Source organism: Colias philodice, chromosome 6 (genome assembly GCF_061535455.1).
Source record: "Colias philodice isolate Cphi_HAF_F1 chromosome 6, ilColPhil1 Martin Lab GWU primary, whole genome shotgun sequence".
NCBI classification, from domain to species: Eukaryota; Metazoa; Arthropoda; class Insecta; order Lepidoptera; family Pieridae; genus Colias; species Colias philodice.
In genome coordinates, this window is record NC_143091.1 from 3366849 (window position 1) to 3438937 (window position 72089).

The following is a 72089-nucleotide window of genomic DNA, read 5'->3' on the forward strand; positions in this document are numbered from 1 at the left end:
ATAGACCTAATTATGAGCAATCTATCGGTACCGGTCACAAGTTGCACTTTTGAGTTTTTTGAAAGAAAAAAAATAAAAAGTTCAAGTATCGTAACTACCCTAATAAAATTCAATTCCCCGTAAACGCCTCCGTGGTGGAATCTAGTATTTTTATCAATGATAGACCTAATTATGAGCAATCTATCTGTACCGGTCACAAGTTGCACTTTTGAGTTTTTTGGAAGAAAAAAATGAAAAGATCAAGTTCAGTAACTCAAACTGCCCTCATATAATATTTTGGCAATCGATTCCTCCTAAAGGCTTCCATGGAGGAATGTGTTTATTTTACCAATTATAGACCTAATTAAGAGCAATCTATCAGTACCGGTCACAAGTTGCACATTTGAGTTTTTTGGAAGAAATAAATATTTTTTGATCGATTGATGTGTAGTATGGGGAAATTGTTTGAGCCAAAATCATTTTTTACTGCCTATAACTCAGAAACGGTAGGATATAGGAAAAAATAATTTAGGTACAACTTGTAGATAACTTTATGGCCTTTCAACTTTTCCTTGAAAGTTTTTCTCTAACATGTACCGTTTTTGAGATTTAAGCGAAAAATGAAAAAATGGACTCATTTTCCCCCTCCCCCCACTCCGGGGCTCCTCCTAGTGTCCCGGGGTTTTAGTATGTTTATTACCTAGGGACTCTTGACATGTTTCCGAAGAAACATCTTACGTTACTAACTCACGCACTCTAGACCCCCCTTGGAGGGACTCATTCAATGGACTACATGTAGGACCACCATTATAAAATCCATTATTTAAATCGAATTTATTGTTTACATACCTACATCTCCAATTGTTACATTTTTTTATTCACAACCTTTTCACAATAACGTAATTCAATAAAGTAAAAAAGAAGCCCAAATAATATTTATTGCCATGTCACGTAAAGTATAATTTCGTTGAGTATACCATCAGCCCGGCTAGCTCAGTCGGTAGAGCATGAGACTCTTAATCTCAGGGTCGTGGGTTCGAGCCCCACGTTGGGCGGCAGTACTTTTTACACTTTTATTTTCCAAACGATATCTATGTATACTATAGTTTATCGTTTTTACATATTTTTTTCTCATAACTTATTAGTTGTAATGCGCGCATTGTTCATTTTGAAGCATATACCTAGTAGAATATAAAAATAAAAAGTTTAATGAGTTTTGCAAATTTTGTTAAAATTTGAATATAATAATTAATTAAGAATTTTTATAGATTCTGAATCATACAAAAGCTTCACATTTTTATAGAAAGAAAACAATAATTTAAATATGTATTTTATAATAATGTTAATAGATATTGATAACAGCGCTATCTGTTGATGTCTATTAGTATTAATTTCAAGAAGCTTTTAACTGTATGACGTACCAACTTAGCATTTTGTTCAACTAGTTTGATAAAGTTACTTTTAAAGTTCATAGATGGCAGCACTAATCAATTTGCGTTTCAAAACACAAATACTATAGTACTTTTCTAACCGACTACGATGGATTAAAATAATATTTAACCCGTATCTAGACATAGACAAGTGCAGCAATAGTTTCGTATATAAAGCTAAGATATAAGAAGTGGAATTGTAAAATATATATTTTTCGTATATAAAATCTTACTATAATATGTGCAGTGTGCACTAGCTGTAAGCTAACCTACGGAACTCTATCTGCTCTCAAAAGGAACCCAACACAAGAATTTTTAAATAATATGTGCCTACGAGCTTTCCGCCCGCGGCTTCGTCCGCGTTTTTAAAGAAAAATCCGCATAGTTCCCGTTCCCGTGGGATTTCCGGGATACAACCTATCCTATGTGTTAATCCAAGTTACCCTCTATATGTGTGCTAAATTTCATTGTAATCGGTTCAGTAGTTTTTACGTGAAAGAGTAACAAACATCCATACATCCATACTTACAAACTTTCGCCTTTAAAATAGTAGTAGGATTCACGTAATGTAGGTACCTAGATCTCAAACTTTGTTCTGAAATTAAATGTAAATAGTTATCGATAAGTAATAATTATTATTGATCAGAAACAATAATGCCTCCCAAGTTTACGACACTAACAACTCACTAGGAATATAATTATTCTTCGAAATATAATTCACCCTGTAACAAAATTTAAAACTAAATAACATAATTAGTCATTTTCTTGCAGATATACTGGTAATTGCTGGACTTCCTCTGCGACATCATTTAGAGTAATTTGTATTGTTTATATATAATGGAGGAAACACGCGCGCCGAGCTTTATGCTCATCCAATCTTTATTGAAGATGACGCAAATTTTGTCAGTTTACTTCGCTGCGTCAGGTAAGAACCAAATAATATTAACAAATAACAAGCATTGGCTGTACTTATACCTTGTACATAGATAAAAGCTAGCGACCCAGTGCAGTTTTTCATGGTTGGATTTTGTCTAGGCGTGGATCTAATTTTAAAATGTCAATTTGGGTCTGAAAATTATTCTTATTTTTTAATTTATTTGATCAGTCGATCGTACAAAATGTTCAGATCAGTCATTAGACATCTATATGCAGATTAAAATACATAATAGCATAGCGTTTAGACCATACCGTAGTAACTCGTGGTAGTAACTATTTAGTAATCTGTGACCTTATCTCTACCCCTGTACAGTTTTAGTTGCATTGTGCCATTGTGTGTCAACAAAACTTGATGTTTTCGAAGATGAAAAATCTCCTTCTTCAAGTAAAGAAGACGAAGATGTTGAAGTGAAACATACCATAGTTGTATCAACTAAACTGAAAAACAACAGAGGAGGCTTACACGCAACAGGTATTTAATTAATTTAATTATAAATGATCGTAATTATTTATATCTAGACTCTATTCTTAGATAATAGGTATCACGCTAATGTTAGAACTTAGTGAAGTGCGAAAGACAAGACTTTAAGATATTGAATAACCATTTCATCTAGAATTAAAATAAATTTTTGTTTCAAATTAACACTTATATTTTAGGTGATCAAGAAGCATTGTTTCTATCAAGAGGCAATTCACATAAAGACACCGACAGTGGCGAGGTTCCAATCGTTAAAGCTTACAAATCGGTAGACACTACTGCAATACGCACACCTGATACCCGCCTTAAGAATCAAACACCCAGGCCATTTGTCAAAACTTCCAGAGATGAAGCCGATATCTATCCAAACACAGCTTTCAGTCCCGTCTGGAGACCATCGACGTTCTACAATAATGTACACTATTGGAGCCAAGACGATTTCTATAATATAGCTAGAGCAAATAGACCAGACTACCGTAGTATAAACAGAAGACCCAATGATGACGGTGTCCGGGAATTTTATTGTCGTAAGTGCAGAGAACTCAGTAATGGCAGAGGATGTGTGCAAAAAACGAATTCGTGGCTTCGTGAGAGCACGACTCAAAAGACAAAGGTAGATGGTAAATTAGCGAAATTAAACTAATAGTCCTCCCATGACTTGTAACAAAAACGAGATGATGCTATCTGTAACCTTGAAGCGAAACACGGGCATGCGTTCATCGTTGCTGCATGATGGTAATCATTATTAAATATTTTAATACGTGTGTTGCTTGATATAATTTGTTTAAACATAAAAGTATGGTGCAAATATGTCTACATAATACATCACCAGTTGTGCAGTGTAAATACTAAATTATGATTTATTATTCAAATCCGGTAGGTACTGTGCGTTAATTTTGTGAATAAACTGTATAAATATTATTAACAAGTTTGCACACTTACCGATGCGTCATGCGAGTAAAAAAATACGTTGCATTTGATTCCTTCCTCTCAGAGCAGAATAAGGAAACAACGATTTTTAATATGTAGGTACTAAATAGCTAAATAAATGAAACAATGAAATTATGAAAAATATTTAATCATCCGTCAAATATCGCGTCACGTTAAGATTTAACTAATTAACTTTGGACCCTGTATTTGGTAATTTTGCCGTTGTTGTTGACCACGGTTTCAGCACCACGGTTGCTTTGTGCCTGACCTCCAAGGTTTGATGATGAAGAATAAGATGAGCTGGACACGCTGTAGAACTTATTAGGGTTGGAGTCATCGTTGAAACGGTTTGTAATGGCCACGTTCTTCATAAGCTGAAAAAAATCGTATATTAGCTATTGTATTATATTGTATGTTTGTCTTTATTCCAATTGTGTCTTGGCATTTTTAGAGACCATTATTGAGTCATCTTAAATAAGGATATTATTCAAAACATTTTAGCTAAATTATCAAAAAAATCGAATAGACCAAAGATATCTAAGTATTGTTAACAATCAGTTCTTTGGGATGAAGAGATTCAAGCTTACATCATGTTTCCAATATAGTTATAATGAAAAAAAAATTCCCCACTTCATGTCATAGATATTATGATTAAGAGGTTATATTATACTTATGTAATATGTACTACAAATTATTACGATTCTCATAAGCCTTGTTTACGTTTGAATTAATTTTCAAGACAACCATATCGGTCATACTTATTGAATTACTATAATCAGATACTGAAATTACGTAATTCACCTCGTAGTTCAATTGTATAGAAACCATGGCTCTACAAATATTTCTAGATTTATTAATAAAGGGTTGAATTTTTTTTGTTTGTTTAATTATTTTAGTGTCAGTGTTAGGTAAAAAGTAAAAACGCTTAATTTTGCCGGTTAAACCACCTAATTCCTACGAGAATTTTCTTTTACTACGCGTGCGTCCCGTGGGCGAAAAGTTTATACACAAAGGTACCTTTTTAAAACCTAATCAAGTATGTATCATAATATTAAACTACAATTTCTTTTCTGACTCTGATACCCAAGATCAAAATGTAAACTATATTAGCTCAACTGATTTCATCTGATTTGAATACTTTTGATTCCGGTATCAACAAACAAAATAGCCTATTTGTAGTTGTCAGTACACGATTCAGATAAGTAATAGAGATGACGTCAAGTGCACTGATGTTTTTGATCATGACCTAACCGCACGGTGAATATAAATGTTATACGCTGTTATTATCAGTGTTTGTTTTCCAATCAATTTTGATGTTGAAGTTTTTATTGATGAACTACCGTGAGTATAACATGATGTATCATTGTCTGTATTTAAACACTCTTGCGCAGGGCACCTTCATAAAAATTATCAACTATGTTATTTTTAATGGTAATAATTGATGTATACTGATTGAAGATCTTGTAAGAAAGCGTACATACTATCTCTATGTAAGAAGGCAGTTTTTTTATTACATTTTGCTAGATATAGGGTATATCACACTTACGTCACTTTCCGGGCTAATAGCAGCGATCTGCTGGGTGAATCCAGGACCAGCAACGCCACTAGCGAAAGCGCTGTTCTGAGACATGTCAAAGGGCATACCGCTTGGGCCAAAGAAATTCTGTGATCCGAACTGGGGGAACCTGGAGACATTCGGAAATTCACCAATGTGGTTCGCGGTCATATCGAACGCATTAAACGGAGCGTACGATGCCAACCTGTGAGCCTCTAAATTAGCGATCACCCTGCAAACACACACTATTCATCAAACACACCCAAAGGGAAATAACAGTTGCAGAGTTGTAAGCGACAGACAACAGAACTGGTTAGTAAGAAACAAGTAATATTAATTGAAGTATCCACAACACAACACACATCACGCCCTTATACCTTCTGGTTCCAAATCTTCGAAAAGGTCGGAATGGCCTGAACGGAAATCCGGGACGGATAAATCTTCTAACTCTACTATAAATTACAGACAATATGAATGTTAATACGAAATTATAATGCACAAGTTAATGACTAGATACATAATAATTCTGTTTACTACATTAGTCAGAAGTTAGATTTTTCTATTTTATAGTCTAATGTGATTTCAACATTTTAGATTCAGTAGCTAGCATTACGAATAAATGAACAATTATCTATTGCAAAACTAAACTAATCTTATTTAAAATAAAAATAATGTAAAAATAACCCCTTACAGCCTCCACCGCTCATGCTTTACCTCCACCGGAAGCTTAGCCAGTTATAAAAATTCTTACTCTTGTATGATGTTATCGAAGTTCGGTATAATATAATTTGGAAAATAGTTGTCGGCGAAGTTCGTAAGCAGTGGGCCGTTGTAAGGGTCGGTTGTGACGCCTTTGTCATCGAGGCCGTAGGTCCCACCGTACCTATTCCCTGCTGAGTCTTGATAGGCGTATGCACCTACCCCTCGAGGATCTGGATACCCTATAAACAAATAATATAGGTACGTATATACATTTTGTCGTGTTCTGGTATAATTCTTGATATGGTAGGTGTGTTCAATCAACCGTGTTCTAAAAGCTTAAGAAAATATGAAAGAAACAAATGGATCTACTTGAAGAATCAAATGTATATTAAGACTTAAATGCAAGTACCTACTATGAGTTTCAACGTTCACGCTAATATAAAAAATCGTGAACAATATGCTCAAGTTAATTAAGACCGTAACCGGACAGACAGTTTCAAAAATAAAGCTGCGAAATCAACAAACGAATTAATCCTAAATGTAAAAAATAAAACTGATTCAACTTGTAAGGAAACATTTTATGAAAAGTACAACAACAATACAAGAATAAAATTGTACACAAAAAATGACGTAAACAGTGTTGACCTTCCTTGGTTGGTTATAGAAATGTTATTTGAGTAAATTATGTACTAGTGCATTGTGCAGTAAAAACTGCATCAAAGTTAACGTAATGAACGGGAATTCCTATCAAGATCATCTTGAATGTAATTAATAAAAGAATGATGATATATTTGCATTATTTATCATGTAATTTTTTATACATAATTTGTGCATTAATTTACGATGGAGCGGAAACATAAGACATAAATTAAAAATGCAATATATCTACCATTAACACAAGGAAATCTATATATTATGTAACTTAGAGAATAAGTTTTATTTTGCAAAAATTAGATTAATCAAAGAAAATTCTAACCTGACGTTGTACACGTTGAAAATCACTTAATACACTGCATAACAATTGACCATAGCTTTCTTGATCAAACGTTTGTTTGTACCATGTTTGTACTGTGACTAAGCTGTTGCTACTAAAATTATGGCGCAATAAATTTTGTAGGTAATCAATAAAACCTCTATGCCTTACTTTACCTATATCGTACTTCTACCTGTAATTTTTTTATCTATGAAGGAAAATCCCTAAATTTCCTACAAGTATAGGACTACCTAATTCTGGAAGGTTTCATTTCTTTTGCAAGTGGGGTACAACTTTTGTAAACTTCCGATTTTAGAGTTTGTTGAAATTTGGATCAATAAATTTATTTCATTGGCCTTCCTAATATAACTACAAACTTTATTGATATATGTACTAAATAGTTACACCAAATAATAATTAGGTATTACAGAATAGTATCCAAATTCTTTTATAATATTTATTTTAGGAACAACACCAAATTTATAGGAATGTAACGCTTTGAATTAAGTCGTCAGCTTTCGTATGTCAGATATAATCAAAGAATTTAAATTAATAACATTTGTCTAAGCTAGTTCTGTATAGGTCTTTGACCTGAGATCATTGATAAAATAAAACAATGGATTAGCAGAATTACAAAACGATACCACTAACAGTTAACATTGGCACCAGACAGCTATAAACTGTGTTGATTATTTGATAAGTAAGATTTATTAATAATTTAACATATTGTATATTAGTATGTTTATGGCAAACCAGCTGTGCTCCGCGGGTTTAGCCGCATATCTCCGCTCCAGTTAGAATTGGCGTGATGATGCCTAATAGGCCTTCAGCCTTCCTCGATAAATGGACTTTCTAACACTGAAAGAATTTTTTAAATCGGACGCGTGGTCCTGAGATTAACGCGTTCAACCAAACAAATAAAAAACTCTTCAGCTTTAAAGTATTAGAATAGGTCTTGAATAGGTACATAAGGTTCCGTATTGCTCAAGCGCTGAACAGATTTTAAGTGAAACATTTCATGGAGTTGGGTTCAGCCAACACACAGCCGGGATCTTCAGATCCATTGTCAGGTAAGTGCTATGAAGTCTTTATAAAATAAGCTAAATGAATATTTACTTTATATTATTTATTCTTTTAATATTAAATTCTAAATATATAATAGTACTGTTATTGACAGCCGATTGATTGATGATTATTACAACACTACAATAGCTATATGGGTTACGGATCTCCAAAACAGTGCTGTTAGATTAAATTTTATTGAGAATCATTAAATAAATATTAAGTATTTAAATAGATTCTTAATACCGTTGTAGCATTTTATCTATTTCTCTATTGTTATAATTGACAACGGTATCTATTTCCAATTTTATGTTTCAAAATTAAAGATTTTGCATAATATTATCGTAAGTTTTAAATATCTTGAAATTTAAAACTGGAAAATATATTTCTAAAATTATGCTTTCACAGTTTAGATTTATGGCAGTTTTGGGTTTTATTGTTATTTCTTATAGTTTTATTGTTATCTATTTACTGCTCAATCTTTGAAATATAATTTAAAAATCCATCTAATATAGTAAAATAAATAGGACATATATAATATTGAAAATGCTTTTTACTCTGTAAAAGTTTAAACCTACTAAACTGATATGACTGGAAATTGGTATTTAGAAAGATTATGGCTCAAAACTTAAACATTTATTTATTCAATTAGACTTCTTTTAGATGCTATTTTTAATCGCCATTACATACGTATTATTATCACTTGGAAGAATTCTAACAAATACCCGCGGACCCATCATTAAAGCGGCTCGACGGAACACAGTGGGGTTTTAGTCGGTAAGAATCCGACATAACCCACGGCTCCTTCCCCGGGGGCCGTGGGTATCTTTGGAAGATTTCCCCATTATAAAAAAAAGGTATCTGGAATATTATATCTAAATTTTATGCGGTCACAGATAGCTGAGACGAGGATTGTTTTTTGTATATAGGTATTTGCTGTACCTACATACGAAGTAACATCACATATTTAAACTAGAAAGACAGTAAAACTCGAATCTTAGGTAAAAAAAGCTCTTTATAACTTCGCCGCAGGCGAATTGATAAGTGCTTTCCAATTCTATTTTGATAAAAAGTTAATGATTTAATTTTATTTATGGCTAAATTTTATGAAGACATTTATCTGGTTTCTTAATTTGCGAATATTTATATGTGTGGGCGTGCCTAATGCCCTCCATTCTATGTTTAATGAATGTACTGTTAGAGTCGTTAAATTAAGGCAATTTACTATTTTTAATGGTACGACCAAAATCAACGAAAAACGTATATGTGATTAGCGTTCAACATAATAAAAAATAAGTAAACTTAAAACGAGAAATTTGATTAAAATCTCTTGTTACTCAAGCGAGAATTGTGAATGTAGGATATGCACCTTCAAAAGAACCCGTATAAGTATTATTAGTGACACGATAACAGTATAAAATTGAATCGTATCCAGGGAAAAGTAAAAGAAGTATAAGTGTACGAGTATCTATAATGGACAATAATTACTGTACTTATGTAAGTGTCCATTCAATCATCGAAGTTATTAGGTAATAAGCGGTGCAAGTTTCATCAAAACCACCAATATTTTTCAAACATGAAACCATAAATTAATATTGTCATACAGTTAGTTTATAAATAACTAGCGGTCCGCCCCGGCTTCGCCCGTGGTACATATTTCGCAATAAAAGGTAGCCTATGTTCTTTCTTAGGGTCTAAAGATTATCTGTGCCAAATTTCATCAAAATCGGTTCAGTAGTTTATGCGTGAAAACCATACATACATACAAACCTTTCCTCTTTATAATATTAGTATAGATATACATATTAAGAGTATAATACTGTAATTGTAATATATTTACGTCAGGAAGCATACAACAGGCAGCATATAAATGTAGCGCTAAAGAAATTTGCACCTACCAGTAAACATTACTATATCCAGTGATTATCTTCGACCCAATTAAAATTTGGATGGATGATATTATATCAATATGCACTAATCAATAATCATGGCAATAGTGTCGTAATTTTAAAATAAATTGAATTATGGCATTGATTTTGTGCTTAGTATTCCATTTTACATAGGAGACCTTATATTTTATAGTCTTGCCCTACTGCACCTCTAGAAAGTCTATATAATATATATATAAATAAGTGATGATTAACAATGCTTGATAAAATGCCAGATTTAGAATGCTTTTTATTAAAGTGATATGGCTCATATAATTATTTTATTTTAATATTCAAGCAGAGCTGTGACCGATTGATTGTCACACACAATCGTCATGGTAAACATAGTGAATATTATTCTAAATAGCAAGAAAACACTGAAAATCAAGGTTATTATTGTTTAGAATTATTTAGAGTTTTCACTCGATTTCCACTTATTTCAAAGGGGTTAAGGGTCGCTTACATTCGAATCGATTGAAACAGAGAAACATTTACTTCTTTGTGGTAATTTTTACTCGAAGAAATGAAATAAGTATTTTCCTTTTTTTCCTACTTACGAACTAGATATTAAACGATTCATTTAAGTGATAATACAATAGTTATCTATAAAAAATAATATTTAAAAGAAATACTTTTGTTACATTTTCATACATCTGACAATCGTCTAATTGCTGTCCTGATTCACCTTCACGGTCAATTAATAATAATTAATAAGTTGTTGGGGACAAAACCATTAACATCATTGCAATGACCTTGAATAGGTATCATGTACTAATGAATAATGATATAATTTCGTTTCGTTGATTGACGCATCTACGCTAAGTGTTACTGGGAATTACCCATTAGGAAGATTTTTATCAAATTGTTAGCCAGGCAGTACCTAGGTGCTTTTTTAACATGTTTTTAGATAGAGCCTTAAGTTTTTACTTTTTACTCATGATGTCATGATGATTAGGGCTTAGGGATTAGGGCAATTTCTTTACAAGATTTCTCTCTACAATATTATTGGCCAGATAAATATGTCGAGTACCTATTGCTTTTTTTGTTATTTCGTTCAATTATACTCTGGCCTCGTTATATAAAATATTTACCTATCTGTAATCTGTATTTATTTACTTACTTATAAATCTATACAAGAAAGATCTTTTGGCATGACAGATAAAGATAAGTTACCTATATTTTCAGGGAAAATTTATCATAATACAAACAATATGTACTGATTATAGTAAACAATAAACATTTATTAAAATATACCATTGAAAGAATTAAGAAAGTAATCATAAAGTTAAAAATCAAATAAAAATATAATACCTACTTATTCATAAGGTCAGTGACACAAATACACAATGCTATAAGAATGCTTATTCGTTATTGTCTAGGACCTAGTTACTTGTACTTACTAACAATAACATAGATTGGCTCTACCTATTTAGATTTCAATATTTGTGCTTATTATAGCGATACAAACATATGAAAAAGACAACGAAAATCACTTTGCACTAAAAAAACGCGTTGAAATTTCACTTATTTCTATTTTGTGCGCTATTAAGTTTTACACCTGATATATTTTTTATTTTATATGTGACTATAAAGGAAAAAACCAAACACATAATGGTAACATCATTTAAGCGATAGTTTTATAACGATTATTAATAAAATGATTTGTTAACGAGGTTTATATCTAACTTTTTATGTTGACGTAAATGAGAACTATTAAGATTTCGTTATTTTGAGAAATACTTTAAAATTATTAACGCATTATTGATAGGTATATTATGGAAGACATATCTCATGACAAGCCTACTTAATTCATCAAAAAGTAAAATGTTAATTTACCTAAGTACATATGATTGAAGATTTCAAAAGATATTTTAAGTAATTAACAGATTTTCTTAATATGTAAATTAAAATCAAGAGCCTTATGTAATAAAATATGTAACATTCTGAGTAATGTTTGAGTTTAAACCAGTTAGTGTTATTTGAACAAACTTCTTATTTGTTCAAGTATTTTGATCATTGTTACCATGTTCGAGAATTAACTTATTCAATATCTTAAACATTTGAAGAAGGTTGGTAACTTTTTGTTTTTTATATAACATATTTTTGTCAAATGCAAATTACAATTTACTACTTCTTTACTCATTTCAAATGCGATTTAATTGTCTATCAATCTAGTTCAATAGATATAATATGTTTAGATATAAAACAATTTCAGATCTTCTTAAATAAAATTATTTTATAGGCATAATATTTTACTCATGATATCAATAACTTTGATTGTTTAGAAAAGCAACTTTATATTTACAATATTGCTAGCGGAAATAATCGATATGAAAAAATCGGTTTAACTTTCTTGTGACATATTGTTTGCAGTCTCTTATTATGGTTGCATTAACTTTTTTTATAATAATATAACATTAAGATCGAAATATATCAATTTTAAAATATATAATGATTTATCTCAATAAGTCTGGCTTCTCGTTTGCCATCTCAATTGAAATTTATAATCAAATATATTATTATCATGTAATTTATTTTATTACGTTTGTTCCTTTTGTTGTGCTTGCCAGGAAAAGATTGTACTACAACTCTATATTATTATAAAATTGTACGAGCATAGGTAAGTACAATAGTTACAAATAAAACACGAAGCAACAGAAATTCATAAACAATTATAGTAAAAACGAGTTCTAAAATTTTCTTAGTATTTTTATGTGTACATACATTCAATTAGCATTCCGGGTTTTCCGAAACACTTCGAATCATTCGCAAATACAATTTGTTTTGTCGTAACATTTTCTTATATGGAAGGCTTTATTATGTACACAATACACATAGACAGTCCTTTGCAGTTAACGACCTCATGCCGGCGACTTCTGGTTTTAATTAATTAGAATGATTAATAACATCTATTGTTTTTATAACATTTTGATGTTTAAATTGTTTTTTTTTATTTAAGCAAATTTACTAAACTATAATCTTAATCATTTATTAGGATAATGTATTTAGCGTGTTTTTATACGCATACTATATTTTAATTAATTAAATAAAATAATAAAAATAAGACATACCATAACACCAGCTGAATTGCAGTAATATAGCACTTATGGTTATTAAGCCCTTCATTTTCACAAAATCACTATTTATTTCAAAATATACTTGGCTAGTTTAAAGGACACGAGTTTCCTTGTCGGCTGGTCGACACCTAATGTTGGTCAGTGGTATCCACACCTTATTTAATGTTCTTCTTAATGCTTATCAAACTCAGTTTTTCACGATAATATGAGGTTAATTCCTATAGTGATAAGAACTATATTGCTACCTGAAGGCTATTGCGGCTAATTAGGTTTATGTTTGGTTTCGATTTAGTTTTAACCATCTCGGTCACAATATCCGGGGAGAATTTTGACTAAAATAACGGGTAGTAATTCGTCATTCATAAAAATTTTATGTAATTAGGTTTGATGAGATTTCTGTTACATTAAGCTTTGATAGTAAATATGCCTACCGTTGATGGTCAATCTTAATATGTACATATATAAATCTCGTGTCACAATGTTTGTCCTCAATGGACTCCTAAACCACTTAACCGATTATAATAAAATTCGCACACCATGTGCAGTTCGATCCAACTTGAGAGATAGGATAGTTTAAACATGTAGATACCACGGGCGAAACCGGGGCGGACCGTTAGTGTTTATATAATAATGTAGAGTAGCATCTGCATACAGCATAAGCAACGGTGCGGACGAAGTAGGTAGAGCTGTGGTAGAGCTGTGGTAGAGCTAAAAGGTATTAGGAAACTTTTTATTTTAATGCAATTGTTTACACTTGATTAAATAAAAAATCGTTGAAAAACAATACATACATATCAAATAAATAATCAAATTATAAATAATAAAATTGTTTATATTCCCTTACACGTGAAGCTCTCTAATAACAAAATCTATGTTATTATGAAAACACAACATACCTCTTACGTAATAGTTACATTGATTTGTAGATCCGTAAGTAATTTCCTGTTCATACACATGTTATAAATATCGCATTATTACTATCGTAGTGATAATATCAATGCGCATTGTTTATCTTTAGCAAACATTAAATCTTCCGAGATCAAGGTTATTGTCATGAACATCGATAAATGCATTTACTACTTATTATGACCTACTGTTGAATGATATAAAATCGTTTAAATCAATGTCGATTTGTCATTAAATAATTTTAAGTATTATATTACACTAGCTTTCCGCCCGCGGCTTCGCCCGCGTTCTCATAGAAAAACCCGCATAGTTCCCGTTCCCGTGGGATTTCCGGAATAAAACCTATGCTATGTGTTTATCCAAGTTACCCTGTATATGTGTGCTAAATTTCATGCAAATACATCCAAGGAATAAAAAGTTTCATACAAACTTCTAACCCCTATTTTACCCCTTTAGGGGATGAATTTTCTAAAATTCTTTCTTAGGGGACGCCTACGTTATGACATCTACCTGCATGCCAAATTTCAGCCCGATACGTCCAGCGGTTTGGGCTGTGCGTTGATAGATCACTATATCAGTCACCTTTGAGTTTTATTACGTATAGATTCCAGGGTAGTTTTCATAATTTGAAAACAACTTAGGTACTTCCGCCCACGGTTGTTGACCTAGAATGTTTTTAAGGATTTTGCTTCATAATTATTTATGAAATTTATCAAAACAACATAAGATTTTATCCAAAATAAAAACTTAATAATTATAATATACTTAATGGTTTTAACTTAACTACTGCATTCAAATATGTCCTTTTGTTATTAGTTATTACATTAGAATAACTTTTCGCTCTTTCTATAATTAGAGCATTGCATTGCAAGCACAATTCTCTCGGAGCCTAGGGTATGTTATATGTAGGACTACCACTGCAACATTGAAAACCTCTTCAGGGAGTTCAGGGTACTTAGAAAATAAACAAGAAAAATTGTTAATAATATCTTGTCACTGTGTTCCTTCGAGTCGCTTTCAGTGATTTTTCATTTGTGATTTTCAGTCGCAAGTTTTGTTAAGAATGCATCTGCGAACCTGTTGGCTTGGTAAGTATTGAGACAGAGGGTGGAAAATATTGTGTAATAAAATCAGTTTTCGCTGTTTTTGATTTATGTAATGTACTTTCATGAAGTTTTTAAATTCTTGGCATTTTTCATTAATTGCTCAATAGCTTTGCTATGTTTACAAGTAGATAGCGTTGTGAGAAATATTCATACCTACTTAAATTAATTTATTGCGCACATCTTCATAAACGATTATTATAATCACATAACATACATAATTGCAGCAAAAATAGACAATTAGTAATGCTTATTGGATCAGGATATTAAAATTAACTTTGCAGATAATTAAATGTGAAGATTTTATAATTGAGTATTAACTTAGTATGTAATAGCTTCTGTTCCCGCTCAGCTGTCAAGTTGGAACAACAGAAATGTACCTCACATTTTATATTATGGTACGAGCTTCCTGCTCGCGGCTCCGCTGATCGCTCGCGTATTTACAGAAAAACCCGCATAGTTCCCGATTCCATGAGATTTTCGGGATAAAACCATAGCTCATATTTAATAGTAGTTTACATGTTTCAGATATCTTTCAGAGTCTCTTTCTCAGATCTCAAGCCAGTACTGTATAAAACTTCATCACAATCCGTTCAGTTGTTGAGGTGTGAAGAAATTACAGGCAGACACAATTACTTTCGCATTTATAATATTAGATAGGATTAATTTGAATTTCTATAAAAAAACAGTCAACACAAAAAAATTTGCTACACAAACTATACATATTTGATATTTTTATAATAAAAGGCTGGGCGGTTTGACCGCTGAGTCAGCGTCATATAATTGCGTGTAATTATCTTCATCGTGACCCACGAAGTAAGACGCATCACGATATCAGATCCACTTAAATAACGATGTGGTTAATCGATTTCCCCAATACACAACCGCAAACATCGATATTATATCATAAGTGATTAAAATATAGGTACTATAGTACCTATACCTGACATCTTTGTCCTGCCGCTAATTCAATTTTAACCCAATTTTTTTGTATTTTCAGTATCGGTAATGGTCATTTGTATGATTTGTTAATTGATAGCCTGTATTTTGTAACAAAAATATGTACTTTTACATATATTCATTTTTATCAATCAACAACAAAAAATATGTACTTGGATCGTATAAAATAACTGTATGAAATAATCCTACACATATGCACTAAGAAGTAAGCGATAGAAGGTAAGGTAAGGCTATGTTGTTTTATAAAACTATATTACCATCTTGATTTTATAATTGAGAGGCAAAAAATAATAATAGAGCCGTAGAGTTAATGCAATCTCGTGAAAAAAAATCATATAATTTTCGCTGTTAGAAATCTAAGAGGAAATCATTGAAATTGATTACTAATTAGGGTGTTATACCCAAAATGAGACGTATGTTTTGTTTTTATTCAAAGTTCATTATTATGATGTTTACACCTTTAGATGATTTGTTTACAGTTATGACTTATGAGCCGGATGCAAACAGTTTTATTTAAATAGAAGTATGTTAATTCTTTTTGTATAAAATGAGAAAACAAGACAATAAGTTATTTATAACTAGCGGTCCGCCCCGGCTTCGCCCGTGGTACATATTTACGTTTTCTTTACATAAGAACCATCCTCGTACTTCAAGGAATATAATAAAAAGAGAATTATCGAAATCGGTTCAGCCGTTCTCAAGTTATGCGCTTACCAACACATTTTGGGATTCATTTTTATATTATAGATGTACCTAGTTGGATTATCGTTGCATTAAAGCTTAACGACTCCTTTAGACTCGATTTGACCCACTTTTAAGGCGCGGGTCAAACACAAGCGGCGCGGGCGCGGGCGTGCCATAAGCGCACCTCTTGAATCTGTTTTGCACCACGTCCTTCTTATACATTTTGTATGAAAGAATTTTGGACAGGCGTCGAGACGGCACGCCACGGTTGTGCCAAGGTTGCGCCAAGGTTGCGCCTTTCCAAAATTATTTCATACAAAATGCCAATAGCGCACCCGATGCACGCCGGCAGCGCGCCCGCGGCGCGCCGGCGGCGCGCTCCCGGCGCGCCGCGCCGCTTGTATATGTCCCGCGCCTAATGTAAAGATTTAATTTAAACTTCGTACACTTACGTAGTATCGGTGACAGTATAATAAAGTTAAAATCAAATTTGAGTTATCTTTTTACGGTTCTGAACCACAAAAGGAAAAAACTTAGCAAATTTCCGCAAATTTCGCAAAGGAAACAAAACCTGCACTCTGCAGGGAACATAGGATCTTGAAATTTGGTACGTTGCTTTTTATAGCACAGATAAAGGGAAAATTGTGTATACATTTTTAGTTACAACATACAATAAAATACAGTTTTGGAATCCCTCGGCGCACGGGTCCGACGATATTATATCTACATCTGCGTGGAAACGATAAACTTTCATCCCCTATTTTACCCCTTTAGGGGATGAGTTTTCTAAAATCCTTTCTTACGGGACGCCTACGTTATGACATCTACCTGCATGCCATGCATGCCATGCATAGATTTTTTCTAATATTAGTGATTAGACCATTTTGAGACGAGTATCAAAATAATTTCAATGTTCAGTTAATTTTTAAATGGGGATACAATGTAGTATAATAATAAAATAGATACTTAGATATTAATTTCAAGACAAATTTTATTTTAATCATGAATAATAATTTACTATAATAATTACTAACAAATTTTAAAACTACGAACTAGATTATAAATGTACTAAATTAATATTATTGTCGAGCCAATTTAATAGGCAACATTTGACGTCTATCAATTTTATCTTCGTAGGGTGGTAACCTGCTTAAAAACATCGATTAAAGTGAATTAGTCGATACGGATTTGAAACATTTGTCAATCGAATTTATTAATTTATGATGATTTTTATTCACACGTAATCAATGCATTCGATTCTAGATGTCAGATTTCGATTTTTAGAGTAACGTCTCTGGTATTTAAAAAGAAAAAAGGTTTATTGACACAACATTGTAGCGACGTCAGTTCTTTAAATCAGAAATTGTTTTTTATGTTTAGAATAGTTTATCAGTAAAATGAAATCTTAAAATTACTTGTATCGGTCATTATTATTATAAATATGTAGTCGTAATTGAGAAAAGTCAAGCAAATGTGCAGTTCTAACAAAACGAAATATCATGTTATTCTATGTCGTCGTTACTAGGTTACGTTCTTGAATTTTGTTGAACTGTCAAATGTTGCCTATTAAAATGGCTCTACTATAATAGATAATCAGTAAAATACAATAATACATTTATGAAGAAATAACATGCTGGATTTAAGACTTTTTCCTACTATACAGAATGATGTCTTTGGTGCCCTTTTTTGCCTGAAATAATCTTTTTTTTTTATTTTTATTATTATTTAATGATGGTTTAAAAACGTTCTCCTTTAAATCGGAGCTCCGGGCTTGCGTAGCGTTGTACATAATTATAAATATATAAATATCTATTTTTGAACGCCTGTAGATTAACAAAGAATAAGAGAAAACCTTAGCAAAGATACGTGTTCATGTTATTGCTGGTCGTATTTATTAATACCCTCGGTGGATGCGAATATATCTTCAGGGTTGAATTTGTAGGTGGAAACTACACCATCATTATTTAATACACCAAAACCTCCGCTTTGTTTGGAAACGCGTCCGTTGTTATTCGAATATGAGAGGAAACTTGATTCTGCTTTTCCGTACACATGCGTATCGGGTCCAGGCTTCAGACTCGCTACGCTACCACTTAGATCAGGTCCGAAATCCTGCAAAGTAATAAGTAAAATTTGTAGTATAATTGCACAACATTTATTTCTTTATATCTGCATGAAGCTCCTTAAAGATATGACAGAATCAAAACTACTACCCCGTATTTTGTAAGTAACTTGTTTTTTTTTAGCATATGTTAAAATTAGCCTCATTGGTATTCTTACATCGTAAATCGCAATAATATAATATGTAGTAGGTATGTAAATATCACTTACCGGCCAGTTATCCAGGCCAACAGCGGGATTGATTCTGAAATTATAATTCATTAGGTTTTATAAATCGTATAAAATAGGTTCAAATGACGCGATACTTTCAGTCTAGAGTGGGGAAATTTTAATCATTATAGCATCATTAATTATAGTGATACATATTTTTAATAATTTTATGGAAAATAGAAGGCTGAAGAACTATATTATGAGCTAGAGTATACGCTACTCTACTTATTGATAACCTTTTTAACTCGAATCCTAATATTCAAAATCATACTTGTCAAATGGATACTATGGAACTTAAGAAAAAATTAATAAACAATGTTCTAAACGACATTTTAATAAAAAAAGTTTAATATCGGCTTTTGTTTCAAAATCATATTATTATGTTCGTTAATTATTTTCGCTAAAGATAAGACCGAATAATACTATTTTTTTTTTCATTTATTGGTAGAAAAAGTCCTAGTATGTCTCTATGTCTCTCAGGAAATAAATGGCTCTTGTTAACTGACTTCTTTTATGTAGCGTTATGCAAATCATAAATAATAATAATAATTGATGCAATGTGGCCGCTACTCGTTGGTTTAGCAAGTACATAAATAAAGTGCCGCAAGTCATAAATCAAATAAATTGCATCATATTTTGGACTTTTGAGTAGAAAAAATATAGCCAATGTATTAAATACCATTGCCATTGTTTGCGAGAAAAGTACGCTGTAGATTTAAGAATTATCTTACGTGACTCATTTTTAGGCATAATAGAATAGCAGATAATGTGAATGACATAAAGTAAATATGAATAAAACATACAATTTTCGTAGTCTTTCAAAGTCCCCGTTGGCGGCTGCACGCAGGAACTCTTGAGTTGAGAAGGTGTTCCCTGTAATAAGAAGAAATGGAAAATATAAAAATCACTTCAGATGAAAGTAATATATGAATATGCTTATTCAATTGTAAAGGGAATATGCATAATTGTTTTAAGTCGTATTAAAAAGAAAATGCTTATCTTGTATGATCTTGTCAAGTTTTGTTCGAGAGAGTGTAAGAGTATTTACCTTACGCTTTTGGATTTGTGTTATAAAGAATACCATAAATGTATAAAACTGCATATGTTTAGTGTTCCTTATCTGACTTATGCATAGATAATATTGCTGGAATCAAATATAAGAACTTTTAAATATTTTTAGAAAAGGACTCTCCGTGTTTTTTGGAAATTGCTAACACATCATTATAGCTAGAGATTATTATATCACTGAATTTGTTAAAAAATATCAAAGGTAAATTAATTAATTTTCACTCCACACTGAAGAAGAAAAAATAAGATATTAGTTTCTAATGAATTCAGGCCTGCGTGCTCTTATACAGATATGACTATGAGTATGAGGATGAGCAATGATTCTATCAAATAAAATGTACATTATGTTTAACATAATATTATAGCTACTGTATATTTTTAGGCATTTAGCGTTTCCAGCCACTAATTTAGAGTTAAATGACCCCCAAATCGCGGTAGAATCTGCTTGAAAATTATTATTAAAATATTGCTTATTCTCTTTGTATTAACGTATGCAAATAGTGAGTCAGATTTCCGAACAATACTTCGAATGAATCTTTCGCCGAAAATATGTTATGATTGGTTCCACCATTATTCATATGAAAATAATTTTCACGCTTTAATTCTTTTTATGCGGTGTGAAGTTACAGAGAATATAATGATTTGTAAAATATTATCACGCCAATTGATGATATTTCTAAGTATTCTGGAAACTTCCTACCATGTTATTGGTATCCTGGTTTGCGTATATTGAGCATGAGTTGAACCCTTGGGGAAATATTAAATAGGTGAAAGAGGAATCAAAGCTCAGTCGAATTGCCCCTATAAAAATGCTGGATGTGCATTGTGCTCGGACTACAGTTAATTAAAATAGCATTTGTAGAACCCAACATCAGGTAAGAGAACGAGACTGCAATGAAAACGAATTTAAGCATAATAAGATCTATAACAAATCAAAATATAGGAAGTAAACAATTACAACTTGGTGTAAAACTTCAGTAAAATCTTGAAATAACTTATTTTTCTTTACTAGTTCTAATTATCTGCATTCTCTCCTCTAAGAAACAATAAATTTTCATTAATTTTACTAAAACAAGGAATTATTTTCTAAAATATTTATTCTTTGCAACCATAACTACGAATAATCAATATAATTATATCCGAAGAATTAAAGGAGCTTTAATTATAAAAATTTGTCAAATGGATGAGGTCAAACGCCGGTTGACCGTGACATATGGTCGGTTATATCAGAACTATCGGCAAACAAAGCGGGTGACAAATATTATGAGTTACCTGCTTTTTATAACGGCCTAATGCTTCCTAGTTTTAAAACAATTCAAATAAAGTAATAGCCAATAAAAATATTTCTATAATTTCTCGTAAGAGCCTTGAGAGAGATCTTGAATAAGGTATGGACGATCTTTTTTAACTTGTAAGTCTTACAAGTGATATTATTTTCGGCATATTGATGAGACATCTACAAAGACTAAATATAGACGTAAGTTGGCAAAGATGTAAGCACTGACTCTGAAAAAGAGTAAGGAGGAGAGACTGCTCAATGGATCTAACCGAAGATGCTCAAAATACTAAAGAAAATGCCATTAGTCAAATCTATTGTTTAATAGATTGCACTTTGCATAATATGAGTAGAATAATAGGATGCATTTGCAAATTTTGCTTAAATATTTAATAAATATCTTTTAGAAGTCACCAAAGGACACAAAAAGATAATCTCGCTTTATCCTGGTGAAATAAATAAAAAACTAAAATCTGGCCAAACCGCTGCTTCGAAAGATAAGACCAGAATAACTTACATTTCAAATAAAATATCTATTGCTTGAAGACAAGACTTTCGAAATAATCGAAAAGGACCTCGGTCCTTTCGAAGACGATAGAGATGATCGCTCTACTAAGAGTAGAATTACAATATTTTTTATTTATATTGGAAACTTATCCAGGATAAATGGGAGAGAATTATCATATATTTTGTATATAATATGATCTTAATTGATGAAACCAAGAAACCTACGTCTAAAGAATAAAATAGCCTTTAGTTACACTAAAGTAGAAATATAATAAGTAAGTTATCGAGTAGGTTATCTCTACGCGTATTGACTGTAAAAAGTAACTAAGTTTCAGAAAGCTAAGTCTCCTCATGTATTTACATATTTTTCATAATGTTTAAAAAATATATAAATGCCAGGGCTTATGTTCCCATGTGTTTACTAAATGAGATGATTTAGATTAAAATTGTATATTATTTCAAATTTTAACGTATCCAACTCAAATGGACCCTTACGTAATTTACATGAAAAATTGATGGTTTACCTTCAACTAGAGCAGCGCATGTAGCCACTACACACAATAAGAATAATTTAGACATTTTAATACGCCACAATGTTCAATCCACTCCAGCACTCGATTGACCGGTCTATGCGAGATTTCAAATTGCTATGTTATCAAGTTCCGTCCACCGGCTAATATATATGAATATGTTTATCAAACAAAAGAAAAATATTCGCACGCATGACGATGTGTTTACGACAAAATCCTTTTGTAACGAAAATGATTTAGTTTCTTGGAAAATCTCAAATTAATAACGCGTTGTTGGATCTCATTTTTCTTGTGACGGCTGAAAGTTTCACATTTGTCACAGCGTGTCACAGAAGGTTGTTTAATGTCGAGCGAATTTGAACTAATTTAAATAAGAATGTGTTCTTAGATCTTGAAAGGGGTATTGTTATTGTACCAATGTGTTTATTATGGGTAGGAATACGTCAGCCGGCTAAATAATTTTTTGGTCATTTACAAAGAAAAAGGTGAATTGTTTATTTAAGGGTGAAAAAAAAGAATTTTTAGTTTCCGTTTTCTCAGCGACATTTCAATAGTTTGACATATTTCCGACTCAATTCAGTTCTAATTTATGCCACTTGTGAATTGTTGCATAATCAACGACATTACAATAAAAACATGTTCATGGGAAATAGTTTGCATCTAATATTAATTTAACTTTGTTTCCTTCTTATAGGGTGTGTATGCTCTACACTCTACAGCATTTCTTTGTAATGTTGCTTTTCCTCCAATAATGTACGAGGATTTGTAGCGAGGAATGTGTTTGTATATAACGAATATAGAGTAAGATCCCAGAGCCATAAGACACAACTTATTTTCTAAAGCATATAAGTTTCGGTTTACAGTAGTCTCTAATGTACTTTTTAATACCTGAATGTTTGTGGAGCTCTACCGGTGACACCTGCGCAGGTACCAGGTGAGAAAAGTAATTAAAAATCAGAGTTACTTAACTTATTTTTTATGTCTGATTTTTATTTATGTTATGCAGATCATTACTCTGAAGTCATATAAAAAAATCAGACACTTTCCATGGGCCAAAACTTTTATCAGACGCTTTAAAGTTCTAATAAATGAACTTAATTTATTTTTAAATGTCCGATTTTTATATGTTACTAGCGGTCCGCCCCGGCTTCGCCCGTGGTACATATTTACGTTTACTCTACATAAGAACCATCCTCGTACTTCAAGGAATATAATAAAAAATAAATTATCGAAATCGGTTCAGCCGTTCTCAAGTTATGCGCTTACCAACACATTTTGGGATTCATTTTTATATTATAGATTTAGATAACTATTTTATTTATTTATTTATTTATGTAGCCTTTATTATTCCATGACATTTCCACACAAATTACAGCAAAGTACACTTAAGAAGATAATATTAATATTTATAATGTAATTCGGATTAATGTCCTGGCCCCTTTCGGGTATAGGCCTCCTCAAATTGTCCCCATTTCTTCCTATACAGATAAATATTACAATGTTATGTTTAATCAGTCAGACAAATTGCAATGACCAAATATCCCCTAAACACATAAATTACTGAACCATGAGTATGAACGCGAGAGCACATGCGCTTCAGAGTAAATATTTGAAAAATACTTACTGCCCTCGCTTATATGCTCTAATACTGTTTCTATTTACTTTCGAATTAGGAGATTTTAACTAATGTGTTACAAATAAATAGCACTTTTAATGTCATGCATTAAAATAATTTTTGGTCAAGGATTGAAAATAAGATCATAATAGGTAATGTCAATACAAAAAATATGTGACTAATATTTTTTTTTTCACTAGCTGTCCGCCCCGGCTTCGCCCGTGGTACATATTTCGCAATAAAAATTAGCCTATGTTCTTTCTCAGGGTCTAAAGATTGTCTGTCCAAATTTCCTCAAAATCGGTTGAGAGGTTTAAGCGGGAAAGCAGAACAGATGATAACTATATTCAAATTCAAATTCAAATTTATGAATTAGAAGATATCCTATTTATATTATAACTAGCGACCCGCCCCGGCTTCGCACGGGTGCAATGCTGATACTAAATACACTACAGAAAAACTTTTAACGTTGTATATAAAAACATAGCGGCCCGGCCGGCCGGTACCGCCGCAAACGGTACGTCCCGCAATTTTTAAATCTGTAATATCTTCGAAAATATTCACTTAAATCATACGGTGTAAAGGGCCATATAGATCTATATTAAATGAACAATGTATTCAAGGTATTTTATTCGTTAAGGATTAATACTGTATTGGTTAAAATCGCTTCGAAAATTAGCCATTATTTGTCGTAAAAAGTAAATGACAAAAAAGTTATTGTGGGTTATCCATAAGAGATAGACATATGCCATCGCGGACTTTTCTGTAGACCTTTTCAATGTGTACAATACTTAGTACATTATTTTGATAAAACTCGTAGGGTTCAGCCTGCGTTTGCAATGTAAGCGGAAGAAATGTAATTATTTACGACATCACATTAGAAACCTCAAAAATAACGGTACTTCTCCACTATTTAATGGATGTTATTATACATATAAACCTTCCTCTTGAATCACTCTATCTATTAAAAAAGACCGCATCAAAATCCGTTGCGTAGAGTCAAAGATCTAAGCGTACAAAGGGACATAGGGACATAGGGACATAGGGAAATAGGGACAGAGAATGCGACTTTGTTTTATACTATGTAGTGATTGTGTAAATTATGCAAAAATATGACTTCATGTTAATTGAGGAAAAGAAAATATAAATATAAACATAATATTGTACTGTAATTATTAAACAAACATCTTATAATATGCATTTATGCAGAACAGAAATAAAACACTTATGTAGTTATTGATTATTTTCTTATTTCTTTGACGTTGTGGTCCTTACTACCCTTACTAATATTAAAGCATGTGTATTTGTTTGTATACACGAATTAATTATATTTAGAGGATGGTATGATGAATTTTGTGTAGGTGGTCCCTGGTTGAAGTTTTTTTTTCTTTGTGTGGTGTCTCTAGAAGCTCTTTCTTATCGCGAACGCGTGGGTGAACGGAAGGTTCACCCTGGTAGCCCCCCTTGACAGAGAAGGTGGTTGAAGATAGGAGTTTTCGGCATAGCGAAGCTCATATTATATTGTTAAAAGCTTTTCCATACCTGACCACAAGTCAAGCCAAGAGACCACGATATTTTTTAAAGCATAGGTACGGTCTATTATATCAATTTCAGAACGAGTAGTAATTATCAAATTTATTTTTTTATCTCTATAGTATAAATATTATATGAATTCCAAGTATCACATCTTATATTTTATCTTTTAACTATTAGACAAATAGGTATAAAATGCATAAATAATGATTTTGCCTTTAAAATTGCCTATACTGAATTAATAGAGATCACTTGTAAAAAAAAGTATCTTATTTTATCTTAAGAACCTAAATTACTTTCTGGTACTGGACTTTAATAGAGAATAAAAAAAAACTTTTATGGATAGGTAAACTTTATTATTCACATAGTACCTACTACAGATAATTAATGATCATTTAGTAGCTTTTTATTCAAATAAATATAATAACATGAAACATTATCTATAAATCATTCATTTTCTTATTTATACTCATAAATATCATATGTTGCTACTGGAACCACATCAGTTTCATATATTTCCACAGGAACAGGAACGATGTAAACTGATGAACTGTCACTTGAATCCTGGAAGTTGATTAATAAAAAATTAATTAACAGATTCTTGAAACATCTATTCAAAAATCTTCCATTTAGAATGTTTAAAAAGTGGGTGGGAGTTTCGAACTAAGAAGGCACCTAGAACCTATCAACATAGAATCTAATATACAAATCTGTCCGGTGTCCTGCACTGATACCAATAGGCAATATAAGAAGTCGGTTAAAACTAACTTTGACACAATTAACTAATATATATATATTGAATCGGTCGTATGGTTGGTTGTATGCTTGTCGTACGCATTTGTTTGTTTTCAATGTTTTTTTAAATTATTGTCATTCAATGTATAAAGGTTTATACTGTGATATTTACTGTGTACAAATATTGAAAACAATGAAAAGACCTTATAAGAAACAAATGAATAAGAGCCAAGAAAAATTATATGTTTACTCACTTTGTCTTTTTTCTCACCCTCGCCCTCAGCCTTATCCTCTCCGTCTTTCTTTTTCCTACCTTCTCCTGATTGTTCTTCACCATTATAATTCTCTTCACTCCCTTCTTTATGACCTTCTTCACCATTTACTTCTTCATCTTTATCTTTGTTTTCATCATCTTCATTTTCTTCATTATAACGGTCTTCTTCACTACTTTCATCTTCATTGCTTTCCGATTCCTTACTCTCTGGTTCAGCGCCCTCATCTCTGTAATACAAGTTTATTGTTTATTCACCCATTAATGTACTCATATAAGAATACTTTTATTATAGCAGAAATAATAGAATTAAATTTATGAAGTTTTACTAGCGTTAGTTTTCTTGAATTGTAATAATTTTACATTGTACTTATTTACGAACCTGCGATCTTCCCGACCTTCCTCGCGAGCTTCTCTTTTAATAACTGAAAAATAGAAAAGTCAATATTTGTATTGTGACAACCACGTGACAACAGTGTATTTCAATTAAATGAAAAACAGAAACTCACCTGTGGCATAAGTTAATGTAAGGCATAAGAGAAATATCGTTATGGTTTTCATTTTGATACTAATTCTTTGCTGAACCAAAAATGAGGAAGGTATATCCGAAGCGATGAATTTCAGAACTATGATGATCTTTGCAAAAATTGCCGTAATTTATATATCCTTATGAACAAGTAACCTTGGACTGAAATATTCTGTGACTATTTCTGATATATTGGTGTTCATAATTTTTAAAGATTTGCCATTGTTTTCGCTATCCTTGTAGTTATTGCGAACATTAAGTCTATTTTTCATTAAATTTTAAAGGAATACACTACTCATTAGCGAATTAGTTTTAAAAACTGAAAGTTTATTTTTTATAATAATTCCTTAGAATACAGAATACTGTTAGTATGTCGATGATTACAAAACTGTTTAATATCAGAGAATGTAACTTGTATATCATCATAAAAAAAATAGCTAAATTACCTAAATCATTATTTAAGTTAATATTATGCTGTGTCATTAAGGAAGGTGGACCCCAAAATACAGGCTGTCCTAGTTTGGGGTCCAAACGTGATATGTTTGTACCGAACCCACAAATTGTTCAATAAATGATTTTTATTTATTTTTTATTATCATGATGATATACTCCTGGAAACTATGATTGTTTGACACCTCAGTGTCCTTACGATGTTTTCCTTCACCGCTTCGAGCAGTGGTGATGTTATCGACATGCGCAGATAAATTGAAAAATCAATTTGTATATAGTCGTATTTACCAACAATGATTTTGCTATGATTAAACTTGTAGGTGCTACATAAGATCTTATACTTTTTAGTTCAACGAGCAAATCTCACGGAGTAGGGATCTGATTTGAAAAATTATTTCAGTGTTAGCTGGCCCATTTATCGAGGAAGGAACGAATCAATTCTAGTAAAACCGCGGAGCAATTAGCTAGTTATCTATACATATAGCAGTTTTGTATCTATTTTAATTTCATTCTTAATTACATTTAAATATAGATAAATATAGCTCTAATGTTGCTTTTAATAGTAGTATGAATATCGGTCATGGATCGGCCTTATAAATCGCACTATAAAAATAGTGATTTTTATCATTAGAATAAATAGCTATAGCTACAGTTATAATTTTAGTAGTTTTGATAATAATAGGCATGCTATACTACACTCTTCACATACAGTACATACTTTCATGTTAGATTTTTTCTCTTTCTGAGATAAAAGATACGATCACAAATTCGTATGCTCTATCATAAATATTTCTTGGTTTAAAATTAATCAATGAAACCTGCTTGAGGTTATTTGAATGTTATATATTTATATTTTGTACTGGGATTTACTGTAATCAAATAAAATAAATGCACACGTAACAAACTACAACGCCTTTATTACAAAAATAAAAAAAATACAATTTAGGGCTGATTTTTCAATCCTTGGTTAAAACTTATTCGTCGAATAATGTATAAAACTACCATTTTAAAAACTTATTCTAATTGCCCGTATTTGACAGTTTACGTGACATTTTAATATTATCGTGTAATACTTTATTGGACGGATAAGTTTTATCCAAGCATTGAAAAATCGGCCCTTAGGAAACAAAATTTGACACACAGAGAGCTAACATAATCACTCAATATTATAAATTACATAATATATTACTTATATTATATTAAATTTATTGGTCATAATCATCATTCAAGTCTCCGAATTTGTATGTTTCCTTCTGGACTTTTCCGTTGTCATTAGCAACGATGGTGGCGATACCGCCGCCGGTTTTAGCACCGTTGATGTTGCTAGCATGGTATGACGTTATGATGGAGCTTCCCTTGAACTGTTCGTTCTGGCCAGGACTGTACCCTGAGATCACTACTGGGTCTACTGGCTTGATAGGATGTATCGGTATGAACGGCTGGAATAGAGGAATGGTAAAATTACGCACACAGTTCTGTAGAGGAAATGTAATACAAAGCTAGAATTGAGCTTAATTTACCAAGTTCATGTTTTATGGTAAGTGTTAAAAAGTTCAAAAAGAAAAATAAAACATGGAATTTAGATTAATTAGTAAGTACCTAATAACCTTCTTCAAAATATTTCCTACTAATAGCACATGTATCTTATATCTATTACTTTATGACATTATATATTAACATAAAAATAATAATACAGATATTTTAGGTACTTCCATTTTTTATTTTCCCTCTTAATGGTGATTGCAGATATAAGTTAAAAATATAATTGGCATCATAGTAGGTACCTAATTTTTAATATTGGGTAATTTCGAAAACTTCAGTTAATTCATAGCATCCCATACATATATACAGGGTGTCCCGCTATTGGTATACTAAGCGCGAAGGAACTTGTAGTTTTGCATACACTGATCACGTAAAAAATACTTTTAAAAAAAATTACGTCCAAAATTTTTTGCTAAATTTTTCCTGAAAATCCATGTTTTCTTCTCTAGCTTCGCGCAGCCGGCATATACCGCTTCTCTAATATGAGCATTTTATCTATGAAAACATAATCTTAAACGATAGCTCACGTGCTGGTGGCAAAATTGGGCGGCTCGCTTCTTATGGGTGTACACATAGAGTTTTAAGAATTCATCTATTTGAAAAAAAAATGCGTCTGGAATTTTTAAATTATTTTTTACGTACTCAGCGTATGCAAAACTATAAAATTCTTTGAGCTTAGTATACCAACAGTGGGACACCCTGTATAATGAGTACATTACATGAGGATTATAATAAAATTAATATTTATTGCGGCAATCTAGTGATTATCTATAAGTATGATAATTTTTACATTTCTGCCATCCGCAATTATAAGAGATGATGAAAACTTGATTTAAAAATAATTCTTGTGTGTTAATTATTAAATATTAAAATTCAGTACAAGCATTACATTTACCCAGAAAATTTTCAGATCACAATAACATCCGAGTATTTTAAAGTAAATTATCTAATAAATTATATTTTAAAATAATACTTTATAAATATTAATTATCAGTTTCTCTGTGTCTTAAAGCGCAAGCATTCCCGGATATATTATTTAATGAGTTTTTATAGTCATACATCACATGCTGACTACATATTATATTCCAGTATTTGCATAGAAAGGAGAAGAGAAATCGGAACTTTAAAATTCTAATTAACTATTAATACCAGTATCAAACCATTCAACTATATTAGCATATAATTTTATCCCATATTATTCTATCATGCAAAATAATCAATCATAGCACTTCTTACCTTTTGAATTCGAGGTTGAGAAAACTGAAAAGAAATATAATTTAAAAATCTTTATTCATACACTTTTTAATATAGGTATTATAAGTTAAAACCATTGAATACTGTTAATAGCCTCTATTGTTTACGAATAAAATATTAACTGTTAAATTTTACAATATTTTCTTTAAGAAATCAGTTGAAATTATTTTCTTCGACAAAATTATTTTTTGCTTACCGATGAGTACCTGGAACAAAGAAAAAAATATTAATATATTTTATGCTAGAAATAATAAAATGGTTCATTTTTGTCTTTTTCCATTCGGGGACCTTCATTATTCTATTGTTGTTCTTACTGTATAGAATTTAGGTAACGTAGTAACTATTAAGTGATCTGTAGCTATAAGCAATAATACCTTTAATCTTAGTATACAAAAAATACGCTTATTTCATAGTATAAAGATGCAAAAAGGTTCTATTGAATATTTTACATGAAAAAACGTGGATGATAAATGTATACTTACATAAAATTTGTACTGGGAGCATCGCCATCTGAAACGGAAATATGTATAATTAAATATTATTAAGTAAATTTCATCTATACTTCTAAGTTCTATCAATCAATCAATCATCATCAGCCCATATACGTTCCCACTGCTGGGACACGGGCCTCCTATGAGGGTACAGGCCATAATCCACCACGCTGGCCAAGTGCGGGTTGGCGGATGCTGGCTAAGTTCTATATCTATACTTAATACTATAAAGAGGAAAGGTTTGTATGTATGTATGTATGGTTTTCACGCATAAACTACTGAAACGATTACAATGAAATTTAGCACACTTAAAGAGGGTAACTTGGATTTACACATAGGATAGGTTTTATCCCGGAAATCCCACGGGAATGGGAACTATGCGGGTTTTCCTTTGAAAACGCGGGCAAAGCCGCAGGCGGAAATCTAGTCTTTAATAATTTAAGTCTAATTATTGTTTTCTCTTATAGAAACTCGTAATTACAATTTCATTTATTTTTGCAACAAAAATATCATAAACGAACTGTTGAAATATCTGTAAATAGTCTTGTAGAGATTTCTGATTGTATATTGTAATATGTACCAAGTAGAATATTGAGAATCTACTTATTAATATACATTTATTAATACGTAGATTCAATATACGTAGATTTTAAAAGCATTTGAATGCCATGAAACCAAAAATATCAAATCCATCTAAGTATTAAGATTCCAATCGTGTCATTTTCAAAATGTTTTTCACTGATGAAGCAGATGATGGAGTAAAAAAAATAACTACGTTAAAAACAACCTTCAAAAACGGAAAAGTAAGAAATAAAAAAGATTTGATATTATTAATATTATATTATTTAGATGTGCTATTTATTAAATAGGTTTGAAGTCGGCTTAGTAGTAAGCCCGTTCCGTTTTTGAAGTCGGTTGTTTTTAACGTAGTTATTTTTATTTAATACTTTTTAGTGTATTTTTTTCAACAAGAATCAAACGAGCCCAAACTCGATAAAGTTGAGTCAATATATTACTGAGTTCCTATGGCCACCTTCCGATTCCATCATCAAATCAGCTCTATGTCATGATAATGTTTCATCGCTATCCAATTTATATATACGTATACACAATTTCAGCTCAATCGGTTACCGGGAAGTGAATCAAAGTTACTTGCTACATTTCAATTAAGTCATCGAGATCAGACAAAAATGCTCATAAAATAAAAACTACTGGGCCTATCCGAATAATTTTTAAGGGACCAATTCGACACCATTCCGCTTCAAACAATAAAGAATCACGTAAATCGGTTCAGAAACCTCGGAGTAATCGGTGCAATACATACATAAAAAATATATATATATATACCGGCCGAATTGATAACCTCCTCCTTTTTTTTTGAAGTCGGTTAATAATTGTCAAAGTAGTGTAAAGTAGTTTCAATTCAAACAGTTTGAATTCAACAACTAATATATAGTGTTAGTTCATTGGTGGACTGTAACATTCATTTGGTTAACTTAAATTTACAAAAAAAATACAAAAGGTTTTTTTAAATACAAATATTTACATTAAATGTTTGTTCAGTTTAAAATTTAACGATGATTATAAAAGATGTCGCTTAATAACGTCATCACAGTATGTTTTAGGTATCTTTATTCGTAGTATAATAACAAAAACTTACAATTATATTCCTCAACGATTCCGTTATCATTGGTAACAACTTTGGTTCCACCACCTTGTACAATATTACCATATTGATCTCGTTTTAAAGAACTAGAGGAAGATATAGCTGCTCCATTAAAATTCGATCCTTGTCCAACCTGATTAATCAGGTCTTGTGGGGAAAATGGAGGTGCTGGGAAGTTAGGGAAAATTAGAGGGGGGATATTCGGCATCACTATTTGAGGCATTTGCGGACGCTGAAAAACAAAGAAATATGTATTAGAAGCATTGATTTATATTTATAGTGAAATGTAATACTGAAGTGAAAAGGTTCGGAATATGCCTTACCTGGAATGCCTGATTTCTGATTCTGAAACATAAAGATTATATTATTAATTTATGTAAGGGATTTATGAAAGCTCTGTGAAACTAAACTGAGATAAAAAATAAGGTGTAGGTATGTTAAATATGCAGTATCAAATAAAATAACCTGTTTTAAGTAATATTCCATTTTCGTAATTTAGGCATAACGAATTACGGTCAAAAATAAAAAAAACTGACTTCTATATGGTTTTACCCAATAACAGCTTATTATAAGATTTAAGAGCATTATGAGGATGATTGTGTACAAGGAAAACTAATAAATAAGAATCCATAATATTTTTTTTTTAACCGACATTCCAAAAAACGACTAACAGGTCCCCAATACGTTGCGTATTTTTATAATATTTTATAATTCCTTCCTTCCTTCTTTAATAAAATTTCATAAAAAAATGAGGACCATATTACATGAGTACATACAATAAATAACGTATATCCTATTAACAATATAATGTATCGTTATTACAATATGTATTCTAAACGAGAGATTAACCATTTAATAATAACAGAGTTTTTTATTTCTGGATAAAAAACCATTTGATAAAATGGGAATCATCGCACTCGTAATTTATAGATATAAGATTGTAAGATCATAATATTTGCTACATTTTCCTTATTATGTTTGTAGTAAATTATTAAGGCAATAAAATCTCACCTTGCATAGTTGGCAAGGTTATCTTGGTATTGGTTATTTGAATATGCACTCGAAAAAGCTGAAAATAAGAACAAAATCGATTAGCCCTATTCGTGACTGGTGTTAAAATTGATTCAATTATTTTTTTGTTTCATAGATCTATCTAGATCAGCAATCATACTAGAAATTAAAAAAAGAAGCATATAAGGAGTATCATTAAACATTGCTATACGAAGAAAGAATTAAATAGTGGAAAAATAGAAGCACAGTCACGCTTCATGAAGACGCAAGTCTCAGAGCATTAAACCAACACGCAAGTAGATAAATGCAACGTGTTAAAAGCCACATACCTACTTAAATATTTTCACCAACATAAACTTTCTAACTCACTATTAAAATAAACTTTATTATAGACAATACAAAACATTCAATAAATGATAAAACTTACCATGCACTGATGCAATCGTTAAAAAACATAAGATATATTGGAACCCCATATTGACTCTTCGATTTGGACAGCTTATCGTATACTGAAAATATATAAAATAATATCTGTTTAAGTATCGACTGTTATTTAAAGTAAAACCTGAACAAACAGTGTAACTAATTGTTCGAGGAAACAGTGAAAACACGTTTGAAAAATGTATAGCAACAATGGAAATTTTTTGATGAAATAAAGGGTAATGGAATTGTTGTTGTATTTTTCGGAATTGGCATGAATTTGGCTCTAGAAAATACTTGTAAACAACGCTCAAGCTTGTACATTGTGCATTGTCCGCAATGTGTACTTGGATCAATAATAATTTAAAAGAGATGTTATATGAAAATGAAAACAGTAACATAATTGCATAGAAGGGAAATAAAATTTAAGATAAGAAAATTATTTTATAATAACTACAAATGGATCTGAACATTAAAAGTGTGAATGCACGAGGAGCTTTTGATGAGCGTGATGTGACAACGGTCTAAAATATCATAATTTTAAGTCTTTTCTTTATAGAACAAATCATGTGAGATTTTAAAATAAGAGTATTTTAAGTATGAATAAATTAACAACGTCGTTAAAGTGGTATACACTATGCAAGTATGCAGTGCAATTAGTAATTGTGACACTTATGTCATTCACCTACAAGATGCCTGCGTCCTCCTGCATCTTATCCCATAACTTTCAGATTCATTTTATAATGTCTCGACTATGTAATAACATAGTTCTCGTTTTATATTCAAAATCAATTACGATCGATAACGAAAATTAAATATCTACCTATTATGTAATTGAAGCACTTACAAAAAAAACTACTACCTATAGGCGAATAGTGTTATTATTAAGGAAAATATGATATTTTATATTATAAAAATAACTACGTCAAGAAATGCGCATCCGAGGCAATCTACATAACAAGAAGATTAATAAAGTATACGCAAGGAGGACATGGCGTGGGTTTTTTATGGGAACCTGTTATTGTAATAGGTCAGAGGATTTTTATTTTTCAAACAATGAAAATATTTTGTAGGCATTGCATTTATTTGCGGGTTGGGTTCGATTTATAGTTTTGTTTTTATGTACTGCATTTACCTCTTCAATTTTAGTTTTTGTCTTAACCCTTTGTGAAATGTTCTTATCGACTTGTAGAAGATGCGATTTTAAGATTAAGTCTCGCTACCATATTAGACCAGGGAATTACAGAAAATTAAACTCAAATAGAAAAGCTGATTTTAAACAGTCATCGATTTCGAATTAAATTGGGAAAATCATTTCTCCTTTCTTTTTTCAGAGAATAGTCGGAAAAAAATTATTTGATTACCTCAGCTACATCGTGCCTTTTTATTTCAACATATAAACGATGATGTTTACAAAAATAAAATACATGTTTTCAAAGTAAGTGTATGAGATACATAGGAAATCATGAGGATCTTAAAGCAATTATTATTTAATTTTATGGTGATTAACCTAAGAGGAATCAATTACAACTGGTCAATCAAATTTAATTGTCTAATTAATTTAATAAATGTTTTACAGATATCTACATTTAGGAATGCGCTCATACGAAGAATGACTTCACATTTACACCGTTCATAAATAAATATAGTTTAAAAAACTTATTCTAAATAACGTTTATTTTAAAAAAATGTTATTATTGATAGATAAGATAAACTCATGGAATTGTAGTATTGTCACCCATCCTTGATAGTGTACAAAGTTTGAATTAAGTCTGTCGGTTTAAAGTGGGTCAGAATCGAGTTTAAATACACACAAACACACAAGTGAAATTAATTAATACATAAATATGTGTTAAGAACAAAAAATATTGTTAGCTTTTTTAATCTTTGAGCTTTTTTAATGTTTCGGTTTTGTACAAACGTTTGAAACTAAAAGAGAGCTTATACCAAATATGTAGTAGGTAGGAAAGCTTTTTATGACGCATGAAGTGAACACACAAATGAAGTTAAGAAAGACGTATTAAGAACAAAAAATATTGTTAGCTTTTTTAATCTTTGAGCTTTTTTAATGTTTCGGTTTTGTATAAACATTTGACACTAAAAGAGAGCTTATACCAAATAGTAGGAAAGCTTTTTATGACGCATGAAGTGAACAAATAAAATTAACATATTATTTTGATAGCGACTATGAATATAAATTATAAACATTTCATCCACGCCTTTTTTAAATACCTACGTCATAATAATTGTTGTTGTGAATGAATGAACTTTATTTCCAACTTCCAAATTGTTGTTTCAATAATTGTTGAAGAATCTTTATCGATCTTAAAAACTAAGAACCTAATATTTATCTGATTGAAGAGCTATAAGAAGAGAAATATGAAGAAAGCAGAACGTTTAAATAACTTTTAACAAAAATAATATTTGGCATAATATATCGCATTGTGATTTTAATCAAATACCTACTGGATGAATTACTTTATTTAATCTCAATTAGTGATAAAATAAAATAAGGACCTTATCGTCAGAGTACTACATGCAAAATATATTTAGTTAACTAAATACATGTGAGTAATTCAGGTTCAAGACGAAGTAATTAAATAATACGTTGCCCCCTATAGGACCTATAGAGTCTATGTATGCTTTGTACTTGACTTGCAAATTGTTTGTTTATAAATTTTATCAGTACATAAACTGAGTAATCTTTACATTAAGTAATGTAACAAATCCAGTAAAGTTCTTGTAAACAAAATGGTATTACAAGACACACGCGGGTTATTAACAATTGCATCCACATATTAATTATCTAGGTACCTACCTATTACATAGAGGAAAATAGTAATAACTTACCAGTTTTTAAACAAAATATAAAACGGACGAGGAAAACGTCCAACTGTATAAAGATCACAAAACAAAGTGAGTAAACCGTGACTCGGGAATCGTAAAAAGGTTTTATGAAATAGATTTCAGATATTATAATATAATACTAGCATACCGCCCGCGACTTCGCCCGCTTTGTCTAAAACCTAATAAATTATATACTAAAACCTTCCTCTTGAATCACTTTATCTATTAAAAAAACCGCTTCAAAATCCGTTGCGTAGTTTTAAAGATTAAAGCATAAAAAGGGACATAGGGACAGATAAAGCGACTTTGTTTTAACGACTTTTTTATACCTACTATGTAGTGATGATAATATAAGCAATGCAAAATAATGAAAATATATAGAGCTCATCAAATATTCATAAACCTATTGTATATTATCTTTTTTAAGATGTACGGTAAGTAGTTATACTTATTTTACAAGACACAGATTTTATATAAGGACGAAGGTCATTCGATACATAAATATGTGTTTGCTAAAAATAAAAATGCCTACACAAATCAATTAATCAAAGTTGAGAGAAAAATAATAAAGGTCTATCCATTTTTTCCTTAGATCATTAAATTTTTTCTAATCACTAACCATAGTCACTAACGTATATCCATAGGATAACAACCTTTTTGTCAAGATATATTTTAATTATCACGATTCAATACCTGAAAAATAAGTTCGTAATTTTTATTTAAATATACGTAGAGCAGTGGAGTCGCTTATAAAATTTTCCAAGATTCGCATATTCTTTCTTTGTATAAAACTCATAATAAAATGGTTTAAACCAAACGATCAATATTGTATCATTATTTGTTCAGCTGAAAAGTAAATGTTAAATTTGTTTTTATTAGAATGCTTTTATATCTTGGTCGTAATTCATACATATACCTACATTAATACGGTTTTACTTTCAACTATAACAATCTATATCTTAATACTAGCGGTCCGCCCCGGCTTCGCCCGTGGTACCTACATGTTTAAACTATCCTATCTCTCAAGTTGGATCGAACTGCACATGGTGTGCGAATTTTATTATACAGTGTGGTTTAGGAGTCCATTGAGGACAAACATTGTGACACGAGATTTATATATATTAAGATTTGGTATATGTATTAGTAATAATTAATATATATGTATGTGATATAAATTATATTATACAGTTGGTTGCATTTTAACCGACCTCAAAAAGAGTGGTTTTTTTACCATTGCATATAGAATTTTTTTTACTGATTAGCTGTGGTATTAGATATTCAATTCGTAAATCCTAATTTGACTCTATCATTTTTACTTCACTCGAAAAATGCCTACACTACCATCTAAAATTTATTGAAAAAAATGGGGTACAACATTAAAAAGTCTCACATTTAACTATGAAAATTAGTTACGCCTTGATTAAATATAAAGCAACGAAACGCGTATAAGTAATCAGCTCTTATTTTGAAAAGGAGTCATAAAATTATCATCGCGAGTTCGTCCGGTATAGTAAGTACCACTACCTCACAAGTCACAGGATACAAACGGGAACCGTTAAAAAATGTATAATGCTACCTATCAAGGACTAAAAACTAAATTCGCTTGTATTCGTTTATCTTTTCTTATATTAATATATTATCTATAATCATAAGGAAATAGCAAGCTTTCTCATTTTATTTAAATATTAATATCATAAGTTGGTGTTTTTTCATAAGTCAAGTCTGAGTTCAAACTGCGACCTCTCATGGTGAAAAATTAGTACACATATCAATAATTGCAAAGCTCTCTTTTAAAAACATACGTAAATAATTTATTTAAAAAAAATCGAAATATCCCAATATAATAGATACTTTTGTAGAGGTCATTACCTATTTATAAATGATAGTCATCAATGATCTGCCCATTTATCAATAATATCTAATAATTACCTCCATGTATACTCAGAGGACTTTTATATTATAATCAGATCATTACGCTGAAGAATTATTGGGAATGTGAGAGTACAAATACTTATAAGGTATTTCAACTTCTACAACAACTTACCAAGTTTGGACTCAATGCTATCACTTCAGGAATTCAAAGAATTTACTACTTTATTCCTCAGCCGGTAATTACAATGTAACAGTTACAAAGAGAAACTAGTAAAGTACCTCGGTACCTACTTATTGCAGTTATTCAGAAGTTCAATTTAATCAGTGATGCTCAATATATTTTTTAAATTAATGATGGTATAAATAATATTGTTAAAAATGTATAACTGTGGTCTTTATTCTGTAAACATGGACAGGTTTGAAAACTTATATCTACCTGTTTAAAAATTAAAATTAATTTAAATTAGAAAAACTTTTATTACAAGTTTTGGAGATCATTATAATTTAATGTTCACGTATTACCCAACAGTAGGTTATGTTTAAGTTTATTCTTTAAATCTATTGTTTGTGTTGTAAAAAATTAAAAAGGTGTTTGTGCTTTCAATGTGATCATGGCTACGTAAATAACCTATATAATTAACATTGATTAATTAATTATTCATAACACAATTAAAACGTTGCATATGCGACACAAATTAAACTTAATAATCAATATATATTCAAAATATGAACTCTTCTAAAACCCATTTTATTATAAATACAGTAAACTAGTTTAAACTATAAAAATTCAATAAATTAAAAATTTTATTAATAACGGATTACCAAAACATCTTTCTACATAACCAGTAGCGACACATTTTCAACAACGTGACCAATTTATCTTTAAATAATATACACTGATGCTTCTGTTAGGAAAGCACAAACTGTCCAGGAACAAAACGGTCAATGAAAGCGAAAGTTATTCAAATATGTGAATAAGTAATTGATACAGTGTATACGAGTACATTGTCACATATACGTGTAACTGCGACCGTGACACAAGACGTGCGACCCCGGATCAAAGCGAGACTGTTACTTAATAATGAGGGTTGTCACTGTGGACTTTTATTTGTAGTATTTGTCCACTGTTTACACAAAGAAAGCTAACGAATATTTCACTTTTTACTGATACTGATTATGTTTCTAACTTGCTAGTGAGCATACATAAACAAAACAAACTTCGAAAAAAAAAATTATACACTCAAAAAATACAGTGAAATAAATACTTACAATTTTATACATATACAAAACTATATGGTTATATGAAATTATTAACATAATTTATTGCATCCTTGTTCTAGTACCAATGCACCGACCAATATACCTACCATACTGTTTATACTTTACTTATTGATGGCAACCCTACGTTCTTTAAGTAATCCATACGTTTGACATTGCCGATTTCCAATCCAAAACGTAACACTAAAATATCGTGAACCTTTTTAATTCTTTACTTTTTGTTTATGTTGGTGCCTTTTTACAGGTGAAACCTACGTAACACCTACCTACCTTTCGAACAATAAAAACAAACGATACAAAAAACTTTATGAACGATGGCACCTATAAAAGCTTAAAAAAGCTGTGGCACAGGTGCCAACGCCCACCTCCATACATTAGAAGTTCCAGTGACTAACATTTAGACATTAACAATTCCAAAAGAAAAACACAAGAAAACAATAAGTAAGACGATTACACAAATTTAAAAAGACATAAATTATTTTAGTCGAATGATGATTGTTTAACAACAGCCCGAGATAAAATCACAGCTAAGGATGCATATTCTGTCCCCAATGACCTTTATTAGGGTTTTTGTCCGAAGCGACTCAAAGAATAAGCTATAAAAAGAATGCATTAATCATATGTGATGTTATATTTAGAAGCCAAATAAATTATGGTCCGGGATACATCGCCCATTTTTGCAAGTGATTACTATCAAGCTAATTTTTCGTGAGTAGCTTTATTTTGATGAGATGCCCAATAATTTCATATACAAAACTCTCGATTGTGGTAGCTACCAGAGGAAACAAGGATAAAATATTTTGATTTGATGGTTCTCAAATATTTATTACGCAATTTGTAGGAACCACAATCGAGAGTTTTGTACATGAAATTATTGGGCATCTCATCAAAATAAAGCTACTCACGAAAAATTAGCTTGATAGTAATCACTTGCAAAAATGGGCGATGTATCCCGGACTATTAGGTTCCTTTAAAATATTTTGAGTTTATGCTTCAAACAAGTACTGTAATATGCTGTAATGTTATGCCACAAACTGTTGCAATTTGAAACAACTCACTAGGATTTAACTGAAAGTTCTTTGGTGACTCAATTTATAAATATGCAAGCCATACACGGATGTGACGTTGGGCATCGAATCTCTGAGACTTTCCTTCGCACTTTGAGTCAAAATGGATGACGTACATTTCTGAGTATATAGATGCATGATTTAAATTGTTAGTTACCTTTCTAACTTTGCGAAACAATGTTAGATATAAAATAAAATAACAGAATATTGAGGGCAAATTAACGCGAAATATGACGCACTATCTCTACATATTTTGAACATTTGAACACGAAATGTTTATTAAAAGTAAACAAGTTGTTTATTGTATAAATTTATTCATAGAGCGCAAAAAAGTTATGATATCTTCACGATAAGTACATAATTCTATATTGTGTATTTTTCTTATGTAGACATAGGTTCATAAGGAAAGTATCAGAAAATTAGAATTTTACTAAACAGGCCGTGATAGAAGAACCTTAATTGTGACCTAGCTTTGAATGTCTAACATGAATAATTTCAAGATCTTTTTTACAATACTGGACACTAGAATTGAGGTCAATTTATGATCTAATTACGATCGATTATTGACGATTATTGAATTCTCATTACCTAATCCTTTATTGGGTCTGAAAACGCGATGATTCTTCTGAATATTTATTTGTCTTTATAGTGTTTAAACAAAGAACTTATCATTTCTATTCTATTTTTATTTAATATTGATTAAAAACCGTACATACTTCATAACCTAAAATTTTATAATATGAAATTGGACCTAAAACGCATATTGAATCGAATCGAGCGTCGAACAAAACAAACGGTCATGTTATTCATACAAGAGCCTAATGAAGATTATTATCTATAAGGCTTATAGTTAATAATCTTATATTATTTTTCTAAATAATACATATTTTATGTACTTATGAATTATGATGATGCAAAAGAGTTTCTAGAAAATCTCTGCAGTTGCATAAATGAATGTTTTAGTTTGAAACTTATTTTTGTACAATTTACATAATATTTAAATGGAAATGTTATTTCTTGCCTTTGTATACTTTGTAACAAGAGTCTATCTTTGTTATCGAGTTTCCTGCCAATTCTTCTCGTAGGTATGGTATAATCAGATTATCACTTCAAATCAGTGTTATGCAAAAATAAGGCTTTATATATGAAAAACCTTGTGTATATTAAAATAACACTTTTTACTTGAACACTAGATAGCCCGATGAACTTCGTATCGCCTACGTACATCTGTGAAAAACATTTTCCTTTACTTAAGTATCTATTATTTATTTATATTTCTCAAATTTTCCTTTATTATCATCACTTCACTTCATAGTATAAAACAAAGTCGCTTTCTGTGTCCTTATATCTTTAAAACTACGCACGGATTTTGATGCCGTTTTTTTAAATAGTTAGAGTGATTCTCGAGGAAGGTTTTAGAATATAATTTATTAGGTTTTTACCAAGCGGGCGAAGCCGCGGGCGGAAAGCTAGACTCTAGTAAGTATGTAATAATCTAACAGCAATTGATTTTATATACGTAGTTGATTAATTATGAACCATTTAACAATTATTATAAATTAAAATTATTGGACGGCGTCTCAGGGCGTCTCCTAGGAAAATCTTACAAATAACATGTTTGACATCACATGACCCTTTTAACCGAATCATGTGATTCTAAAATGTTTCAAATGCTAATCAAATCTTTTGAATTTAATTTCTACAAATAAATTTTCTGGACTGGTTTTTGAGACGAGTTATTTCTCGGCTTTAGGCAATCAGAGGTGTTAATTTATAGATTAACAGCATTTGCATTCCTGTGTGCTCAGTTTGAAAATACACACGTCAAAATAACTGTGATTTGGAAACAAAAATTGTGAAATTTTTAACTAGTTTTAATAAGTTTATTTTTAAGTTATTTGATCTAAGCAAAGAATTTTAGCTCATTGGTAAAAATTTGCGTCGTGTCTTCAAAATAACTCAAATGCAATCAGGTAGACATAAACACAAAATCAACTCATTGTGGACATTATCCAAACAGCACTTATATAAGCTAAAACGAAAACTACGTAAACTCATATTGCGCAACACAATGTAGCACGCGGGTTTCCCAATCCCGATCATCATTTTCCGGATCTTCGGAACAACAACATAGCTGTAAAAGGATAGCTAATGAGTCCAAGACGTGGGTGTTACATACGAAGTGGGGATAAGTAGTGGCCAGGACATCGGCACAATCCGCCGCAGTGGGTTTTCTGAAGGCTGCGGCACGAGCCGCATGCCAACACCGGCGGTGACCTCGTGCGACCCTATTAATACTACAAACGACTTGGACGGAACATAGTAGCCACGGATCAATCATGAAGCTGATTTGCGCGTGCCTCTGCCTCTCGGTCGCGGCGGGATTGGCCCGGGCCGCCCCGGCCAACGGTTTCGTGTTCCCAGACGAGCGGCGGGAAAGAAAATTGGAGCCTATCATCACTCCACCGGTTTTACCGGTTCTGGAGCATTTGGAACGAGATCCCACTACATTGGGAATAAGTGATAGAGCGAATCAAGTGAAACCGAAGTTCGGGGGAGGTTTTAACGTGAGGCCGACAGGGAATGGAGGGCTATCAGCTAGTATTAGCAGCAGTGCTAGTGGTGCTGGGTTGAGTCATTCAGCCTCACAGTCATTTTCATTTGGATTTAATGAAGGTTTCAGTACTTCGCATTCAGCCAGCCAATCGTCATCTTTTAATGGATTTGGAAGGTATAATATTTTGATAAACTATATTTTGATAAATATAAAGATATTAATATCAACTAAACTTAGAGAAATTGCTCTAGGTATAATTAATATTCTCCATAACGTTTCTTATGCATACATACCTACTATAGAAAGCAATTATAGGTCAGATGTTATAAAATAATATATCAGTATACCGAACTAGATAATTAAAAAAAATATAAGGTCTCTTACATTTTTATAATCAATATAAAAACATAAATATCATATTATGCATTCAAGAGCACGTCTAATACAAAATTTTAAACTTTCAGCGGATTCAGCGGCAGCCAGGCGAGCAGCCAAGCTGCATCCTTCAGCGGCGCAGGCGCTTCAGTATCCGGCGCATCATCCTCAGCGGCTTCCCTGGGAGGCTTCGCGGGTGGTAGTCAAAGTGCTTCATCTGCTTTTGGTTTTAACTCATTAAATGGCTTCCAGTCAGAGGTGAGTTTCATGTACTAATGTTACAGTTCCCATAAATCTTAAATCACGCTGTAACATTTTCAGAGAAAAATGTTGCTTTTTTGTTGATTTACATATTATATAAAAAATGAGATAAAAGAAAGCTGCATGATACAATTACGGCAATGAAGAAAAATAATAAGTTACTCTTATTTTTAACAAAAAGCGTTTTGTTCCTGAGATACCTAGTAGAAAAATGATCCATATAAAATATGAAAATAACTCTCTTCCTAACTTCCATTGTCATGCTACTAAAAAAAATATACAGGCAATTAATAATGCGATCTTTATTCAAAATCTATTTTTACATTTAAGTGTAGGTGTGTTACATATAAAAATATCGAGGAAGTATAAAAATATTCGAATACAATTCTACATCAATCCATTCATAATGAGATACATTCAGCAATGTTTTATCTTATTTGCCTACATCAAGGACTTTATATGTTAATCAGGATCTGACGACAAATACACGGAAGTAACCTTTCTTTCTGTCGATCACAACCGGCTTTAATCTGTCAACTTTTATAAACCTGCTGCGACAGTGTCGTGTGCTAAATGTAACAAAATAACTGAAGACTGCATTAAATTCCGTGCGGTAGTTTTTGCGTACCTAATGACAGATGTGTGTATAAACATATCGGCGGATTAAATGATTAGTTTTCTAAAAATATATTTTTTAACTTGTTTTACTATAATTAAAACCAAACTCAGGTTCTTTTTCCAATATCTATGTATCGGTATCCGGTATGTATTCTGTCCCAATTCTTCGTTCTTATGGACAGAAAACGTAAACATGTACCTACCACGAGCAAAGTCGGGGCGGACCGCTAGTAAATAATATACTGCGGCTGTATACATCGAAAACAATCAGTTATAAAGATTGCCTTAAATAGATGGTTAATAGGATCTGCTTCCTAGTAATATTCTAAATCGGTTAGTTTTTGTACGTGTAAGGAGGTATTGTTTGTTGCTCTTTAAAAAACTATGGACGTGATCAATAATAATTGTGATTTGCATAATGAATTTTATATGACAATCATATAAAATTCATTTCGTATGGTAAATACGCGCGTGCATTGTCAAAGCCTACATCGTTTGTACCAGTCGAAGTAATTGTAGAGTTTTGAATAGCTAAATCTCACTTCTTATGGTTAGGGAGCCAGGAGCAGATTTTATGACCAAGTTCCTCTCAAGCGGTAATTAGTAAAATGCATCAGAGTATAGTATTATAAAGCCTCGTGAACGTCAGCTGGAGCTCGGTTGGGGGGATGAGCGGCTGTAGCCTCCCACGCACGTAGGAAAAAAAAATACATTCATTCATTTCCTCTCAGCTAAAAATTTGTCAAATTGTAGCTAACCCAATATCTCAACGAAAAAAAATAATCAGCTGGTTACAGCATGGTGTATTATACGTCAGCTGGTGGCTCGAACATGAAAAAAAAAATATTATTTTCCGTGATTTCCTCTCAAACAAAAATTTACCTGATGATAGCTTATATGTAACTGTGGATAAATATATAAGTCAGCTGGCTGTATCTTGGTGGAAAAACCGTCAGCTGATACTTTGAAACTTATTACATAGGAGTTAGACAGAAGCATCTATTGCCAATTTATATGCATCAGCTGACTAGATTTTCCTCAACTTATTGCTAGCTGATTCTTTTATTTATCGCATCAATATATTTTTAACACTCTCACTCACAAATTTTCATCTGAGAGGAAATGACGATATCTTTATGGAGTTTCTTGCCGGTTCTTCTCCATAGATACTGCTTTCCGAATCGGTGGTAAATTTAAAGAATGTAATGACGATTCAAAAGTGCTTCTGGAAGAAGTCTAATTGAATAAATAAATGTTTGAGTTTGAGTTTGAGTTTAATTATTCGACATTACGCTTCAATATAAGAGTTGAGTTGAAATAAACATTCAGTATCAATATTTTTGAAACGAATAAGTATGTAATCAAATAATTTTATATATTTAAATAATTAAATAATCAATTAGCAATAAATGAACTAGTTACTCGATAAATAATATTTATTATATAAACTTGATAAAAAATTATAATGAGATTTATTCGTTTTCGCTCTGACAACCCTCCATGGGTTTTTATCTTCCATATATTCCTTAATGCTGTAATAGGATCTCTGAACTCATACGTTTTTTACATAATTTTTAAATTTAGCACTACTAAACTCTTTAATACTATGAGGAATTCTGTTGTAAAAAAGTATACCTTGGCCCATAAATTAATTTTTAACTTTAGCTAACCGGTAAAATGGCATTTCAATTTTATTTCTGTTCCTTGTGCCATAACGGTGTCTTATCTCCTACTCTTGTGTGTAAGTCTGCGTTTTTGTGTACATATAAAATATTATTAAATATATACTGTGATGGTACAGTGAGGATACCAGTATTCTTAAAGAGATCTCTTAGTGAGCCCCTAGCACGTAAATTATAATATATAGAGCGTATGGCTCTTTTCTGTAATATAAATATAGTTTCTATATCTGCAGCCCTGCCCCATAGCAGAATTCCATACGACATAATGCTATGAAAGTAGCTAAAATAAACCAATCTAGCCGTGTCTTCATCGGTGAGATGCCTTATTCTTCGAACTGCATATGCAGCTGAACTAAGCTTAGCAGCGGTGGTGGCAACATGGGCCCCCCATTGTAGCTTCTCATCTAGTGTCAAACCAATCACAAGAAAAACAGTGGAATCCACAGGGTATAATACCTCCCCGTTTAAAATAATATCCCTTTTCACCTTTTTTACATTTGGAAGGATAAATTCTACACAATTTGTTTTTTTTTTTTGCATTTAATAATAAATTATTAGCAGTGAACCAATTGGATATGCGTAAAAGAGCAGAGTTTATTATATTGTTTTTTTTATCGAGTAACTAGTTCATTTATTGCTAATTGATTATTTAATTATTTAAATATATAAAATTATTTGATTACATACTTATTCGTTTCAAAAATATTGATACTGAATGTTTATTTCAACTCAACTCTTATATTGAAGTGTAATGTCGAATAATTAAAGATATCGTCATTTCCTCTCAGATGAAAATTTGTGAGTGAGAGTGTTAAAAATATATTGATGCGATAAATAAAAGAATCAGCTAGCAATAAGTTGAGGAAAATCTAGTCAGCTGATGCATATAAATTGGCAATAGATGCTTCTGTCTAACTCCTATGTAATAAGTTTCAAAGTATCAGCTGACGGTTTTTCCACCAAGATACAGCCAGCTGACTTATATATTTATCCACAGTTACATATAAGCTATCATCAGGTAAATTTTTGTTTGAGAGGAAATCACGGAAAATAATATTTTTTTTTTCATGTTCGAGCCACCAGCTGACGTATAATACACCATGCTGTAACCAGCTGATTATTTTTTTTCGTTGAGATATTGGGTTAGCTACAATTTGACAAATTTTTAGCTGAGAGGAAATGAATGAATGTATTTTTTTTTCCTACGTGCGTGGGAGGCTACAACCGCTCACCCCCCCAACCGAGCGCCAGCTGACGTTCACGAGGCTTTATAATACTATACTCTGATGCTTCTGACGAATTATCTCTTGAGAGGAAATAATGAACCCAATTTGCACCTGGCTCCCTAACTATTAAGTTGATTTTCTTAATAACAATCAATTAAACTGACTTCTGAATGTTCGAAAAATAATTTAATCTCTCATTAAATATACAAAGATCGATAATTTATATGAAAGCATTAAAAATCAAATCTATGCCATAATGCACGCTGACTCTCCATAGAGCCTAATATCATTGACGATTTACTATTCGTCAATGCAAAGCCAGGTATAATATAATATATAACCGTGTGACCACAACACAAGAATTTGTTTTATTATAACACTATCCACTAACATTTTTATATCTAATTCCAGCCTACCTTCGGTGAAGGTCTCTTCGACATCCGACAGCGAGGGCCACCCCTCCTCACCTTCCAAGACTTTATTGGTGGACGAGGAGCCAGCGCTGCTGCATTCAAAACGAAACCCGGCCCGAAAAGAAACAGAGACGATTTCTTCGCTGTATTAGTATCTAATTAGTTTCATAACAATCCTATAGAAGAATTTATTGATAAAGTAACATAATTTAAAGGTATAATAAATAGCTAAGCAAGCCACACAATTCTACAGATTTAGCCAAAAATATTTATTTCAATTGCATTTGGAACAAAGACTATAGTTAAATTAGAGCTCGTATAAAATGATATGGAATGCGAAACTGCTAATCTAGTGCTAATCGATGCTAAAACGAATTGCAATTCCTTATTCCTACCGTCATCTTAGCATTACCCAAAAAAATAGTACAGTGGCCAAAATATATGCTAGAAAAAATGCATAAGCAACGCTTTCTTTTGTTTTCCAAAACAATAAGTCTAGACGCAAACTGTCCCAACAAGGTTGCAATTTATTTGAATGCTATGACGTCATTAACTGTAATATTATATGGGACAATGTAACATTTTCCTGTGATGATATGCACAACGATATACCAAGTAAATATTTATAATACTCAGAATATTTGTATAGAAATTCATCAAGTCAAGTTCGTAGCGTGCAACGAACATAAAATATATTTCAACTTCTTTTTTTAATGTAAGTTCAGCGAATGAAATTCAGTAAGTAAATAATCTTTGTAAAAATAACTGTTTTTGCATTAGATGACTTATCTGTTTTTTCGTAAAAATTGTATTAATTATCCAATAAGAAACTATATTCATTCACGTTTAGCTATAACTTATAAGTAAGTTTAGAAAATATACAATTAAATAATTCTTGTATATTTTCTTTACTTCAAAGTTCAATATCTAGTTGAAGAACGAGAGCATGATTTTTAATACAAAACAATGAATTTGTTTACCTACTTGTTGTGTGTGATGACTGAAAATTTATTTATTAAATAAAAAATGTAGTTTAGAATAAACATAATAAAAAGAATATCCGAAAATGTTTTGTATTTTATTGAATATTATAAATTATGAACCTATTATGTTGTGATCGACAACCGCGATCACTTTTGAGTCATTTGTATACTTTTTACACTTAAGGCTACATATATACAGACGGGTAGGTATAAGTACTAAAAGTCTGAGAACCACAAAAAAATATTTAGCCTTTACGAACTTGTTTGAACCAAAGTCATAACAAAAATCAGCAGTGGTAGTAACGATGACAATATAATCTACACCGATTTTAGTAAGGCTTTTGCCATGGTGAATCACCATCTGCTCATGAAAAAATTTAGAGAATCTTTCCGAACAAGTTTTTCCGAACAAGTCGTTACTTACTTTCTAAAAAGAATTGTTGGTTGTAGTTTTGAGAAATTCGTATCTTAGTATCTACTTCTCGGGAGTTGATTCAAAATTTCAGAATTCTAAAGAATATTATCATTTATCGGAGTACTCCAAGGCTCCTTTTTAGGACCGTTATTGTTTGTGCATTATTTATAAACGACATTACGGATGATAACATTATGAATTGAGATTCTCACGACAAAAAAATTCTACACTATGCAATAAATTGTGTATCACTTTAGTGTAAGCGTGCCCTAATGAAAGAAAATTCAGCAGCCAACGAGTGTTTAATTTAAGTATTAAAGATTTTTATCTAGAAGTATTATTATAAGATTTGTAGAGTTGTATTTGTGAAATGATCTCGTTTAATCTTTCAAAAGTCTTCAAATTATTATCCAAGGCTAAGCGAATATAGCTAACTCCAATTAAATATTTAAGAATATTGACATTATAGAAGCATTATAGTAATGAATTCGTATGTTTCATTTTAAGTATATGTTTCTACGTTCTTTAACGTAATTTTGGAGACTCTCCCGCGGTCTACAAGAATTCGACTATTTCCATTTTGGAACAGATTGTGTATGCTCTGAGTCAAATGCCTAAAGGGCCTTCTTCATAATGGTCATCGTTGGCCCATTCGACTTAATTTACTATCAACCGCTCTGACTTGAAACGGCTTTGCTATTAAATTCTAAATAGGCGCATTTTTTTAAACGTTCCTTCGAGGAATTAGACAAGTCTTTTTCTTCCTTCTTCAATTCTAGAATTCGATCATTGTAAATCTAGCTGGAACTTTATTTAATACGTATATCCATCATGGTATATCATACAATTTTCAAACAGCTTGAGTTGGTCTAGAATTTGTTACAAACTAGCGCAGCATTTTTTCGGAAAATTGTTCTAAATTCTAGGATAATATTAAGAACGATAATATTAAGAACTTGTAAATTTGATAACGTATTAATCCACCACTGTAATATTAAAATTTGGCAGTAGAACGTACAAATACAAATAACACAGTGCAAATTTTTACCCGCACACATTGGCAATTAAAATTAGCTAGGAGCTCTGCCAACTAGAGGACACAACGAATACGATTTTTTTTTCAAAATCATTCAGCTCTTTCTGTACATAAAAAAATTAGACAGACAAATAATTTTTGTGATTCTTGTTTATGGTGCATTTCCACATTCGTGTTTATTTGTTTATATTTATTTGTTCGCTATTCTCACACTGTTTACATAATTAATATTATTAATTACTAGCAATGCCCTGCGGTTTCACCCGCATAGATAGCGATATCGTTACAGTGAAAAGTCTACTATAGGTGGACTATAGGTTTAATTTTTAATCACATGAAAATCACCTTTACCCCGTCCCGCACTACGGCCTTTTTTTTTGTTTTAGTGGGGAAATGTTTCATATTCGGATTTACGTCGGATTCCTACCGACCAAAACCCCACTGTGTTCCGTCAAGACGCATATTGGAGCATACGGCACTACGGCCTGCTCAAACAGTATACCTACTATTTTCTGTAGATTGACACTTTTAAAAATTCGTTATATCTTTTGAATGGAATATCCAATTCTTTTCATTTAAAAAGTATTTTGCTGGTATTGAAACAGTCTATAATAAAACATCATTTAATGGGATAAGGATTAATATATGTGTATAGATAACATGGTTTGATTACTGTCGGCACTTGTATTTACTTTGAAAACGTAAAAAAGTTGTTGTAGTAACATAACTACTGAAGATGGACATATGGTATGAGGTATCGCGGACTTTCTTGTAGATATTGATCCATTCTATAATACCGTAGAACATTTTTTTGTTCTATCTTCAATAGATTCCGCAGCGCACGCGATGACAGAAGTTTTATTGAGGATTTTTTTACACCTTGGGTTACATTATTGCGTTTTTGGTAAGGATCTCTAATTTTTTTGAAAATGCAATATAGCCTATGTTGCTCAGTAAAGATGCAGCTTTCTAATGGTGAAAGAATTTTTGAAATCGGTCCAGTAGTTTTTGCGTGAAAACCATACATACATACATACATACATACATACATACTTACAAACTTTTCCTCTTTATAATATTAGTATAGATAATTATTATGCATGTTCTTTATTCGCCTCGCTAATACGAGTGTGTAAACCTACCTTAGACTTTACACGTAGACGTACATGATTTTTTAGTAAGTAGGGACATGGTAGGGAGTCCCTAGGTCCCTAGGTCCCCCCCCTAGGTCCCTACTAGGGACCTTTGACTCTTTATACTTTATAGTATGACACAAAATTTACAGGTATAAAAAAATCAGTGACAAATAAAAAAGAGCGTGTGTGCCGAGCACACGTGTCTGAAGTGAAACTTCTTTGGCAAGATTCAAAGATACCAAAATCGTCGCCTTACTCCATGACGTGACGTAATGCCATGCGCGACCCCAAAATTTTACGCTCCTTCAAAAAATATTAAATTTAGATAATAATATATTACATATAAAAGACACTAGTACATAAGATCGGATATGTGTAACGAGATTACATACCACTTGTATCACACAATTGTATTGCGGTTAACCGCATTTGATTAATATCTTTTGTATAAATAGGTTCATCCTTGAATGTAATCTACACAAGTGAAAAAACAGTTAGGTACTTAGATAAAAAAAATCATGACCGTTTATAAATATGATGCTTGAATTATTTTTTTTATGGATTAGAAAAAACTATTTATTCCAAATTTCCTTTTGTTTTTGAAAACGATATTATTTTTGTATATGTAATGGAAATATTATGTATTTCTGTATATCTGGCGGTATGTTACAAACATATTTGTTAAAGAGCTAGATCACTGATATAGCTTAGCAGGAAAAAAAATAGTATACCTGGCGTAGTAACTATTTTATAATTTTTGGTATAACGTACAAGACATAGTGTATCGAAAGACGATTTCCCTGACTAAGATTTGCATTGAGTCCAAGCTTGGCAGTGTCATATAAAATAGAAAAAATAACATGAAGAATGTCTTTTGCATTGGCGATAAATTTCGTGCGAAATTTATATTGTGCTATAATTGCATATATAAGTGCATTATAGTGCTATAATTATAGTGCTATATTTGAATATATAAGTGCATTATAGTGCTATAATGCGACTCTGATATGATTCTGATTTCGACATTTTTATGACGGTCTATTGTTGTCTTGATCGTCATATAAGCGGATCGATAGCCTCATTCAAGATCCTGGTCTTGCCCATGACTCATGCAAATATCCAACATATGGACCTGCTTACAAATTACATTTAAGTTGGAGTATATCCCAATACTAAGATAACTTCTGGTTGTGACCAAAATGGTAATGGAATTTAACGAATATAACACCTTCGAACTTTTTTGCAGTGCGCATCAGGCTACCAATAAATAAAAACTATATAGATAGATTTAATAACTGGTTACACTGGTCGATGAACACGTTTGCCTCAATGCCAAAGGTTATGAATCTTCATCGCACATATTTTAACAATTGTGTTATAATTTCATATTCGTATAATATGTGTAAGTATAGTAGAGTAGTGTTATTGTTTTTGAGACTTGAAATATATTCTTATCAAGGATCATCGTTCTTGAAATGATTATACCTAAATGGGGGAAACGTGTTTAGATCATATAGCTTCTGAAGTTGAGCAATTAAAACAATTTCGAAACTCATTAATATCCGAATATTTCATATTAACATGATGATATTGATATACTATAAACCGGTGATGGATTTGTGAATGAACTTGAAATTACTTATATTGGTCATTCCACTTTAAACAGTGTGCCAATTCTTTCGTGTCTCGTGTTGAATAAACAATGATTAAGTCTCACTTTTGTATAGTTTACATAATATACGTACAGTTAGCGAGTGCATTAAAAATAACAGCAAAATCAGGAACAATTTTTCCTGTGTCTGCGAAATTTAACGTGCAAACTACACCGACGCTAGATTTGGGCGAAAACTTAGAGGCTGCGTTTGCGTCGCTAACCTTACCAGAAGCTAAAACAGCAGAAATATTACCCAAAATAGCCACTGATCAAACAATTGAAACAGTTTACTTTACTCGGGAACCTCTGAATACAGTATCACTGACAGCGATGATAAATGAGGTTGAAGTGTTTTCAACAGCTGAAATAATAAAACCAACAGCTACTGAAGGCTTGCTTACCCCAATGGTAACGCAGGCAATCGTATAAACGTAAGTTCCTCACATCTTTACATATTTAAGTCGTTATTATCAAATGTAAAAATATAAAGAAACTAGCGGTCCGCCCCGGCTTCGCCCGTGGTACATATTTCGCAATAAAAGGTAGCCTATGTTCTTTCTCAGGGTCTAAAGATTGTCTGTGCCAAATTTCATCAAAATCGGTCCAGTAGTTTATGCGTGAAAACCATACATACCTACATACATACAAACCTTTCCTCTTTATAATATTAGTATCATAGATTAGTATAGATATATGTTTAGACATAATATTATGATAGCAATAAAAAATAAACAAACTTATTTGTGTCGCTAGATACGTGGATCTTTCTCTTAACTAGTTCTATGTTCTTAATACATCATTTTCTTTCATTTCAGTGTGAAGACTGCTTATATAAAGATCAACTGGAAATATCAACATATAGCCTCTACTATTTTCGACGTATTTTGTAACGATATCTTGACCTTTTATTAAAATAAAAAACTGGTTGATATATTCAATTGGTATGCAATTTCTCACGATATAAAACCCAGACCGTTTAAAATGATAATACAAAGATGTAATCAGATATTATATACCTCTGTAATTGAAAGATGTCTTTGTTTCATTCTTTAATTATACGGAAAATCATCATAGCATCACAATATCTCGGAACATAGGTAAAGCAAAGATAATTGTTTACATTAATCATACATGATATACTAAATATCAAAACAAGAAAGTAAAGTAATAAAAGTCAGATAAAAGTATTCTTACGGGGCCCAGGGATCTCCCAGGGATTACCCTGACTTCTTAAAGTAGTCCTAATTCCAGGATGGGAAAGTGATGGCGCTAGAAGATCTACATAGCTCTGTCCTTTTCCCACACTAGAAAGAGTACATAGTAGTATTGTTCAAGTCTCTTTATATAGAAACTTTTTTTATCATTTGACCTTTTTAGTCCGATATTTTATGTTTTTTAAATAATATGCATATTCTTAATCAAAACATTTTTGTGGGAAACCCCACTGAATGATACGTATACGATCATATAATAAAAAATCATTATTATTCCAATGAATGACAGTGAACATAAATTGTATTGGTGTAAACATCTACTTGAGATTTATGCTTGTAACGTTTTGATATTACCCGCGAGGTCAGACAACTACGCATTAAAATTTTCGATTGCAACTTTATAAAATGTTTGGTTTGATACCTAGTTTAGATTTTTTTAATTGCAATGCTGAATATTAGAAGTCATTTTCTTTATACACCTTAGGAAAGACAAATACTACAGTAATAGATGCTACGTGATCGTGACCGTGACTTGTGACGCGTGCTTCGAAGGGGTTCATTGGACTGAAATGGAAATATAAATTTATAATCTGTTATTTTTCCATATTTTTTATTATAACCCTTTATTTTTAAACTTAAATAACACGAGAGACCTCCTAAAATTGTTTTAAATATGAGATTAAAGGATCAATAAAAAGCGAAGATTGAATACTGCTTGGAGAGAATTTATTATAATAACCTATCTTATTTTCAAAAGGCAATAGAACGCTAATGCTTACTTAAATTATTCAAACTAAAAAAGTGCGTTTGTAAATGAAATTATTCAACACTGGTAGGTACCACTTCTACTTTTAGATGGCATCGGCGTATTACCTAGAAATTAGTCACATTTTATGGATAGGTAATATAGATTTTGGGTATCATTTAATCTATCACCAATTTAATTAGTTTTGTGTTTCTTAAATAATAGGGTTTGTCCTCAAAATAGTAGATCTGTCACCAAAATGTAGTCACCAAACAATGCAAAATCAGTTCCACAATAAATCACCTAAAATCCTGAGATATAAGGTCTAGTACCAAATAAATGTTTTTATATGTATTATAATAGGTGTGTCCTAATAAGTATTTAAGCAAACTAATTTAAAGAGATCACCAATAAATCATATTATGTTACTAGAAAGTTGCATTAAGTTCAAATAAAAAATTAGGGTTGTCATCATCGTTTCAACCAAAAGATTCTGCTACCTTACTAGACTCCCAAGGTTCTAAATTTCCACTGGTAGTATAAATTATATTTAAATTTAGCAGAGTAGTAAATAAAACAATTAAAGTCAAAATAATCAATATTTATTGTTTAAAATAATTACCACTGAACAATCAGCGCTGGTTTAAAATAGCTGGCTTATGGCTAGCAGAATAGAAGATAAAACACTTAATTAAAGTTAAAATAATCAATATTTATTCTTAATTTTTAAAGCGCGCCAATTTGTCTCCGCCCCTTTGATCATTTTTTCATTAAAATTATAAATTGATGTATTAAATTGGTAACGAATACTATTAATTTAATATCTGAACGAAATAAAATGTTACTACTGTATTGGTGACAAAATATCAAATAAAAAGGAGTCGCAGTCAGGGATCGATAATCGATTTATTTGGTGACAGATCTACCATTCTGAGCACAGAGCTATTATTTAAGTAACAAAACTGTTATTATAAGAACGAAGTTTATATTCATGTAATGCAATATAATTTTATTGGTTATCGATCTCTTATTTAACACATATATTAACATTAATTTGATAATTGATACCTGGGAACAATTTTTGTTTATCTGAGAACGAAAATATTTCGTGGTGATAGATCTATTTATTAGGTGATACAACTTGATGACAAATATAAATTTTGGTGATAGAAAATATAGTTCCCATAGATTTTTATTAGATCATATCAGATAATATTAATAGAGTACATGTGTATTTAAATACGTTCAATTGATTCTAATAATGAATTATTGAACATCAGCGAAGATAATGATCTCAGATAATGTAAGGACATATAGACCTCGGACTGCTCACAAATCGTGATCATGAATCCAACAAAAACATATAAATAAAGCTTCCAATAATTTTCAAATCATTCAATAACCATGCGATTTTTAATAACATCCCTTTTTGTTATTTCTCTTGTCAGCTTAGTGCAATCGAATTTCAATGATTCTAAAGATCGGGTTGTTTTAATATCGCCTGTGCTGGCTCCGTCGAAGACTAGTAGAGCTAGAACAACAGAAACGGCTAAGGATTTCCCTGTATTACGGTTATTATCTTCTAGTAATGATACACTAAACGAGTCTAACCACAACGACGATGCACCGGCCATTTATCATGTAAAAGTGAGTAAATACTTGTAAAGTATCTTTATGGTATAAGAGCTTGTACGTCTTTTAAATACTATAATGTTATAAAGAGGTTATTGTTCGTTTGTTTTTTTTTTCGATTTTACATAAAAACTTTTCTTAAACGAGAAACACATTATTTTCTATCTAGAGTCACCCCGAAGCCAGGGCAAGCGGAAACTTTTAAATATTTTTTTTAATTTTAATCTGTTTAGCACCTTTTATTAATTTAGAAAATCAATTCAATGTAGAAAATCAATAAAATCCTTTATCCTAATTCATACGAATGAGTAAATGTGTAGATATTAAATAATTGCAAATGTGGCTACATAACTCTTTCAAAGTTATTTTGAAGCGTTGTAAACATTTTAATTATTTTTTATCCTCAATTAATTTTGACGTCATTTTAAACTTTCCAGAAATTGGAAGACCAATCCGCAGTTGATGGGCCAAGTAAGTAAAGTTGATTTATGCATTTGTTATTTAATAAAATCACTGGGAAATACACAATAATCGTTAGGAACTAACGTCACTTTTAATACGATATTATTGGCTTATTGACCTTCTATAACATCATTTTGCGTGTGTATATTAATTTTATACTATAATTTATATTCTTCTCAGAATTATAATAATGGAAAATTAATTTTGTGAAGATGTTTTGAAAAATAAACAATATACTTACATATATATAGCATACCTACATACCTATCTGATAAGTTAATAATATTACTATGTATGTATGATTATTATTTATTACTCCAGTCAGTCAAGACAATTAATTCATTATAATTCCAAAAGTTTTCAAATTGTGGTGTAAGGTCGGGAATCGTATGAAAACAAAATATAAAATTTTGCAACCTTGTCCGCAGTCCGGAACATTGTTAAAATTGCAATTAAATTAATTATTTTTGCTGTATGCATCGTGAAAAAAATTCCAAAAGTTCTGCAAACTTGGGGAAGTTTTCGATATAATATTTCATATCACGTATTAAATTTGCAACCAATCTAAGTGTACAACCAAGTTCCAAAACTTTTGTAATTATTCCGAGACCACCTTACTCGAAAAAATGACCACGAATTAAAAAGAATTATAAATAAACATATTCCGGTCAACGAAAAAGGTTGCAAATTTATACAACCGTTCGGTATATTTTTCCGATATCTGTGTCAAGTTTGCAGAACTTTTGGAACGTTTTCATTCAGTTAAATAAAAAAAAAACATTAATATTCAATACCAAAAAATGTTCCATACACTTAGATTGGTTGCAAATTTAATACGTGATATGAAATATTATATCGAAAACTTCCCCAAGTTTGCAGAACTTTTGGATTTTTTTCACCACCATACAGCAAAAATTAATTTAATTGCAATTTTAACAATGTTCCGGACTTCGGACAAGGTTGCAAAATGAGATTTACTGTCGTCCCAATGTACCATTCACTTGACCGAAGTTTGAAAACTTTTGGAATTATAATTAAATTTTCGATTTTGAATGTTAATACTGACTGGTGTATATTGTTTACTAGCTATTGCCCGCGACTTCGTCCGCGATTCCGTCGTTTTACGTGATTCGTCGTTTTTTTTTTAAAGTAGCCTACGTCGTTCCTCACGGTTCAGTGGTTTTGATGTAACAGACATAATATTAACTTTGATATTTTAGTAGGGAGATATTATACCTAATATGTCAATCTATAGTACTGTTCAGCATGTACTGATGGAGCATGTGCACAGTATTGCAATATTGGTGTTATTTAAACGGTTAGCAAAGTATTGGTATATTTGTGAGCAGAAATATGTAATTGGTAAGCTAAAATTGATAGTTGGACGGCAACTTGTGTTCAGTAAATATTTATTCTATGCAGTACTTTTCGAGATTAGCCCGGATATACATACAGACAAACAGACAAAAATTTTAACTATGTTTTTGGCTTCTATATCGATTATAGATCACGGCCCAAGCATTCTGTTAAAAAAATATTCAATGTACAGTTTTGACTTTCCTACGATTTTATTATATATATGTATATTATTATATGTATATAGATAATTATTTTGTTTACCTCAAACGAGCTCAATTAAATAAATAATAAACCCTAACCACTTTACATTACATAGATTATATCTAAGTTAGAGTATATAAAAAGAACGCAAATTTTCCGTCACATTGTATAGGTGCAGTTTTCAAAAAGTTACTTGTGTGATAAAATAAAATAAAAATTAAACTATAAATATGTCGTTCCAAGTTACCATGGTTACGGTTTTATTTTTAATTGTGGCTGTTAATTGTACACAACAAACAAATGAATATGATGATACGTCAATCAAAGCATATGTAATTAAAATTTAATTACATTCAAGGATTCTTCCTGGTTTTTTTTTAATTTGGTTTACATCACAGGTTTACGTACTACGAAAAAAACTGGGTATGTAAACCACTTGGCATGCATAATTTAATGAATCACTTTACTTTATTTTCAGGTCAATAAATTTCTACAGAAGCAAATAAATGCAGGTATGTGTTTGAGACAATTTAAAATATATTTACATTAGAATAAATTAAACCAATAGCACACAAAGTCATATATTTATAGTAAGTTTTAAAATTATATGTACTAAATAAATTATTGTTTATGAACGTAAAAATACCAATAGTTTATGCATAATCAGATAAACAAAGCTTTTTTTTTTATTTACAGAATATTTTGCTAGACTACGCCGCAATGCAAATCATGAATATGTTGTAGTATCGAATAGAGGTAAGAGATTGTCTAATCTAAAAATGAACGCCCCTCCACTGTGTTTACGCTCACATTCAAAGTACGTGTATAGACGCAATACACACAAATTGGTCTGCCTCATTGGTCGTTCAGTCCTCCAGTCCAATCCATGCCCGAACGACAGGACCAGTTGGCCAACTAGTGCATAAATGACGCGATGCACGACAGAACGGACGTGTCATTCCGTACATAGCGCGCTCTCCCCGCCATACAATGCTAGGCACCTGAACTGATCGCCCGATTAGTTGACAAATCAGTGCGCGAGACAGTCAAAGTTTGCAGTAGAATCGCCGCGCGCACACATATAAAGTGGTTCAATAATTATTTGTCCTCACCCATTGAAACAATTAAGTTTAGTGGAGGGGCGTTCATTTTTAGATTAGACAATCTTTACTAACTTTATATCTCAATTTTTTATAATAATAAAACCTTCCCGTTGAAACTCTATCTATTTAAAAACTTATTTAAACGCAATTCAACGCATTCATTCAAATTCGCAAATTTAAATCTACGCATCAAAATCCGTTGTTTTATAGATTTTTGATTAGCATACCTAAAAACAGACACGGAGGAAGAATTTTTCACCCACATGGACAAAGGGTAGGTTGGAATCATGGACTAATATAAATATATATTTGTCTATGGTTGGAATAAGATCTTTCACGTATATACCACTCCCTAGACTTCTATCTCCAGACATAAAAGTCATATCAAATTGTACATATCTAGGTATATAGGTGCAATCCCTACGTATGTAAAGAAAATTCATCTACAATTTGACACATTCATCTTCATTTTGAAGTAGCCAGTACAGATATCAATGTTATTTTATTGTTACCTTGGTTTATCGTATGGTCTAGTGGAAAATTTTGAAACTAGATCTTAGTACTAGCGGTTATTCTATTATGTGTCAATTACACTCTTCCGTCTTTTATATATTTTATCATAGCAAAAATAAAGTTTTAAATGTATTTAAAAAATAGACACATTAAAAGAAAGTTGTTTGCAAACAACTAAGGTAAGATATTATTGTTAATGTTATTTTATTTATTTTTTACAAATTGCAGAGTCCAATAATAATAATCATGGCAATAGAGGATATCCAAACAGAGACTCAGGATCCACTGTAATTGTTCTGCCAGGTAGATGAAACACAATAATAAACCCATAAAATGTTATTAATGTGATAAATTGTTATTCCGTAATAATTAAATCCACATTCGTAAAGAAGGTATTTACTATTTAAATACTTATAAATTCAACAATGTACTAATTGCTGGGCAATTTATCTTGTATACCGATGTATGAGAGTGATGGTATTTCTTTCTATTAGCTTCTTTGATCACATTGTCCATGTCCATCTCTAGACTATAATTGGCCATCAATACAATAAAACCATAATTATTCAAGTTATTTTTATTGCAGAACAAAATTACGACACCAAATACACGGAGACTACTTATCGTCAAGGATAATTTGGAACAACAAAGTTTTTCTCACATCTTTCTTATAAGATTTTTAATTTTTCTTAATTTTTACTATAGTTAACATGTTTGTGCATGAAATAATTAATAAACAAATATATTATTCAAGCTGTTTTATTCAACATCATCAAATAATGATATGTAAAAATGTAAAATACCTTTTCCAAGATGGAGTCGGATTTTCCACTCAATCACAAAGCGTATAATTAGATAAATCATATATATGTTGAAACAAGATGTAATTACTTAATACACTACAATTTTCGAATAAGGCTTTTTATAAGAACAGACCAATTTCAAATTGCTTAAGAAATTGTTGGTGGACAAAAAATACTGTGAGAGCGAAGGCACACGATGCGTTGCGGCGGCGGTGCGGCGCCGGAGCGGTGTCGCTACGTCGTCTTACATAGAAATATCTGTGGCATGTCACACGATGCGCTCCGGCGCCGCACCGGACTTGTAACCACCAAGACGAGGCGGGGAGGGGTGAATGCGGTGCGACGTCGGAGCGGCACCGCTCAGTTGTTTTGCGTCACAAGGAAGGACACGCTGTGCAACGCTGCTACGACGCCGCTGCGTCATAAAAACGTTACGGCGCCGCACCGCTCGTGTGCCCACTGACACGGTGAAATCTTTGCGGTGCGGTGCCGCAACGCATCGTGTGCTCCCGCTCTGACGCATTTTAATGATATTTTAAAAGCTTAAAAAATGTGATAAATTACGAAAAATTAAGTGATAGAGCATTATTTTTAAATTTTCTATTTTTCTTAAACGTTGTAATAACATATAATGTAAATCTATGAAGTGTCTTTTTAACATACCTATATCTCAATAAATTTATATAAAAAAAGAAAAAAATATAGCTATAAAGTTTATTACGACTTACGAATACCTATTAGTTATTACGTAGAGCAACAGTTTATAGTCAAGAAAATAAAATGTAATAATCTTAATTCTTAATCATAAGTCTGAGTGCACCTTAAACATTCAAAACACATTTTCATTTCATTATACAATAATATGTTCAATGATGCTCTTAATGAAGTATTGTACAGAAACTGTAGAGCTTCCAAAAGGTTCAATAAGTTTCATTTAACACTGAAAATTATTCGTAACTTATTGAACCTTTCGGAAGCTCTACAGTTTCTGAGTTTGTTCTACTTATAAGTTATGAATATAGAATATACTTAATGCTATATTCAATTATTTTTGGTGTCGTCATAAACACTACTTATATTATTTGTTTATCCATACTCCATACTAATATTATAAATGCGAAAGTAACTCTGTCTGTCTGTCTGTCTGTTACTCAATCACGCCTAAACTACTGAACCAATTTGCATGAAATTTGGTATGGAGATATTTTGATACCCGAGAAAGGACATAAGCTACCTTTTATTTCGAAATATGTACCACGGGCGAAGCCGGGGCGGACCTCTAGTATTTTATAATTATTTTCAAAAAATATACACATGCCACACATGCATCCACAAACAGCATATTCTTGTTTATTAGCTACCCGTTTAACTCGTTCACAATAAAAACAAAACAACGTCCTTTGTGTATAAACGCAGTTTATCCTATAATCTCGCAAAAAGAAAAAGGTTCACGTTGTAGCATCCACAGATCAGCGTCCGGTTTGTAGGTGTTCCTAAATGCGTGAAGACTGCTAATGCAACAAGCTGGTAAATCAAACATCTAGTACATTCTTTGAATTGCATTAAATGCATTGGAATTCACAGTAGCATTAAAAGTAGAGATAATTGTTGAATTTGGAAAATGTACACTTTATATTAAAAACACCTAAGTAAAGAAGAGACGTCAAATTATATATGCAACTTTAAGGTTTATTATGCACATAATTTTTAAGTGCATACTTCTAAAAAGTTGTTATTCTTATAACATTTACACAAACACAAATAAAAAGTTGTATAAGTATTGTTGATTAAACCATTCCGATAAAAATAACACATATTTATTTAATTACTCCTTAGAATTATTCAATAGGAATAATGCATTGCTTATTAAATTTTCCAAATGCGTAATCGAAACGTGTATCATGTGAAAAAATTGAATTAATTCATTGTCAACCTGCTACTACGATTAGTCCTCAACCATTGTTCTTAAAACTGGGGATAAACGTCTCCATTATAAGCTGGTATTCAGCTCGTATGTGCGAACAAATACGATAACGTCATTGTGGGAAACTAGATGTCCTGTTAAGACAAGTAGGCGGACAGTGACGTAGCGTGGCGTCGATATGAAAAACTGACATATAAATAGGTTGGCGGCGAGGATCCTTTGCCAGTGACCGCTATGGGATTCCGTGGTGTAGTGATCGTGCTGGCGCTGGCGAATATCGCCCTAGCGTCAGTGTACGACAATGCTATCGAAGGTGGAGATAGGATAGTGCAAGTTGCGCCCGTGTTGGCGCCCCCAAGGGACTCTAGGACGCCGGTGACGGACCGCTCCCGGCAGTTCCCGATACTAGTGATCCTTGCTCAGCAGAACCCGCAGGAGAGAGTCAGGGAACCAGAAGCGAAGTCCCTGAATATCAACCAAGAACCCATTTATGTTAAGGTTTGTATTCACTTTTTGAACATATAAGAATTATAAAGTCAGGAAGAAAATTGTCAACTCTTATAGTTGTTCAATTAAGACCGCATTGCTCATGTTTTTAAACGAATAACTATTACCAAGTGATATTAAATAATATCTACTCAGTTCAAGGAAATTGAAGGCTAAGATCGTATTTAAATTGTTATTGTGGTAATATAATTAACAAGCTCATCGATAATAACGAGAGGTCATTCAATTAGATGTAACAAGAATTTACATTATCAACACCTCTTTGTTATTTCCATGTATATAATCATAAATATATGTAAGTAATTAATTGCTTCTTAGGAAACCTATTAAAAATGTTCTAGTAATAAAAACTATATATTACTTAAAAAGAGAGAATACATTGTACTTAGAAAAACTCAATGAAAAGTTTGAGATTTTAAGTAAATGTGACAAGCATACTAATCTAAATAAGTATCTAATAACTAATAAATAATTAATTCAGACTTTTTATTTATATAACTGATAATGAGTGAAATAATAATAGTTAAAAAAAAACTAAAAAACACGCTTTTTATAGAAAACCGAACTAAAAAATAGAAAATTTTATCAAATTAGTGTATTGTCATCGGTCCTCAATAAGGGTGCACTCACACACATCAGTCACCGTCAAGTCACCGATGACTGATCGGTGACGGTTTTTGTACGTATCCACAAACACCAGTCACCGTCATGTTGTCCGTCAGTCACGTCGCCGGTTTGACTGAATCATTGAACACATACATCAGGTTAGTCAGTGATTAGACGTGTGTCACGCTAGAGAACATGTAGCAATTATTGACGGTAGCACGACGCTGACTGAACTGAGACGTGACGGCACCGGGTGAGTGGGGATAAAAGTATGATACATGTATGGAAAGATTATTTGACGTGCCTGACCGGTGACGTCACTGATAGATTTCGTGCCGGCGACTGTCGTGTGGGAACAGAGTCATACTAGAACTATTGATACATATTTTTTTTTAATCCTGTCCGGTGACGTGCCGTGACGGTGACTGATGTGTGTGAGTGCACCCTTAATCTACAAAGTTTGAACGAAATCTGGCCGTTTAAAGTGGGTCAAAATCGCGCCCAAAGAAGTCGGTTACAAACAAACATACAGGTGAAGCATAATTTTTCTTTCAATAGTTCTCTGATATGAAACTATGAATTTTTAATAAAAACAGAATTAAAATATGACATAGATAATGAATCTTGTTATGATAAAATATTTAACAATACAAAATTAATAGCTATACAACACAGACACTTAAAAGTCATAAAATATAAGTATAAAGCAGCTTTTCGAATATTGTGATTAAAATTTTGATATTTTTACGCATTAATATTGGAAATATGAATAATTTATACATTCTGAGATTCACTATTATTATGCAGTCTGCGTCACTAATTTTTACCACCATAAAAGTTACAATACGTAAATAAGACAAATCCTTTTTAAAAAATGGTGGTTTTAATGAAAATTTATACAAAGAACACAAGAAAAATTAGAGCTCGTTTCAGCTCATAAAGTTCACTTGATTACATACAAAAGGACTAGAATATCTAATTAGTCTATTTATATGCACCACCATGCAATGCATAAATGTATAAATAATAATAAATATTAAATAGCGTGATTCAAACAATTAATTTATACATTGCCGCACAGTTTTACATCCCAATTTTTAAATATTTACATTAAATTATCATTGAGACCATTCGAAATATATAGGACTAGCGGTCCGCCCCGGCTTCGCCCGTGGTACATAATATTTCGCAATAAAAGGTAGCCTATGTTCTTTCTCAGGGTCTAAAGATTATCAGTGCTAAATTTCATCAAAATCGGTCCAGTAGTTTATGCGTGAAAACCATACATACATACATACATACAAACCTTTCCTCTTTATAATATTAGTATAGATTTAAATCATTTTTACAGAAACTTGAAGAAAAAGATGGTCGGTCTAATAGACAGAAGAGAACGTTGGGTAAACTTCTGCTCGGCCACGGTCTAGGAGGAGGAGGCGGCGGTTTATCCTTTGGCGGCGGTTTATCAATTGGCGGCGGTGGTGGCGGTTACGGCGGTGGTTACGGCGGCGGATACGGCGGAGGTTACGGCGGTGGTGGCGGTTACGGCGGTGGCAGAGGATTTGACAGTGGTTACGGAGGCCATGGTGGTGGCCAGGGTGGATATGTCACGTACGAAGAACCGCCTAAAACCGTGGTTGTGAAAGTTATTAAAGAGCACAGTGAGTATAGTAACATAAGCTTAAATTGTTGGTTCGATAAATATAAAAATAGACGTGTGTTCTCTAACGAAATCTGGGATTAATTTAGATTTAAATATTGGTAATAAAAATTAGTATGAAACCAATCAGAAGCGAAACTTTTGGATTTTTCTATTTTGTGTGCTTGTTAGCTATGACATAATATGTGTCAAGATAGGTAGTTAACTTAGCAAACCATTATATGTTGAATAGTCAAATATGTGCAGATATACGTGTATGGGATCCTTGTTTAAAGTTGAACTCGGATTACTCTACCATAGTTATTCATTCTAAATAAAGAATCATTTTGAGACTTGCATACAAAATTTAAATTTATCCAAAAATTTATGCATAACGATTTTTTTGGTCTATAACGAGCATTAACTGCCTACCATAAAGAAGCTTTTTTATTTTATGCCACATCCTCTTATTGCTTATTCATCAGCCAAAACATTAATTATTCGTATACTGCGGCTTTGCACTAATTTGGCTCAGACAAAATGTTTGTAAGAAAAATATAATTTGGAAAATCCAAAAGTGCACGCCTCATAATTTTTTTTTTATAAATATTTATTAATTATTATTTTTGTTTATTTAATAACAATTAAACCACATCGAATCAGACCCTGAAAAATGAAAGGGTTCTATTCCTGAGCATACTCAAGCGTAAGAGAAAAAAAAAGACTCGATTAGTAAAGTATTTCGGTCGCTATCGTGTTAACAAGAAAAAGGATCCGCACATACAGACACACGGACGTCCAAGACAGAACTTTTTTAAACTGTTTTTTAACTAGTTTAAATAACAAAAATGACATCAAAAATATCATGAACGTTAAAAATAGTGTTTTTTCTTAATATGTGTGTGTATGTATTATCTTACAAGTGCAATGTATGATACATAAAGACATTTTAAGTTTGAAAAATCAGATGTTTTGCGCGAAGTGACAGTAGAACCCACCTCAACGCTTCGCTTATGAGGCGTGCAAAATGTACACAAATGTCAAATACAATTATAATCAAGCAGTATAAAACAGGTATAGCAAGTTTGTAAAAAATCAAAACTTGTTCTTGAACATTATTGTTGATAGCATCGCAGACTCATCTTTGATATAAAAAAGAAAATATTAAATTTAATTAGAATCCATAATCATTCGATGTAAAAACATGGGTTATATGAAGATGATTTTTGAATTAGATATATTATGTAAATGTTCATAATTACAAAGCAAGAAAATTCAAAGCAGCTTTTTTGTTTATTTTATTAAGATGGTTAAAACCACGTCGTAAAAAAGACATATGGATAGATAGAAGAATATTAACTTACTAGCTTTCCGCCCGCGGCTTCGCCCGCGTTTTGAAAGAAAAACCCGCATAGTTCCCGTTCCCGTGGGATTTCCGGGATGAAACCTATCTATATGTGTTAATCCAAGTTACCCTCTACAGGGTGACTGGTAATTCGACGTGATCCTTCAAAGGGGTTATACTAGAGGTCATTTGCAACAAATTAAGTCCAGTTAACCAGGGGTCAAAAATGGATGGTTATTGAGCTATGACGGATTTTGATATGAAAATTTTCTGCCTTTTTACCAAAAACAATTAATTATGAAAAAACTACTAGAATGTTAACATTCAATTGATATTTTTTTGATAGCCGAAGAATGAGCGATCAGTTTAAAAAAAAACTTGCCCAAAACTTGCATCACCTCAAAAAGAAAAGGGGCATAGCTCAATAACTATCCATTTTTGACCCCTGGTTAGCTGGACTTAATTTGTTGCAAATGACCTCTAGTATAACCCCTTTGAAGGATCACGTCGAATTACCAGTCACCCTGTATATGTGTGCTAAATTTCATTGTAATCGGTTCAGTAGTATTTGCGTGAAAGAGTAACAAACACACACACACACACACACACATCCTCACAAACTTTCATATTTATAATATTAGTAGGACTGATTCTGAATATTTCGTATGAATGTAGGTACGACGCGGACGGTTCAACCAGTAATAATACAACGAGCAAACGCTCTTCTTCCTGAAATTTTATTTATTTATACTTATCTATATATTGATTGTTACATCCATTCAAAAGTTATCTTTATATTATATGAATTACAGGACACCACCACAGTGGTTACGGCGGTGGTAACTATGGCGGCGGCAACTATGGAGGCGGAAATTACGGCGGCGGTAACTACGGCGGTAGCTTCGAAGGCGGCTACGGCGGTGGCGGCGGCGGCGGAGGCGGTGGTTACGGGGGCGGTTACGGCGGAGGCGGCGGCGGCGGCGGTGGCGGCGGCGGCGGTTACGGCGGTGGTTTTGGCGGCGGTGGCGGCGGCGGTGGTTACAACGGCGGTGGCAACGGTGGCAATTACGGCAACCAAGGTGGCTATGGAGGACACCAAGGCGGTTCAGGATGCCCTGGCGGTTGTGGCGGTAACGGAGGTGGTCAAGTCACCGCGACTGCTACTGCCACCGCTTCGGCTTCGGCTTCAGGGTAATTATTTTCAATGTAATTTAACAAACTCGTTACCAAATAGTGCAACGATATACATACTGCCTAATTTATCGTTTAATCAATAATATGATATGATGATGATTACATGTAGATAATTAAGTACATTTATGAGTTAATTTAGTAAATTAGTATGTAGATAATTTTTCATGATGAAACTGGTAATATTTATCTATATTTTGAAGAATATGAACACATATTTACGCAATTTTTTTCACCTACAGGTACGGCAAGCGCAAATAAGCCTGCGTGAAACAATCAGGAGTAAACACTTCGAAAAAGAAGAAGAAATAAAAAAATAAAAGAAGATGCGCTGACATTGTAGTTATCCATAAAGACTAGAGACTATCATCGATTAACAATTGTAATTTGTAATGAATCTAGTCCATAAAACTAAATTCCATGTCAAATATTCGTATATGCCGTCAAATTAATGCATACTTCTGTAAATTTTTTAACTTAAAATGTTAGTTACCTCCGTAACACGTTTAGTTTTTTAAATGTGACGTATGTAGGTATAGATAATTATTAAATATGTTAATAGTTATTATTCGCTTATTTTTAACTTTGCGAATGCGATAATAATAATTATTAAAAACAGATTCAAATAAGTTTTATATGAGAGCTTAAAGTTTGATTAAATTGTACAGAAAATAAGATTTATTGTGCACATTTAAAGACTTGATGCAACAAACTTATTAATTGTAAAATGTTTAAAATACAATCCGCTTTTTAGGCTATAAAATCAACATTAAAAATTTAGGTATTTTGCTCAACTTAACTTAAACACTTAGCAATAAAACTATTTTAATTTATACTGCATTTTATTTATTTATTTTACCTATTAACCTTTTATTTAATACCTGTTTAAAGAGTGGACGCATACCTAGTAGTAGATGTACCTATAATATTAACTTTTATATAAGAACATAAATTATTGCCTACAAACTCACGCAACTCTTTCACATGGAATATTTATAAACCATTTTCATTGCTTTTCTGCTCATATTGGTCATAGCGTCCATGCCTATAATAAGCTTTCTCGATGAGTGGACTAGCCAACACATTTTCTTTCAATTCGAACCATTTAACTTAGTTCCTGACAAGCGAGTTCAATCAAAAATATCCAAAAATAAATTATCCGATTTTATTTGTGCAAATTATTAAAAAATCTTGGTGTTCTGTATTTCGTACGGCGCTATTTGCTCTACAAGATGCAAACAAACTTTAGACGCGTCTGAAGCCTTTTTTTATATTTCAGACAACAATCTACCTTTCTCACTAAATTTCAGTAAAAAAAGATTCAGTAGCACTTGCGTCAATATTCAACAAACATCAATGTAGAGCAAATAAAAACTTTCGAATCCCAAATCAATGCTATATACATATATACCTATGTACACTATAAAGTTTTTAAAATTATCAAGTATAGTAATATAGAATCCTTATATTGCGCTAACTGTCTAGAATTTAGATAATATGTAATACCTTTACATTAGATATTAGATTAGAACATTCACACATATTCCCTTGAGTCCTTGCCAATAATGATATCAAACGCATCGCACAACTATTTGCTTGATGCTGATCTTCTCATGATGTGAATAAGTAAATTATTTATGAAGCGTCTATCCATGATGCATATTAAATAGAGAACCAGAGTAAAATTAATAGTTGAATTTTGAATGTAGCTGGCTTGGGTTTTTTGTATAATTAAGTAATTATAATACCAAATACAAAGTAATTGAATAAAAAGTTAATTTGCTTTTCACATACGACTCTACCAAATGATATCAAATATTATCAGATATTTATTTATTTAACTCTTCAATAAAATCGTATCTAATCCTTTATCACACATAACTGCATATTATTGCATCATAATATGAGAATATAAAACCCGGATATAATATAATCGATAGCCGTAAAAACCGCAAGTTGTACCTACTTTTTGTAGCCGCTATAGGAAAATAATCATAATCAATGATATTCTGCGAACATCCTCTCACGGCGGTTATATAATGCGTAATACAAAAACGCGGTAATTCCATAAAGGTCAATTAAAATAAAAAAACTGGTTAACAAACAAAATAACTATTGGATATTATAGCCTTTTTTATAAAATCTAAGTTATGATTTACGAGCATTTATGATTCAGCATTAATCTTGTTTTCATATATTCTGTCAATAATTTTGTTTAAGCTTCTGACTATTTCTGACTAAGATTGAAGATTCCACTATGAATGTGAAGGTCTGCTTGGAATCAAGGAAGCAGTTTATCATAGATATAGATAAAACCTCCTCAAAGAAAACTTACATGTTTTTAATTTGTGCATTTTTTTTTTCTGTTATGGCAAGAATTGGGCAAGAAGATAACCATTTGCCAGTGTCAAGTAAAATAATTTGTGCATTATTAATTTTAAAGTATATTTCTTATCTATGTTCACTAGAAATACTGAAGAACTTATAAAACATAAGCCATCTATAAATCATCAAAATAAATAAACATGAATGTTCATTTGCCTCATTTCCATCCTCAATATATTATTTTGTTTTAGTTCTGATGAATCAGCAAATGTAATTAAAACTTTTAATCGAAATAATGAAACGTATCGAAAAAGATTAATGAAAAATTTAATTCTTTTATAATGTAAATATTTATGCTTTAATCAATTAGTTAACTATATTTATCCAATAATTGCTTTGTTCCAGTTTGTTTTTGTTCAAATTAAAAATATCTGTCGAAGGAAATACTCATCTGTATTTCCTTGATTTTCCTATTTTTTATATATACATACAATAACCTATCCATAGTTAAATTCTCAAACAAGAATTCGTAAATAATAACCTCCTTTATCATTCTGGTGCACATCCCAATGGACTATCTTACTATGGATAAGAATATGTACCAGCAAAGAAAATGATGAATTCCAATGAGACTGCAGGTTGAATGCGACCGGAAAATCAGCACAAATATGCATTCAAAATACGATATTGGTATTGAACCAAAATGCACTTTTGCAAATTATATCTTAAAATAAACCAAGAATAGGGGCTTTGGGCTTTATTCTATTCGGTTTTACGTTAATATATGTTTAGTGAGCGTATTAGGTGATTGTGATGAAAGTAAATATATTTAAAATATGACATCGTTTGAAACATAGTAGCTTTTCATGCTACTATAAGATGTGCGATAAGCTTTTATAACATAAATGGTGACAAATGTGTTCAATGTGAGAACACCTAACAGTATAAGTTTCAGTATTAAAGTTTTTTGAAGTGAAAACTTCTTTAGCGGCGTTGGGTATAAAATCTTAAACTCGCGTCAGGACACATGGCCTGATCGAAAAAGCGTAAGACGGATGTTTTTTTTTTAGCCCTTATATTCCATGCGTAAGACCTGAAAACTTGATTATTAATTATTTTGGATACCATTCCAAAATAATTAATAATCAAGTTTTCACTTCTGCCGGCACTC

General features: G+C 31.7%; 8 protein-coding genes and 1 non-coding gene across 13 annotated transcripts; 5 read left to right on the top strand and 4 right to left on the bottom strand.

Moving 5' to 3' along the window:
- Positions 1-961: 961 nt before the first annotated feature.
- On the top strand, positions 962-1034 carry TRNAK-CUU (transfer RNA lysine (anticodon CUU)). Its single transcript has one exon. It is a non-coding gene; the product is annotated as a tRNA-Lys (tRNA).
- Positions 1035-2191: 1157 nt separating this feature from the next.
- LOC149487567 (uncharacterized) lies at positions 2192-3725 on the top strand. The gene is made up of 3 exons (XM_089695859.1): positions 2192-2334; positions 2659-2817; positions 3003-3725. Exons 1-3 carry the CDS (start codon positions 2247-2249, stop codon positions 3464-3466), a joined length of 711 nt encoding a protein of 236 aa, XP_089551985.1. The 5' UTR covers positions 2192-2246; the 3' UTR covers positions 3467-3725.
- A 160-nt stretch (positions 3726-3885) lies between these two features.
- LOC149487568 (uncharacterized) lies at positions 3886-13197 on the bottom strand. Of its 3 annotated transcripts, none has more exons than XM_089696059.1 (4): positions 13045-13197; positions 6192-6249; positions 5300-5438; positions 3886-4127 (listed from the first exon to the last, which is right to left on the bottom strand). In XM_089696059.1, the coding sequence occupies exons 1-4, from the start codon at positions 13097-13099 to the stop codon at positions 3942-3944; spliced, it is 438 nt and encodes a 145-aa protein (XP_089552185.1). In that variant the 5' UTR covers positions 13100-13197; the 3' UTR covers positions 3886-3941. The 3 variants fall into 3 exon arrangements, with proteins under 3 accessions (XP_089552185.1, XP_089552183.1, XP_089552182.1); XM_089696057.1 differs by having other exon boundaries at positions 6060-6249; XM_089696056.1 differs by having other exon boundaries at positions 5300-5540; positions 6060-6249.
- A 5207-nt stretch (positions 13198-18404) lies between these two features.
- Positions 18405-22543, bottom strand: LOC149487569 (uncharacterized). The gene is made up of 4 exons (XM_089696160.1): positions 22410-22543; positions 19838-19907; positions 19035-19068; positions 18405-18815 (listed from the first exon to the last, which is right to left on the bottom strand). The coding sequence occupies exons 1-4, from the start codon at positions 22462-22464 to the stop codon at positions 18579-18581; spliced, it is 396 nt and encodes a 131-aa protein (XP_089552286.1). The 5' UTR covers positions 22465-22543; the 3' UTR covers positions 18405-18578.
- Positions 22544-25930: 3387 nt separating this feature from the next.
- LOC149487570 (uncharacterized) lies at positions 25931-27211 on the bottom strand. Its single transcript, XM_089695860.1, has 4 exons — positions 27079-27211; positions 26952-26994; positions 26553-26799; positions 25931-26127 (listed from the first exon to the last, which is right to left on the bottom strand). Exons 1-4 carry the CDS (start codon positions 27128-27130, stop codon positions 26023-26025), a joined length of 447 nt encoding a protein of 148 aa, XP_089551986.1. The 5' UTR covers positions 27131-27211; the 3' UTR covers positions 25931-26022.
- A 1264-nt stretch (positions 27212-28475) lies between these two features.
- LOC149487571 (uncharacterized) lies at positions 28476-36906 on the bottom strand. Its single transcript, XM_089695861.1, has 9 exons — positions 36780-36906; positions 33937-34018; positions 33510-33567; positions 32822-32837; positions 32493-32730; positions 30824-30851; positions 30538-30547; positions 30324-30347; positions 28476-28984 (listed from the first exon to the last, which is right to left on the bottom strand). The coding sequence occupies exons 2-9, from the start codon at positions 33983-33985 to the stop codon at positions 28751-28753; spliced, it is 657 nt and encodes a 218-aa protein (XP_089551987.1). The 5' UTR covers positions 33986-34018; positions 36780-36906; the 3' UTR covers positions 28476-28750.
- A 5891-nt stretch (positions 36907-42797) lies between these two features.
- Positions 42798-49182, top strand: LOC149487572 (uncharacterized). Its single transcript, XM_089696060.1, has 3 exons — positions 42798-43724; positions 44015-44183; positions 48124-49182. Exons 1-3 carry the CDS (start codon positions 43333-43335, stop codon positions 48286-48288), a joined length of 726 nt encoding a protein of 241 aa, XP_089552186.1. The 5' UTR covers positions 42798-43332; the 3' UTR covers positions 48289-49182.
- Positions 49183-56647: 7465 nt separating this feature from the next.
- Positions 56648-61331, top strand: LOC149487573 (uncharacterized). 3 transcript variants are annotated; one of them, XM_089696061.1, is made up of 5 exons: positions 58995-59294; positions 59441-59474; positions 59659-59718; positions 60807-60881; positions 61165-61331. In XM_089696061.1, exons 1-5 carry the CDS (start codon positions 59193-59195, stop codon positions 61212-61214), a joined length of 321 nt encoding a protein of 106 aa, XP_089552187.1. In that variant the 5' UTR covers positions 58995-59192; the 3' UTR covers positions 61215-61331. The 3 variants fall into 3 exon arrangements, with proteins under 3 accessions (XP_089552188.1, XP_089552189.1, XP_089552187.1); XM_089696062.1 differs by lacking the exons at positions 58995-59294; positions 59659-59718; positions 61165-61331 and adding exons at positions 56648-56955; positions 57378-57411; XM_089696063.1 differs by lacking the exon at positions 59659-59718 and having other exon boundaries at positions 58682-59294.
- A 2176-nt stretch (positions 61332-63507) lies between these two features.
- LOC149487574 (uncharacterized) lies at positions 63508-69403 on the top strand. Its single transcript, XM_089696144.1, has 4 exons — positions 63508-63803; positions 65770-66079; positions 68215-68593; positions 68836-69403. Exons 1-4 carry the CDS (start codon positions 63540-63542, stop codon positions 68852-68854), a joined length of 972 nt encoding a protein of 323 aa, XP_089552270.1. The 5' UTR covers positions 63508-63539; the 3' UTR covers positions 68855-69403.
- The last annotated feature ends 2686 nt before the right edge of the window (positions 69404-72089 follow it).

Coding starts and splice junctions, on each gene's coding strand:
- LOC149487567 (XM_089695859.1), top strand. CDS start 2,247: ATGGAGGAAACACGCGCGCCGAGCTTTATGCTCATCCAATCTTTATTG. Junction 2,335..2,658: donor AGTTTACTTCGCTGCGTCAG/GTAAGAACCAAA, acceptor ACCCCTGTACAG/TTTTAGTTGCATTGTGCCAT. Junction 2,818..3,002: donor AGGAGGCTTACACGCAACAG/GTATTTAATTAA, acceptor CTTATATTTTAG/GTGATCAAGAAGCATTGTTT.
- LOC149487568 (XM_089696056.1), bottom strand. CDS start 13,099: ATGAAGGGCTTAATAACCATAAGTGCTATATTACTGCAATTCAGCTGG. Junction 5,541..6,059: donor TTCGATAACATCATACAAGA/GTAAGAATTTTT, acceptor GTGTGTTTGCAG/GGTGATCGCTAATTTAGAGG. Junction 4,128..5,299: donor CTATTAGCCCGGAAAGTGAC/GTAAGTGTGATA, acceptor GATTTTTTTCAG/CTTATGAAGAACGTGGCCAT.
- LOC149487569 (XM_089696160.1), bottom strand. CDS start 22,464: ATGTCTAAATTATTCTTATTGTGTGTAGTGGCTACATGCGCTGCTCTA. Junction 19,069..19,837: donor TTTGAAAGACTACGAAAATT/GTATGTTTTATT, acceptor TTATAATTTCAG/AATCAATCCCGCTGTTGGCC. Junction 18,816..19,034: donor TTGGCCTGGATAACTGGCCG/GTAAGTGATATT, acceptor ATTACTTTGCAG/GATTTCGGACCTGATCTAAG.
- LOC149487570 (XM_089695860.1), bottom strand. CDS start 27,130: ATGAAAACCATAACGATATTTCTCTTATGCCTTACATTAACTTATGCC. Junction 26,995..27,078: donor TACATTAACTTATGCCACAG/GTGAGTTTCTGT, acceptor TCTATTTTTCAG/TTATTAAAAGAGAAGCTCGC. Junction 26,800..26,951: donor GAAGGTCGGGAAGATCGCAG/GTTCGTAAATAA, acceptor CTTGTATTACAG/AGATGAGGGCGCTGAACCAG.
- LOC149487571 (XM_089695861.1), bottom strand. CDS start 33,985: ATGGGGTTCCAATATATCTTATGTTTTTTAACGATTGCATCAGTGCAT. Junction 33,568..33,936: donor AACGATTGCATCAGTGCATG/GTAAGTTTTATC, acceptor TCTTATTTTCAG/CTTTTTCGAGTGCATATTCA. Junction 28,985..30,323: donor CTCAACCTCGAATTCAAAAG/GTAAGAAGTGCT, acceptor CCTCTATTCCAG/CCGTTCATACCGATACATCC.
- LOC149487572 (XM_089696060.1), top strand. CDS start 43,333: ATGAAGCTGATTTGCGCGTGCCTCTGCCTCTCGGTCGCGGCGGGATTG. Junction 43,725..44,014: donor TCTTTTAATGGATTTGGAAG/GTATAATATTTT, acceptor TTAAACTTTCAG/CGGATTCAGCGGCAGCCAGG. Junction 44,184..48,123: donor TAAATGGCTTCCAGTCAGAG/GTGAGTTTCATG, acceptor ATCTAATTCCAG/CCTACCTTCGGTGAAGGTCT.
- LOC149487573 (XM_089696061.1), top strand. CDS start 59,193: ATGTCGTTCCAAGTTACCATGGTTACGGTTTTATTTTTAATTGTGGCT. Junction 59,719..60,806: donor TGTTGTAGTATCGAATAGAG/GTAAGAGATTGT, acceptor TACAAATTGCAG/AGTCCAATAATAATAATCAT. Junction 60,882..61,164: donor CACTGTAATTGTTCTGCCAG/GTAGATGAAACA, acceptor TTTTTATTGCAG/AACAAAATTACGACACCAAA.
- LOC149487574 (XM_089696144.1), top strand. CDS start 63,540: ATGGGATTCCGTGGTGTAGTGATCGTGCTGGCGCTGGCGAATATCGCC. Junction 63,804..65,769: donor AAGAACCCATTTATGTTAAG/GTTTGTATTCAC, acceptor TCATTTTTACAG/AAACTTGAAGAAAAAGATGG. Junction 66,080..68,214: donor GAAAGTTATTAAAGAGCACA/GTGAGTATAGTA, acceptor TATGAATTACAG/GACACCACCACAGTGGTTAC.